Source organism: Trachypithecus francoisi, unplaced genomic scaffold (assembly GCF_009764315.1).
Source record: "Trachypithecus francoisi isolate TF-2019V2 unplaced genomic scaffold, Tfra_2.0 Lachesis_group17, whole genome shotgun sequence".
Taxonomy (NCBI): domain Eukaryota; kingdom Metazoa; phylum Chordata; class Mammalia; order Primates; family Cercopithecidae; genus Trachypithecus; species Trachypithecus francoisi.
Genome location: NW_022681462.1, coordinates 43,474,029 through 43,545,608, shown reverse-complemented (window position 1 = coordinate 43,545,608; position 71,580 = coordinate 43,474,029).

Sequence of the window (71,580 nt, the reverse complement as noted above, 5' to 3'; positions counted from 1 at the left end):
CTTTTGCAGGCACCAAGGGCCCACACCTGAGTGAGAGGACTGAGGGTCAGACTCAGCGATGGGAGTCCACATTAATTTTGTTAACCCATGTGACTTTATTTTCCCTCACCCCAAAGGATCAAAGACAGAATGCAGCACAAGCTGAGGTCCAGGCTCTGGAAGAAATCTGAGTATTCCCTGCAGGAGCATATCATAAACTCAGCACACATTCTGAGCTCAGGTTCCCATTTGTTCCTACCAGGGGAACCTGGCTGTGTTCTCAGTGGAGAAGGCACCTCCCACAGGTGGCCACTGCAGTGTCCTGTGTGTCTCAGTGCTCCCTGTGCTGGTGTGTTGGCTGAACCAACTCCCTGCTGTACTTGAGCTGCCAGAAGCCACTTGGAGGAGCAGGGACAGCTCCCACTCCAGGTCCTCAATCCTCTGGGCCAGGTGGACTCTCCTCACTTCCAGCTCTAGAGCCTTGTCACTCTTCAGGGCCCAGATTCCCAGCTTCTCTCCACCTGGGCCACCTGCCTCCGGTGGGTTAGGTCTGTCTTCCTGCCACTCACAAGGGAAGATGCAGGGAGCCACCTGGAAAGGACAGATGTGGAACCAGGAGAGGTGACCAGTCCTCCACTCACTCTGGCCTTAGCCATGATCTTTGCCACTCTGGCACTCTTGGGGCACCAACACCCACCTCACACTTGGGAAAGGGCCAACAAGCTACCTCCAGGGACTGACCTCATGATTAACTAATGATGACACTAATGTCCCCTGAGTCTATGTTACCACATTAACGCACAACAGCCAAGTATATTATTACACAATTGTCACATGAGCAATTTGGAGCAATTATTAAATAATTAAATCTCACTGCATTTCATAGTCCCTTGCCTAATACTGTTTTTTCCTTCCTTAATACCTGGGCTATTTATATAGGATTTTTTTTTTTTAAAGAATGAAGTTCTCCTGTTGCTCTATTCTCATCAATCACTGTCTTCTGACTCCTCAACACAGCCAAGAACAGGTCCCTGCACCTGGTCCCTCTGCAGTGGAGCTGGCCTCACAGCTGCCAGTCTCAGGTGGAGTAGGGGCAGATTCAGAGAGGAATGACTCCTCCACTAGCACAAACTCTTTGGAAGGCATCCAGATAAGGCTCAGGGCAAGAATAATTGGTGTGTTGAGAAGAGAACATAACAGTAAGCTGGAGTTTGCATTTGGGCTTCATGAGAGGTCCCTCTTCTGGGGCTCAGGAATGCTGTAGGGCCATAAGAGACACAGTTGCCATAGCCCCACTGGGAAGGGGTTTGTGCATTTCATGGCCGTTACTTGGACCCCACCCTGCCTTGTTTGCCCACAAGATAAATTTTCCCTCAGTTGTTCATGAACATAGTTATCCTTCCTTGCCATTTTTGTCTTGAGAGAGAGGTCACTTTGACCAAGAACACTGATGCTCCAGACATCAAGACCCAGGTATACGTGATGTTCTCCTGGAATTTTCCATATTCAGGAGGGATTCTGACCCTCTTTGCTGTGTGTAAAAATGAGAATAGAAGAAAACCCACTCAAGGCTACTTCTTGGCCCCATTCCCAGGGTTTCTGTGGCAGGGGGTATTCCCTGACTAGACAGAGGGGATTCTGTGGTGTCTCGGGGTATGCCAGCCTAGATATCCACTGGGGGTAGGCTGGTGAGGGGAGGTGCACACCTGCACCCTTCCAACACCCATGGTGTTACCCATTTTTAGCAACTCAAGAACTATGGTGTGGTAAGGGTGACACTGAGAGTAGGTGCAAAATTCCAGGGGGACTTGCAGTTTAGAAGGGAGGGTGAAACACGACATAATGACTAAAGTGGGTATCAAACACACAGTGAAGACAAAATGATGTGAGGGGATACCAAAAACTTCAAGTTAGAATAAATTTTATGTTAAAACAGTACACTGGCAATCTAAGGCCCACAGGCCAGCTGCTGGCTTTAGCAAATAAATTTGTGTTGCACTGAGTGCAGACACAACTGCATGATTACTCTTTTTTTTTTTTTTTTTTTTTTTTGAGACAGGGTCTCACTCTGTTGCCCAGGCTGGAGTGCAGTGGTGCGAACATGGCTCAATGCAACCTCGACCTTCTGGGGTCAAGAAATCTTTCCACTCAGTCTCTCACATCATGGCAAGGGTGCTACCACACCCAGCTATATTTTAAATTTTTTGTACAAACAGGGTCTTGCCATGTTGGCCAGGCAGGTCTTGAACTCCTGGGTTCCAGCAGCCCTCCTACTTCAGCCTCCCAAAGTACTGGAATTGCAGGTGTCAGCCACTGCACCTCACCTGGCTTGAGTCATTTCTGTCTCTAGTCTTTTTTCCCTCCAGCCTTCCCTATATCTGCACCTCTAGAGCCTAGAGCAAAGATGGAAGGCAACCTAGATGGAAGATGCAGCTCACAGAAAGCTCCTGATTCGAGGCACGCACCGTCCAATAGGCTATATTTACACAGTAATTTTTATTGTTTGCTTTCCATGATTTTCCTCAATATTTCCAGGCTATGGATTTACTTAGAGAGCTGCAACCCTAAGCTGATGGCATGGGCTTCCCTGTCTCTGGCCCCAGCTTCAAGGCTTCCTGGCATAACCTTCCATTCACCAAACCAAACATGCAGAACCTGACTTTTTCTGGTGGACATTCTGATCAGAGCTGACTGTTCTGATCCCATCTCCTCTCTGTGGAAGGGCCATAACCCCATGGGACACGCCCCTATAGACAATTCAGTACCTGAGACCTTGGGCTGCTGGGCTTACCACAAGCATGCCACCTTCACCTGGAGGCAGTGGGTTTGGCCTGTCCTCCTCTTTCTGGAGCTCCAGAGCTTGAACGCTGAGCTGGAAGAACTCCTCATTCAGTGCATCCAAAGTGTCTTCCACCTGCCTTATCTTTCTCTACAAACAAGGGCATATGGTCTTCATTACTTTTATGAAAACTGCATTAAAATTTTCTTGTGCTCCTGCTCCATGACAGGCAGCAGGGCAAGTGTTGGACATACAGAGTCAAAATCCAGTGTTATTCTCCGAGGACTCAGAGCCTGGAGGCCAGATAAGCCAGACCTATAGTCCAGCAAAGTAAAGTAGGAAAAGCTATTGTGGAGAGAGGCACTGGGCACTTTGGAAGCAAAAAGTGGGACACCTAGGCTAGGTAGAGTTGTCAGGGAGAGATCTCTGGATTAGGGGACATATCAGCTGGATCTTAAAGGATGGACAGTAGTTAGCTGTGTGGAGAGTGGGAGAGGAGCAATCTAGGCAAAAGGAACAGCATGTGGGAAAACTGTTAACTGATATGAGAAATCACAGGGAACATTTATTTAGCCATCTATTCATCCATCCATCCACCCCTCCATTCATCCATCCATTCACCCCTCCACCAACCTACCCATCCATCTATTAATTCACCCATTCATCTATCCATACATCCATGCATCTATCCATCCATTTATCCATACATACACTCATCCATCCACCTATCTATCCATTCATGCATCCATTCATTCACACACTCATTTATCCATCTATTAGTTCATCCACTCATCCATCCACTCATCCATCCACTCATCCATCCATCCATCCATCCGTCCACCCATCCATCCATCCATCTATTCATTCATCCATCCATTCATCTTCCTACCCATACATTAACCCAGCTGCCCATTCATTCATCCATCCATTAATCTACCCACTTAGCTATTCATCAATTCACCCATCCACCCATCTACTCACTCACTTATCCGTCCATCGATTCATCCACTCATTCATCTATCTATTCATCTACCCATACATCTGTGTATTCATCTATCCATCCATCCATCCATCCACCTATCTACCCATCCACTCACCCACCCATGTATCCATATATCCAATCATCTTCCTACCCATCCACTAACCCATTTACCCGTCCATTCATCCATCCACTCATCCATCCATCTACTTACCCACCTATTCATTCATTCATTCATCCATCCACCCACCCACCCATACATACACCCACCCATTCACCCATCTACTCACCCATCCATCAACCTACCCATACATCTACCCATCCACCCACATCATCCATGTATCCATCCATCTATTCACTCATCCACTTACCAATTCAACCATCTACTCATCCATCCATCTATCCATCCATCCTTCCACCCATCCATCCATCCATCTATCCATCTATCCATGGGTGGATGGATGATTCATACATTCATCCATCCATCTACCCACCTATCCATCTACCTACCCACCAATGCACCCATCTACTCATCCATCCATTCATCCATCTATCCATTCATCCATGTCTACCCACCAATCCATCCACCCATCTACTCACCCACCCATCATCCATCCATCCACCCACCCATAAGTAAAAAAAAGACTTATTGCACACTTAGTATGTATCAAAACAAGGATCCATTCTGGGACTCCATTAGTGAACTTCCATGGAGTTTGCGGTATATCAAGGAAGGTAGACATAGAACAAGAAATGATGTGTGATGAGGGTTACTTGATGACTATTTGGGTTGCTGTGGGAAGTAGTAGCATGGGATTTGTTTGGAAAAATGGAAGGAGATGATGTTAGAGACATGGGAGTGGTGTGGGGGCTGGGGACAGCAGGAGATGAAGGGCCTCTGTGCTCTTCTTGCATTATGGGATCACATAAAGCCCATGATGTCGGAGATTTTCCTATTAATAGAACCCTCATTTTCTTGGAAATGCCAGTGTGCCCAGTTGAAAAATGACTTATCTCAGACTCTCCTGTAGATAGAGGTGATCATGCAGCTAAATTTTGTCCAGTGAGATGTAAAAGATGCTATTGAGGAGGTGGATTTTGAAAAACGTCTTTAAAAAGGGAAGCTGCTAGGTTCCTTTTTTACCTCTTGCATTTCCAGCAGCTATCTTGTAACCACAAATGACCATGAAGATGGAAGTCATGTGCCAAGGTCATAAAGCAGAAAGACAGAAGGATCCTGGAATTTGTAGATCCCTGGATGCTGATGAATTTGCTTTTGAACACATTAAATTTAAGCCCTCTGCGGGCATTCCATGAGCTAACACAACCTCAATTGCATGGTGAGTTTAGCTGTCACAGAAAGCCCACTTTTTGCTCCACACATGAAATAGCAGCTAAAATAAAAATATAAATGAAGAGCCATGTTTAAAAGAAAACTCTTCAGACACCAGAGATGATGAGACAAGTCAGGGGTAGGAGGGAGGTGAAGGCACGTGGCGTGTGGGTCTTCCTCCTTAGAAGCCAAGGAGTTAATTCCCACCGTAGGCAGGTGTTAAGCTGTAAGCACCATTATGGTGGGAGAACTGGTCCAGGGGTGCCTAAGAAAAGTCTGGACCGAGGAAGTGGCTGTCTGTTCTCTGAACTTGGATTAGAAACCTCTATCCAGCCTGAAGACATGGCCCTGTAGCTGAGTAGGCTTTTTGCTCAAGGGCGTGGTTGGAAAAGAATTGATGTGAGAAACTGGAAGCACAAGGCCACCCACCTTGGAAGGCCAGAGCCTAAGAACAGGACTGGAAAAAACCAACCCCATACACGGTAAGCAGAGACAACCACAGTTGCAGCACCAGAAGGTCTGCACAGAGGAAAGTCCCACTGGAGATGATACAGGCAAAAACACAAAATCTGCGAGGAAAGCTGATGACGTGAGTATCAACAACAAAAAACACACCCAAGAAACCAGAGATAATGGTGAAGTCCGACCATGACTGTCATATGGATTCTATTCCTCCTTTTGTTTTTCTTCATACTTAAACAACATGAAGAAAAATAAAAGGAAGAATAGAATCCATCAGACAAGAACAGGAACACACAGAGAGAAAAATAAATTGTAGAAGTGAAAAAACGTGAATAAAATGACAATGTGACCGGTGGATTACAGACAGAGCCAACTGTGGTGAGTTGCTAGAAAATTATGAGGAAACAACCTGGAATGTAGCACAAAGAGGTGAATGGATGGGAGACAAAGAAACACACGGGAGGCAGCGATTTTCAGTATGGTCCAGCAGTACCCATTAACAGATGGTGCTCCTGGCACGCAAGCATCTGTTCTTCGTGTAGAGTTTCCCTGCCCTCACCCTGGGATGTGCAAGGGAGGAATACTAGGGAAATGCATCAGATTACTACACGCTTAGGAGTGGAGTTGCTTGTTTTCAGTGGAAGGGCAAAAGCATGGAGTTGGGAGGCTCCCTACTGACAAAAAACAGGTTTCAAGGTTTTCTTCCCTTTTCTTTTTCCTTCTATATCAGACCTGCCCTACTATTTTCTGATTAAAAAGAAACAAAAATCAAAAATATAGCAGAACATAAAAACTCCCACCTTTCATTTTTTTCTAATTTTAAAAGATAACACCTACTCAGTGGAGAATACTAGTAAAGATAGCAATTCAAGGTACAAACAAGTACAGTAATGTTGCCGGTAACCTGCCGAGATAGATTGCACTGATGGCCCCTCTTTGGGCATGTGTCCTGGCCCTGTAGTTTGGTGGTGCTCTCTCACAATGGCTGGTGCTTTTTTCTCACCCCTTGATCTGGGATCCACCATCTGACTTTCTTTTGTTATTCGGATGAAGCTGAAGTCACAATTTGCCAGTTCTGAGCCTGGGCCTCAAATAGCTTTTTAGAATTCTGCCATCATTATGAGAAGGACATGCCCAGCCTAGCCCGCTGCCCTGCAGGAGGAGGAGGGATCCTGGTGCCTGGTTGCCCCATATGAACTGAGCTGGGCAAGCCCAGTCTAGAGCTGGGTTCAGGTCAGAGGCTGAACCCCCACATTGCAGGAGCAATGGACGCTTGCTTCTCTTTGCTGCTGAGGGTTTGCACTGTTTGTCCTGCAGCAAAAGTTAACTGATATCCAGTAACTGAGCTCACATTTCATGTCTTCCCCTTTCAGTTTCTCTCCCTTTCCCCAAGCTAGTCTCTCTCCTGCTTTTATGGCCCTGTCTTGCCCTGTTGCTACCTTATCTCTTTATGAGCACACATGTACTCATTTTTGAAATAATGTCACAATTGCATTCTCTTTTAATCGTTTAACCTAAAGACACTAAAAATTCTCTGTAATATTATTTTTACTGAAGGCATAACTATGTCATGACGTTAGCATAATCCAGGTAACCCTTATATTACTGAAAGTTTAGGCCACCTCCATTCATTTTAATGTTACAAAAATTACAGTGAGCATGTTTCTTCATGTTCACTTGTATTTTAAAATTATTTCCTTTGGAGAGATTCTTAGAATTGGAGTTAATGAATCAAAAGGAATAAATATTTTAGAGGCTTTTGATATAAATTGCCAGGTTGCTTTTCAGAAAGATTTTAACTTTTCCCTTTAAAAGAAAATCAAAGGACTTCACCTCAAAATACCCTTCTTGGACATATTTTGAGAAGGCTGTTCAGGGGGCCTGCAAACAGAAGTAACCTTACACAGCTGTCTTTGCTGGGGGAGAGCATCTGCATCTGTAGAGAATCTGCTTTGGCACAGCCAGGCTTTCTCTGAGGCCCCCTACTTTCCGAATCTAGGAGAGATTAGCTGAGAGTCTGACCCTTTCTAAGGTCTGAAAGAAACATTCACCATCTGTTCTGTCTGAGAGCTGCTACCTGTGAGGTTTCATCTGCACAGCAAGGCCACCTTTGCTAGCCAGGCCTTCTCTGCTGCCCATCCTATAACCTGTCTTGCCACCCTCAAGCCCCTCTTCCTTCTGTAACTTTAAGAGAGTATAAAAACTTCAACCATCTGATCCCCCCCGCCTGCTTTGAGCCTCATACTTCGTGTATGGCTCCCAGGCTCGCATGCACATTAAAAATAATTGTGTATGCCTTGTTCTCCTTTAATCTGCATTTTGTCAGTGTTCACCTCCTGACAAAAGGTGAAAGGGGGAAGTTTCCCCTCTTCTCGTCTACACTATTAGGGCCATTTACATGTTTTTCTAATAGAGCAAGGGTATCTATGAATGGTAAAATTTTAATTTAGCAAATTTATTTGACATTGTTATGGGATCATATCTATTGTTGCTTTCTTTTGGGTTTTCTCTCATTATTTGAAGATTGCTTAAACCTTCACAGGCTCCCGCCTCTTGGTCTTGAGAACATTGTAGACAATCAGTTAACACTTGTTGATTGAGTGAATTATTTCTCTTGACCAGTATTCTCCAATCTTAATTTCTTTGTCTGTAAAATATTCCTTCTAGTACTTTGTCTCCAACCTTGTGTTTGATGTCTGTCTCCCAGAGTCGCCTGTGACATGTAGTTAAGGAGTAGGGCTAAGAGGTGAAACAGCCGGACAGCAATGAGAAACCCTGGAGGTGAAATTAAATAATTCAAACTTAGAGCCGTTGGAACTTATTCTGAGCCATGAGAGGAGTGTGGTGGCTATGCAGACTGAGTTACAACACAGGCAGCTCAAGCTCTTGTCTTTTTTTCTGTAAATAATTAGGAAGACCAGCCTGTGCTAGAGCTAAGACCTCCTACAGTAGTTAGTAATAAGGTAATCTTCCTTGGAACAGAGCAATCTGTAACCAATCTAATCTCTGTAAGATATGCACTGGCCCTGTGTGGAAAATGCTGTCATGCTGCTAACATCTCTGTGTCTACCTATATAAGTGAAACCTTAACTTCTCCACTTTAGAATACTACCCCATTTATTTGGAGCTTAGAAGATAGTCCTAGGTGGCTATCTACAAGCCTTGTGATTCAATAAACTCTGCGTAATCATATTTTCTGACTCTCATTATTTAAAATGGACATTTTGGTGCCTAGCAAGGAACTCAAAGCAGACCTCCAGGGATCCACGTCACTTCTCTGACAGCTATAGCCCTGGTACCAGCATTAATGACTTTCATTCATCTGGCCTCGCCAGAGTCACAGGGGATGTGTGGTACTGCCCCTCTCAGGTTCAAGTCTCTTGGCTTGGTTGAGATTCAGACTTTATTCAGGTACCACATGTTTCTAACTTGATGGGTTTGAAATTAAAGCTCTACTGCAAGGTAGGAGTTTTATTTGTTAGTCTAGAGATTCTGTTTATCACAGATTTGTAATTTTCACTTTTCTCTGAAGTTAAGGTTTTGCTTGGAATTATTCCAAGTTTTTCAATCTTTTCTCTCATTTAAAATTTTGATCACGGAGAAAAAGTTTCTCTTTGAAAAGAGGAAGTAAATCTTTGTGACTTAAGTGAAAAATATGTATTTTTTAAAACTGGGGAGATTCTGAAACTTGGTTCAATTGCACTAGAGATATGGAGGGATACCCACGGGAGAGTGTATCCACACCATTACAAGTACTGGCAGACATGCCACTGCATGGGCACAGTGACTGGACGGTTATTGGCTAGCTCCAGTGGAATGTCTTGGTTATGCAGCACCAATTCCATGGCCAGGACTTACCCCCAGGATTGTTAGGACTGTGTTCTTTGGGTAATGGCTAGGCACCAAGTCACATAATTCATAACCTTTCAAAGCCTTCAGATCTTCCTCATTTATCATTTCATTGGATTTATTCTGTCTTCCATTGATGTGATCATTTAGCTTCCATCTTTCTGCTGCAACAGGATATTGAGGATACAATTTGGCATGCAGAGGCCCTAACCAATTACACAAAAAAGGTCCTTAAGGATAGCTGTGTGGGTGTCTCATTATTAAACAAGAAAGTTGTTCTTATGAGGCAGGCTGTGTTAGACACACTCATGGCAGCCCATGGGGAAATCTGCACTACCCTAAAAACTGAATGCATGTCTATATTCCAAATGATCAGATAACAACACTAAATTGATGGCTGATATGAAAACCCAAATACCTAACCTTTCAGAATCAACACCTTCTCTAAATGATTGGCTAAACAGCTGGATTGGATCTTGGCAAACTTGATGGCAGAGCTGTTATTTATTCCAAGAATTATAATCATTTATTGTGTTTTGTCCTTTTTGTTTGTTTTTTCCTCATTGCTGCTGTGGCATTTGTTCACAATGGAGGTGAAGCATAAGTGTAGTGACTAAAATAATGGTCACTCAGAGAATTGCATTAATTAAAGACGCAACTGAGTAGTTTGACTCAGGTGCAAAATCACCTGGTTCATGTTGCTTTAAATTCAGCCTCTACTCCATTTGCCTTATAGCTTGATCAGTTCCCCAGCTGTGGGACATGACCCTCTAGGAATGAGCCTTCTCACAACACAGAACTACGTTCCTGAACATAAATGGAGCCCAAACAGTTTGAGTTCATTTACAATACTTTCTTTGAAAGATCTTGATAAAAAGGGGGAAATGTGAAACTAAGTCATTCAAACTTAAAGCTGTTGGAACTTTAAATGATTCTAAGCCTTGAGAGGAGTGTGGCTATATGGCCTGAGTCACATGGTAGTTGCAGCTTCTACCTTTTTTTTTTTTTTTCTGTAAATAATTTGGAAGACCAAGTGGCACCAGAGATAAGATCCCCTTCAGATCATTACCCCTCCTCACAGAGTAATAAAGTAATCTTCCTCGGAATGTAGCAATCCAGAACTAAGCGAATCTCTGTAATGTATGTACTGTCCCTGAATGGAAATGTAATCCTGCTAAAATCTCTCTGTCAGTGCCTATGTAAGTAAACGTTTACTTTTCCACTTTGAAATGCTGACCCCATTTGTTTGGAGGCTGTGTTTCCTGAGAGGTCATCCTCAATCTTTGTACTCAAACTTTAAACTTAATTATACTCATTATTAAGGTTGATGGAGGGGGCAGAATGTCCAGGGAATGAGGCTGCCTCAAGAGCTCCTGAGGTGAAGAGGGCCTTGCCCCAGAGCCATGCACCTACCTGCAGCTCAGGAGTGGCTCCATGCCCGTGTCCAGCCTCAAAGATCCACTCCCCAGGTCCTGGGCTCTCGGCATCTCTTCCTTTAGCATCACCCTGGGGGAGGTCTCGGGGTCCAGGGTTCTGCTGGGGTCTGAGAGTAAAAGGAAGGAAAGGTTCCCTTTCAGGCCCCTGCTGTCCAGAAGCACATCCCACCTCAGCCAGAATCCAAAAAGAACACTGGCCACTTTCAACTCCTCCCTGAGTATCTGACATTAGAAAAGGCTGTGATATTAATGTGATGGAGAAACTGATAAACTCTCAGAATCGCTGATGTTCCCCTATAGCCTGCTCCACCTCTGTGTACAGAGCAGCCTTCTCAGTGAAGGGCAGCAGAACGTATGTTATCACCCCAAAGCACGCCATGCTGGCATGAAGGCATTTGAGAAGAAGCAGATACAAGAAAAGCTCTTGGCCCTCCATTTGCCTAAAAGTAGGACATACACTTGTAAAGGTATTCTCCTCTCCTCTCTCTACCTGGAATGACAGAGGCAATCAATCACTGGAGACAGGTACACACAAAGGAATCTACATAACAAACTGCTAAAACTGGTCCTTGTCTGCCATCCATTTCCTCACATATTTACCTTCCCTCAGCTTACCACCCTAGAAACTCAATGCCATTTTCCTTTGTTTTGTGCTTCTCTGAAAATGTATTATTCTCTTTTAAAGATGCTAAATAAGCCCAAGTTCTAACCACCCCCTTGAGTTACTCATCCTCGGGTGTCCCTGTGGGTATGCCAGATGCACATGTTAGGAACTTCTGTTTGTTTTTCTTCTGTTTGCCTACCTTTTGCTATTCTCATTTACAGGGTCTCAGATGGAAAGCCTAAAATGGGTTGAAGAGAAGGGTCAATTTTATTTCCCCACCTCAGGCTAGCTGTGTCTTTGATAGGGCCAAAGACCATGGTGTCAGGGCCTCCCCCACACTGCACTGCTTTCAGGTCTGGGAGGGGAGACACTGCCCAGTGTGGTCACACATACCTGCCATACTTTTGTACACAGTCCCTTATTATGCTCCCAAGTTTTCAGTCTAGAATGTGCCAGCTGTTTCATGCTGGAACCCTGTTCCATGCATTGCTATACTCTTCAGAGTCCCCTTAGGCAACTCAATTCTGATCTGTTTCCATGCCTTGAATTGAGAGGGCTGGGCTATTCCAGGGAGCATTAGAGCGTCTGGAACTGCTTAGTCCGTGAGCCACACCTGGGCTTTCTCTCCTAGTGCCTTTGTCAAGAAACATCCTTCCCTGTACCTCTCCACTTAGGAACCCACCCTTACTGCAAAGCCCATCTCAAATGATCCCCGCTTCACAAACCCTTTGCCAATCCTTACGAACTTTACATCTCTGGAACCTGGTCACTTGGATTCAGCATTTCTCGCCTTTTCTTATCATTGTTGGCACCCTCAGGCCTATTCCACCCGACTCACTCATCTTCAAACCCTGCACAATGCCCCACATCAGATGGCCATTACTGTTTGTTGAATGAAATTATCCTCAGATGGTAGCTCATGGAATTGGCTGGAGAAAGTGTTTGCTCAGGATTCACAACATTCAGGGCAGAGTGCATTCCAGAATCTGGAGACCCAGATTCTTAACTCTCCTTACCTCCAGGGTCCCCAGGCCCGAGGCTCTAGGAGAATCCAGACTCCTCTCTCCCTGCCTATGGGACACTTTAGTTACTTGTGTACACTTTCTGAGCCTCTTAAACAAAACAAAACAAGAAACTAATAGCAGGGGTGTTTCTGGGAGGGAGGACTGACCATAGCTTTGGTGGAGGGTTGGAGGCGAGGCCTGAGCACATGAGCAGTACGGGCTGGGCTGTGAGAGTCTGACCCTCTAAGCTGAAATCTCAGCAACTTCACCCTCAGTTTCTTCATCTTTAAATGAAGCTAGTGATAGTACTTACTTGACAGAGTTGTTGTGAGGACTGAATTAGATAGCAGATAAAGTGCTTATCTTAATACCTTGTATTTAATAAATGCAAGCAGTCAATGATTGTTACCACTTACTGTCATTAAAAGGGGATGAAGGAAAAAGAGACCATGCTTCTGAACATTCATAGAACTCATCAACATAAGCAAACAAATCCATCTGAGCCTCTGGTAAACTTAGAGGAAGAACAAAGAGATCCCTTCGTTACACCACAGAAGAGATGGCATATAGACGAAGAAAATGAGAAGGAGGTGGGGGATGGGGTGTGAAGTCTGGGATCCACCAGCCTGAATGTGGCCTTGTTCCCATGGGTGGGAATAATTTCTCTAAATGACATGTGTTCTAAAGAGTTACTCAAGTCACTGGACCCTGTGGCTAACCTGGTGGCCATGACAACGGGGGACTATGGAAGCAGGAACCCCTGGAATCTTGTGGCTGGATTGGAATGGATTAAGGTGTTAAATCAGGTTTTGGGTATAGGATTGTCACTGCCTGGGAGCTAAGATCGCCCCTAGGGACACATCTGCTGCTGCAGCAGCTTGTCGGGTTCCTGCCCCCACCTTGTGCTTTGGTGCTCCTCATCGGAGGGTGCAGGTTGGGCCATCAGGAGCACATCCCACTGGCAGCTGGAGAGAAGCTGTTCACCAAGCTGACCGGAGGCCTTGGAAGAACAGACAGCCAGTCCTGTAATTTCCCCTCTAGGTTTTGGGCCCGGAGAAGAACAGCGACAGTCAGATGAGGGCAGCATTGCTAAAGCAATGAAGGCACAAGCCCTGAACTGAGCTTGGGATTCCTGTGACCTAGTTCCTGACCACCGGCTGCTCCCAGGGCCACAGGCAACTGCCTGGCGGGAGTTAAGACCCGCTGTGGGCTGTGGTCTTGGCCCCTCGGAGATACATGCCACCTTGGTGTTATTCTGCTTTGTTCACTGTAGGGTACTAGGACATGGCCTGTGTGTGGCCCTGACAGGCTCAGGCAGGGATTCCCGAACAGAGGCCCGCCGTGCCTGCCTTCCCTTCCAAATGCTGCTCTGAGGGCAAGATCCCTCTGCCGCCTGAGCTCTCTATGGTGGGTTGGAAGACCAAGCAGTGGACTGGGGCGATAATCTCAGACACACATCTTTGAGGAGATGAAGAGCAGAAACTGGGGTTGATCTTCCAGTACAGGCAAAGTGCCTGGGGTTTCTGATCAGAGTGCAGAGCCCCAGCCCCGCAGGGGTATGAGGCCCCAGTGCATGAGTGAGGGGTGTGTGGTGTATGCGTATGTGTGCATGCATGTGCGTGTGAGTGTGGATGTGCACGCCTGAATGTGCCTGTATGTGTGTGATTTGTACACGTGTGTGTCTGCAGGCATGTGTGGTTGCAGATGTGCATGTGTGTGTGCCAATGAGTCTCCATGGGGTCAGGGGACTGGGCAGTGGTTCTGCACACACAGGGTGCTCAGGTGCCCCCTGGCAGCCTTTCACCTTTCTGCTGGCTCTGGCTGACCGTCCCTGTGCCTGAGAAAGTGCCAATGCCAGGGCTGCGATGGCTTGGTCAAGCTCCAGCTGAAAGCCCAGGGCAGTGGTGCTGGGACTGCGGCCTGGGGAAGGAGGACACAGGAGAACAGAACGACCTCAATATGTTCATCTCACCCAGCCACAGACCTCCCCAACCCGAGGTTCACGTCACTCCCCCGCTTTCAAAGCCTTGTGTGGGGTTATGTGTGTGCCTCTCACCTTCTATTTTTCCCTCTATTTCCAGAGCCCATTTCCATCTCCCTCTGGCACTGGGACACTCAGCATCCTGTGCTAAACACATGTGGATAGAACGCTGCGGGACACATGGTGGTGCTTTGCACATGAATGCTTTGGTTTTTATACATCTTTCTTCCCTTCCTACGTCTTATCCTGTTTCTTACTTTTGTTTTTTTAACTCTAAAATGTTTACAGACCCACCCATCTTTCATTTACACATCTCCTCTGTCCCTTCCACCTATTCTGACCCTTCCTCCTGTTGGCCACACTTTCTTGCACCCCAGGCACCCGCAGCCACCCACACCTGATGGCAGCCATGCCAGGCACAGTCTTCTGGGGCCCCACAGTGAGATTTTTGAAATAGCCACTCAGAGTAGTTTTTCTGAGTTACAGGATAATTTCACCAAAGTGTTGATTAATTGCTTTATTCGTATTAATTTGATAAGAGTTTCATCCCATCCTTTTTTTCTCTTTAAAATAAAAGTCCCTTTCCAAGAAAAAAACTTAACCTGCTTTGCAGTTACTGATAGCTTGGGAGGAATGCAAAGCTTCATGCAGCCTTGTAACCAGGTTCCACTCAGCAAGCAAAGGGGAATCTTTGGGACATAGAGGCTTGTTTGTTTGTTTGTTTGTTCTTTTTTTCTTTTTTCTTTGTTTTTGAGACAGGGTCTTGCTCTGTCACCTAGGCTGGTGTGCAGTGGCACGATCTTGGCTCACTGCAACCTCTGCCTCCACCTCCTGGGTTCAAGCGATCCTCCTACCTCAGCCTCTCGAGTAGCTGGGATTACAGGCATGCATTATCACACCTGGCTAATTTTTGTATTTTTAGTAGAGATGGGGTTTTACCATGTTGGCCGGGCTGATCTCTAACTCCTGACCTCAGGTGATCCGCCAGCCTCGGCCTCCCAAAGTGTTGGGATTATAGCTGTGAGCCACCGTGACCAGCCTGGGACATAGAGTTTTTAGCTTAGTCTCAGACAGGGTTCAGAAGAAGGCGGTTTTCTTGGTCCCTTCCTTCTCACAGTCACTTGGCCAGGTGTCCTAACTCACAAGTGTACTAACAAGAAGTTTGAGAAGGGAACTGGCCTGGAGCAAAGATCAAGGAAGGCTCAACCCATGCTCTGCAGCGTGGGGTGAGGATAGCAGGGTTTCTGGCATCTGTCTGCCCTGCTCCTCAACTCCCCACCATCTGGGCCCACAAGGCCTTGGAGGGCCCCTTATCCAAGGATATGGTCACAAAAAAGTGACACATTTTCAAGGGACCCACCCCTTTCTGGAGCACGACCTTCAAGAAGGACAAGTGGGGTGGGACCCTGGCCTGGCCTACCCAGTCTGTCTCCCTGGAAGGGCCAGGAGCTCCGTGGCAAGCCTGTGGCTCTTGGAACCGGAGCCTCAGTGACTGGGCAGAGCAGCCGCAGACCTTGGTCTGTAAGCCCCTTTATTCCCTTCCAGCTGGAGAGGAGGGGGTGTAGCTGAGACGGGGCTTCTGGCAGGATTGTGGTTGGTTCTGTCAGCTTCTATAAGCTTCAGTTCCTCAACTATGAAATGGAGATGGTGATAATTTCATTCACAGGTTTCCTGTGACAACTAAATGGGTTCAATGAGGCAATGCCTGTCCTGTGTGTATAAACCAGCTCCTCAGGGGCTGTGGAGAGACACGGTAGGGAGTCCCAGAATCCCCTATTCCCTGCAGGAGGGGTGAGGCCAGCTCCCTCCCACCCTCTGCCAGATAGTCATATGTGCTCTTCTCCCAGCGGGAGCGTCTCCACGCACTCTCAATGCTGGCAATACAACGTTGCTGTGGCCCCTATTATCTTGATCTCTGGGCAAGTCACTCCCCGGGTGTGCAAATCACTTCCTAGTTCATGCTAGGAGTTTTCACCTGCCGTCCTGCCCACCCAGGCCCCTGCCCTCACCTGGAGGAGGCTGCTGGCACTGCCTTTGAGAAGCTGCAGTGTGGCTGTCCCATGGTTCCTGGCTCTGCCCAGTGTCTGCCCTGGCAGTGGCTTTGGGATCTGTCTCAGGGTCTCCACCCTTGCCCAGAGCTTGCAGCTCAGTCCTGCTGAGGTCCTGCAGAAAGTCCTGGAAAAACCAGGGCTGGGTCACCCTCTTAGCTGAGGGCATCCTTCTTGGCTCAGCGGTATCCAGAAGGGGTGGGTGGCTGCTCCCCGGGTGGCAGTCTGGGGATGGGGGTTGACCTGGAGTCCCTGGAGCTGCTGAGCAGTGGCCCTGTAGAAGGCCAGGGCATCACTCCTGTGCTTGCTCAGCTGGGACGCAACATGAAGGTTCTGGTCCTCGAGCTTGTCGTACAATGTGCCGATGCTGAAGTCCTCTAGGGTCTGGGACAGGAGCGGCTTTCCTGTAGGAAGAGGCTTGGAGTGAGACTTCAGGAGGAGGAGACCTTGGGCCAAGTGGTGGGCTCAGCAGCTTTCCTCTTTCCTTCAGGGCTTTGAAGTCAGGATGGGCAGGTGGAGGAGAGGGGAGGCCCACCTGCAGGAGGGGCCAGCTCTGGGGAGGGAGTCAGCACTGCAGGGTGAAGGTGAGAGGTGGCTTGATGGAGGCAGAGGAGGAAGGAGGTCTCCAGGTGTAGGAGGTGGCAGGATGGGTGTGACACCAGAACTGGGTGGCAGCACTGCCTCACACTTTGCTGAGAGTGAGTCTCCCTATCTTCAGCCTTGCTGGGGAGGCTGTTTGCTGGGTTCTCCTGGGCTTTGTTTGACTGCCTTCCCCTGATTTCCCCTCCACCTGAGTTCACCTCACTGTCCACCCGTTCTCACACATAGCAAAATGACAAAAGTAAGTCCCTCCTTGTCATAACTACCTTAAATGTAAATAGACTGAAGTCTCCAATAAAAAAACAGAGATTGGCAGAATGGATAAAAACACATGATCCAATACATGATCATAAAAACACACGATCAACTTTGTAGATTTGCTATCTACAAAGTCTCATTTTACATTCAAAGACACAACTAGACTGAAAGTGAACAGACAAAGATATTCCATGAAAAAAGTAACCAAAAGAGAGCAGGGATAGTTATATTAGTATCACACAAAATAAACTTTAAATAAAAAAAGTTTACAAGAGACAAAGAAGTACACTATGTATTAATACTAATGAAAGGTTCAATGCAGCAAGAAGATATAGCAATGATATGCATGACACACTGAATGACAGACTACTAAAATATGCAAAGTAAAAACTGTCAGAATTGAAGGGAGAAATAGTTCTACAATAATGGCTGGAGACTGCAATATCTATTTATTTGTTTATTTTTACTTTAATTTCTGGGATACATGTTCAGAATGTGCAGGCTTGCTACATAGGTATGGATGTGCTATGGTGATTTGCTTCACCTATCAACTCATCATCTAGGTTTTATGCCTCACAGGCATTAGGTATTTGTCCTAATGCTCTTCCTCTCTTTGCTCCCCACCCCTTAACAGGCCCTGGTGTGTGATGTTCCCCTCCCTGTGTCCATGTGTTCTCATTGTTCAACTCCCACTTTTGAACGAAAACATGCGGTGTTTGGTTTTCTGTTCCTGTGTTAGTTTGCTGAGAATGATGGTTTCCAGCTTCATCCATGTCCCTGCAAAGGACATTAACTCATTATTTTTTAAGGCTGCATGGTATTCCATGGTGTATATATACCCACTTCTTAATAATAGAACAACCAGACAGAATATAAATAAGGAAATAGGGGACTTAAACACACAATAAACCAACTAGACCTAATAGACATATAGAAAACATTACCCAACAAAAACAGCATGCATATTTTTCTAAAGTCTTTATGGGATGTTTTCCAGGATAGAGTATATGTTAGGCCACAAAATTAAGTCTCAATAGATTTAAAAAGATGGGTATCATAAAAAAGTATCTTCTTTAATGACAGTGGGATGAAGCTAGAAATTAGTAATTGAGGAAAAACTAAAAAATCCAAAAACTTTTGGAAATTAAACAGCACATTTTAAAACAACCAACGGATCAAAGAAGCAATCATAGGGGACATTAGAAAATAATTAGAGATGAATGAACATAAAAAAGCACCACCTACCAAAACCCAAGCAGCACCAAGAGGTATAATGTGTACTTACAAATATTTGTTTCATAAAACAAAAAATATCTCTATGAACAACCTAACTTTACAACTTAAGCAACTAGAAAAAGAGGAACAAACTTAAATCTAGCAGAAGGAAGGAAATAACAAAGATGAGAGAGAGATAAACACAAAAAGAATAGAAAAAAATAGAGAGAATCAAAAGTTGTTTCTTGGGAGAGATGAACAAAATTGACATATCTTTAGCTAGATGAACTAAGAAAAAAACAAGGAGACTCAAATTACTAAAATCAGAAACGAAAATGAGGACAAGTCTACAAAAACAAAAAAGGATGATAAAAGTACTATGAACAACTGTATGCCAACAAATTAAGACAACCTAGACGAAATGGACAAGTTCCTGGAAACACGAAACCCACCATGACTAAATTATGAAGAAATAGAAAATCTGGATAGACCTGTAACTAGTAGAAGGATTGAGAGGCCAGAAATAACCCCTTCCAGATACAGTCAAATCACCTTTGACAAGGAACCCTAGACCCTTCAGGAGGGAAAAGGATAGTCTTTTCAATAAATTGTGTTGAGGGAACTAGATATCTACATGCAAAAGAACGAAGTTGGACTCCTTCCTAATACTACACACAAAAATTAGCTAAAATGGATCAAAGACCTAAATGTATGACCTAAAACAATAATATTCTTAGAAGAAAACATTGGACAGGCCGGGCACGGTGGCTCAAGCCTGTAATCCCAGCACTTTGGGAGGCCGAGACGGGCGGATCACGAGGTCAGGAGATCGAGACCATCCTGGCTAACACGGTGAAACCCTGTCTCTACTAAAAATACAAAAACTAGCCGGGCGAGGTGGCGGGCGCCTGTAGTCCCAGCTACTCGGGAGGCTGAGGCAGGAGAATGGCGGGAACCCGGGAGGCGGAGCTTGCAGTGAGCTGAGATCTGGCCACTGCACTCCAGTCCGGGCGACAGAGCGAGACTCCGCCTCAAAAAAAAAAACAAAAACAAAAACAAAAACAAAAAAAAGAAAACATTGGACAAAAACATCACAATATTGAATATGGCAATGAATTTTTGAATTCAATACCAAAGGCACAGGCAATAAAAGAACAAATTTGCAAACTGAATTTCATGACTTAAACATTTCGAGCATCAAAAACTGCTATAAACAGAGTAAAAAGGCAGCCCACAGAATTACAGAAAATATGTATGTGATATGTAGAGAACTCTTAAAACTCAACAACAACCACAAAAACCAAACAACTTAATTCAAATCTGGACAAATAACTCCAATAGACATTTCTCAAAAGAAGATATACAAAGGGCCAATAAGCACATAAAAAGATGCTCAATATGACTAATCATTAGGGAAGAATGCAAATCAAAACTACAAAAAAGATATCATTGTATATATATGCCCCTAGTAGGATACTTACTATCTAGTAAAAGGAAAATAACAAGCATTGCTGAGGAGGGGTTGACTGCACACCAGCATGGTACCTGTACCCCGGCTCATGGCCTTCTCAGAGTCAGCTCCTTCCCCAGATCCTCGAGGGTCAAGGTCTTCATAGAACGGGAGGCTAAAAGGAAGAGCCGGCCTCAGTGCCCAGACACAAGCGGCAGTGCTGAACCCCACGTGGAGCCCACATCACAGGTTAACTCTAAAGAGCATCTGTCCCAAGTCCACAGGGTCAGGGGGAGCTTGGTCAGTGCCCAGGCTCCTGGCGAGTGGCCAGACCCGCCACAGCAGTCCCCAGGCTGGGCCAGGGCTGGGCCTGGTGTGTGGGAGGCAGGGGGGACTCACCTGTCTCTGAGGATCACATACTCAGCAGGCACCTGAGGCTGTCCCAGGCTTCTCCACCGAGGCTTCCAAGTCTGCATGGGGCAGGCGTGGGGCAGGGAAGGACTCAGTAGGAGGCCCAGGCCCGTCAACAGCACAGTCGCCAAGCCAACAGCCAGCAGCACCTTTGGGAGGTGGGCGGGAGAGGGGAATAGGGCTACATGGTGGCCACTCAGAGCCCCTCCAGGCTGCCTGGGATCGTGAGAACCGCTGTTTTGCAATTGCCTCAGTGGCTCTGGCCTCCGCCCTGCTGCCCTTGCAGTTGAACTTGTCACAGCTCCCTTCCCGCCTCTGGGCTTTATGCCATTAGTCTCCCACTGGGAGGCCCTCCCCACTACCCTGTGCCCTTCCCTGTGAGGACCCTCCTGGGACAGCCCCGCATGAGGCCTGTGCTCTGAGTGTATGTGTGCGTGCATGCATGTATGTGTGTGTGCGTGTGTGTGAGACAGAAAGAACTGCTGCCCTGTGCCCAGGGCTCTGAGTCTTAGCCGTCAGAGGGCTGTGTCCTCTCGCCCATTGGGCAGGCCCCAGCTTAAAGAGCTCAGTGCAGATTGCTGACCTCTGGAGAAAAGAAGGAAGGAAGATGGGAAACCCATGCTGGGGGCTAGTCTAGGGTGTCTGTGTGATCCTGTGACTCCACTCAAGGACGCTGTCCACTGGGGCGGCTTTCAGGACCAATGGAGTATGAGAAGTGGGGAAGGGGAGGCAAGAAAGGAGGCCCCAAATGGAGAAAAATTTTGCTTGCAAATGAAGTCCTAGGTCAAGGACAAGCTGCACCATCCACTGTCACTGTGGACATATCTGGAGTTTGGAGGCTACACCCAGAGCCTCAGAGAGGGCTGACACATACTAGGTGCCCAGGGCCCCAGACAAGGCTGACACACACTCGGGCCCTGTGGCACGTCACTCCTCCCTGTATGCTCCAGTCCTGGCTGCTATGTCCTGTCAATCAGTACCTGTGATCACCGCCCAGTCCGGGCCCAGGTGTGGCAGCCTGTGCCTGAAGACGCCTTGCCTGCCCAGCTGATATGGGGACGAGGGCTGCACAGGGGACAGGCCAGGGCCACAGGCCACCCCCTCCTCCTTCACCAGCACCACGGCCAGACTCTCTGGCTGCCCGTTGTCTTGAAACGTGTATGTGCCTGGATCTAGGAACTGGTGGGCAAACCTGAGGAGCAGAGATCAGGAGTCAGAATGTGAAGGTTCACCTGGAACGGGCTGCTCACAGCAAGCCAGGTCTAAATGTCTCCCTGCATATGGAACAATATGGTCCAGGGAAGCTGCCATAACCCCTGCTGGACACCAGGAGGTCCCACCTGCCAAGCTCCCCTCTGCCCAGTGAACACGAGGCCTCTCCTGCCCTGGGCTCTGACCTGACCACCTGCATGGTCTGCAGTCTCCTGTGTTCTCCCACTGACCCATCCAGGGAGAGGCTGTGAGGCACATGGAGGAACCTCACCCCTTCCCCTCCCACCTCCCAAACTCCAGGGAGCTCAGCTGTGTTACCTTGAGAAGTTGAGATGCGTCTCTCGCACCAGGTAGCTGAGTCTGCGGAAGGCCCTGGAGTCCCAGTGGGGGTTGCTGTTGAACAGATGCTGCTTCTGTTACACAGGGTAGTGGCTGGCCGAGCGGTCTGGGGGATGAATGCAGGGCTGGGCTGGGTCCCAGAGCCCGTCCCAGCCCCCATCCTGAGCAACCCAGGTCCAGGGACAGACCCAGTATCCATTCTCAGAAGAGTGAGGGGAACTGAGGTATGCGTCCCATGAGATGACACGATTCACCCTGTCACGCCTGTGATGGTGCATTTAATGATCTGGGTGCCAGGGCAAGGCCTCCTCCCTCTGCCTACAGAGGCCACTGGCACACAGAGAGCATGCTCTCAGCAGAGCCCCCAGGCGCCACACCATTCTTGGTGAGCATGGTCAATGCCCTGGCCCTCTCCCAAGCGGGGCAGCTCCTCTCTGCACCCGCAGCAGGCAGCATGGTGCGGGCATGCAGCAGGCACTAAAATGTGTGCTGTGGAGTGGCTGTGAAGGAGGTGGCAGTGCCACTGACAGAAACCTGGGGGGCCCGGCCTGGCAGTTCCTCCACACAAGGAGCCTTTAGCTGAGCACGGCTGTCAATCCTTCCTGAGCCCCCAGCTCCTGACCAACATGGGGCTGCACATGTGAAGAAAGGGGAAGTGACTGGGTTCACTTCACAGATGCCAATGCCAGAGCTTAGAGGGGGAAGGAGCTGCCCAGGTCCCAGTGGGTTACGGAGCGCACAGGCACCATGAAGAGCACATTTCCTGGCGTTCATTTCCCTCTTTGCTGCAGGTTGCCAGTGTTGGTTGAGGAGAATGGGAGGGAGCTGGGGTTGCTGAGGGCTCCAGGACCAGCGTTCAGTGGATGGAATGAGGATGCCATGTGTGGAAAGGATGCAGTCACAGCTGGGAGAGACGTGAGTGCCCCATTCTCTCAGGGAGGAGGGAGCAGGCCTGCTCTGCAGGTTCCCGGGGTGGGGCCACAGGGAGAACACAGGCTTCAGCTCATCATGAGGAAGACGTTCCTTATCAACTGAGGCACCCCAAAACAGAGCGGTCTGTGGTGTTTTGGGGTCCAGCCCTGCAGGATGACTGTATGTCACATCTGGTGCTTGCCTCTGCAGGGTCGCCGGGCTTTGGGAAGCTCTGCGGAGGCCTGGGGCCCCAGGCAGTGGTACGCTTGGCCTGGGTGCGTCCCCACCGCCCTGAAGTAAAGAGGTCCCACTGCTGCAGAATGTCGGAGCAGGAACACCTGTCCCAACTCCCCGATTCTACACATGTGGAAATGCAGCCCACGGTGAAGTGAATAACCGGGGACAGCGCAGGTCTGGGATTCCTGCACTGCCAAGGCCTGTTCTTAGGCAAGGTCACCCAGAAGGCCAGGGGAGGGATCAGAGGGCCCAACCCGGAGGGAGGCTGGTTGAGTTCAGTGGGCGGCACTCACTGTGGGGAAGAATATGAAGCTGGAAGAGGATCACGTCCCCTAGCCCCAGGCAGACCACGGGGTTTGGAACACGAGGACTGATGCCAGGGACCTGGGGGCCGGGCTGCTTTGGGCCTGAGGTCCGATAATGCCTTTGCAGCGGGGGGCTGGCTTCAGGTGGTCCTGGGAGAGTTGGGGAAAGGCCTGTTGAAGACCTGGGCTTGGGGGAAGGCCTGTGCTCACCCATCAGCCCCACCTGCCTCCCTTCCCTACTAGGCCCTCTCCATGCAAAGGTCTCTCCTTTGTAACCATCTGTGTCCTCTGCCAGATTCTCCCCTCCGGAGCACAGCTGAGAGGTTTCTGAGGGGCTGTAAGTGGGCCCTGCAGCCTCCATGCTTTGCCCTTGCTGGGAGAATGCAGCCATGCCTCACATCCGCCACGCTCTCCAAGAAGGCCCGGGTTTGGTGCCCTCTCCTCCACCTACCGAGAAGAAAGGAGCTGAGCACATCTGCTCTGGGGGTGATGAAGCCGAAGATGTCGTGGGGGCCAAACTGGACCAGATGGACCCTGGCGCTCCCTTGGAAGAGCTGTTCTGGGCCCAGAGTGCTTGATACTTCCTGAGAAAATGCAGCATGAGATCCCAGGCCCGGGAGGAAGGGTGGCAGAGATGGACAGACAAAGACCCAGGTTGGGCCCTGGTGTTCCTTGGGACGCAGTGACGGCCACCCTCAGCCTCTCCAGTGTGGCCTCCTGGGCCCTGTTCCCATCCTTATCTTCAGAACACACCCGAACTCAATCCGAATCTTCTACTGGGTCACTGCGTGCCCTTTTCCCTCTACCTACAAACATCCTACTTAGAGATCGACTTGGAGACATATCCCTATCACCCTCAATCTGCTGCCCAGTCCCAAGCCAGATGATCCTCCGTGGCCCTCCAGTGGCAGCAGACAGTGCACCACCCAGACCCTCCTGGCAGATGCAATCCATTCAGGGCCAGCCTGACCTGCCTTCTGCATGTACTGGCCTGGCCTGGCCCAGGCCCTGGCCCCCTGCACCCTCTACCCCAAGGAAGCATCAAGGCCCTGAAGATGGCTGTAGCCACCACCTTGAAGGCCAACACGTGGCCCTGCCCTGTGGTCAGAGTTCCTGTTGAGAACAAGAAACCCAGGGCTGGCTCCAGCAGAGCACACACCATTTACTGGGCATGGCAGATGATGCCTTGTATCCAGGCCTCACTTCACACATCTGTAAAGTGAAGCTGATGCTTTCTCGGGTCTCATTTGGCATTTAAACAGAATTATTAACATGAATGTACAAAATACCACCTGCTACCTCCTTCCTGCCCTTGCCTTCAGCTTGCAGACTGGAAAGCCATGCAGATGGCAGGGCTGGGTGGGGAAGACCAGTCACCATGTGGCCTTTTCCCTCTGCCATCTGGTTTCCTTGACGTGGTGCCTGGGTGGCTCCGTCTCCCAATCCCCACCCCAGAGTGGAGGGGTGGCCTCCCACCCAGCCTCCCTGAACCAGGCTCACCATCTGGACGCTGTCCCCAGCCTCACTCTTCACTCTGAGAATCAGCTTCCTGCTGGGGCCCCAGGCCAAGGAGAGCTGGGGAGCCTGGGCCAGACACTGGGCATCACAGAGCTCCTCCGCTGAGATACACTCGCGGCACTGGCAGCTGCAGGAAAGGAGGGGCGAGGGGCTGTTCTGGTGGGTGCGGAGGGGATGCCCCGGCCCCTAATCCTTGCAGCCAAGGCAGGCCCCTCAGGAGGGATGGGTGGGTTGTCAGCCTTTCCCCAAGGAAGGTGGGCTGCCTGCTTCCTCAACAGCCATTGCACTTCTAATGGAGGTCTGGGATGCACACTGTGGCTTTGGTGTCCTGCTGAGGCAGGTGTGGGGAGAAAGCTGCTCAGCCTGGAATAGTCCTGTTGATCCAGAGGCAACTGCTCCCTGCCCAGTCCATAAGTCAGCAGCAGGATTGGGGCTAAGGACAAAACTGGGGGCCCCCTCTGGGCTTAGCATGTGGTAGGACTCAGCTCCTGCACTTGGCTCAGGGGCCTAGACCCCACTGTTCCATGGGACCAGCATCTCCTCAGCCTTGGGTGGCTCTGCCCTGGTAGGTGTTGGTGGGGCGCCCTGGGGATGCTGACCCGGGGAAGCTTCTGGAAGGAGCTTCTGCTTGGCTCAAGCTCCCGTCAGGGCTGGGTCCACTGACATCCTTCAGGACGGGTCCTGTGGGGACAGTGAGGGCCTGCCAGGAGATGCTACATTCTCTTTCCTCACTTACATGCCCAGTTCAGTGCTGAGCTCCCCACCCACTGGGTGGCAGAAGGAGGCGCAGTCATGTTGCTGTGGGGATACACACTCCCGGGTGGCGGCCAGGCGCACGTCTCCAGGCACACAGCGCTCGGCGACCTGAGGAGGGGTCGCAGGACAGTGTTGGCCCTGGCACCTCTGCAGGCCCAGGTGTGTGGCACTGTCAGCATTACAGAACATTCCAGAGACATAAGGCAGGGCCTCAGGGGAATGAGACTTTTCTCAGGAGGTCATTTACTCATTATACTAAGTCTAGGGTTAGGCTTGAGGGTCAAGGGAACCCACAAAAGTAACAGAGGACAATGGGCTGCCTTGGAGAGATGACTGGGGCTCTAGCTCGGGACTAGTCAGGGATGGCTTCCTGGAGGAGGTGGTGGTGAGACTGGCTGTGAAGTAGGTGTGGGGAGGACACTGCAGTTCAGAGGTCAGAATGACCAGTGTTTCAGGAGAACAGGCTGATCATCAGGGCCGGTGCAGAGGGTCCACAAGAGGATACAGCATCAAATGAGGCCATTTCCATGACTCTCTCCTGAGAGTGTGGATCCAGGATAGGGGAGGACAGGGGAACTGCAGCCTCTCCCTGGGGGTTGAGTCAGGGATACTACACCCTCATTGAAACAGCCTGAGTATTTAGGCCAGTGGTAGCCAAACCTGATCATGCTCCATCAAGAGTAAAACATTATTGTAAAAAATTTATAGCATATATTTTACTACACATAAAAGATAGACTAAAGTATACATGAAAAATGAATGAGAAGAAAACATGAATATGGGTAGTTTGGATATTTTCTTCTGCAGCCCAGGACTAGTCACACCCACTTTGGGGTGGGCTGGGAGGCCTCAGGCCTGGGAGAAGTCCTGGCCTCTCGGGGATGAGGGAGTCTGCCTATTCCAATCAGAGATGAATTGAGATGGTTTCCATGAAGTAACCACGCCTCTGACTGAGGATCTGTCTGACCTCGGCGGCTAGCCCTGCCGTGGCTCCTGCACTCTGTCCATGATCACATTACTGGTCAGCATCTCAACCTCTTCAGGTGTGAAGGTGGCAGGTTTGACCTGTAGGGGTGGGGAGGTGGGCCAGCTGGCGTGTGTCAGGCTCACAGGGCTTGGAGGAGCTATGGGAGGTTTGGGGCTGGAAGCCAGGAGGAGGGGGTGCTGGTGCTGCTCCAAGGATGTCCTGATCTCTGGAGGGGAAGGAGCGGTTAGGAGCTGTCCCAGCAACTCAGCCCTGAGGGAGGGAGGGAAGCTAGAGGATGAGACAGATGCCAGGGACTTGGTGTTCTTGGCTACCGGGAGGAGGGAGCTGTGTCCTGGGGCCTGTCGGGGGCCCTGGCTTTGGCCTCAGGCAGGGATGTCGGCATGAGGGACAGACTCCCAGGCTGACCCATGGGGCTGGCCCTTCACCCAAGCTGAGGGGCTCTCAGCTGAGGTTGCCTTGGTAGGGGGCTAGGTTGAGCAGGTTTCAAAGGTGCCTGAGGAGCTTGTGGAAGTGCAGATGGCTGGGTCCCACCCCTGGCATTCTGACTCAGTGGGCCTGGCGTAGGGCTTGAGAATGCACATTTCCAACACATTTCCAGGCGATGCTGATGCTGCTGGTGCAAAGGCCCTGCTTTGAGAACTGCTAGGCTGGAAGGCAGCAGGATGCAGAGCCATTTGTGCATGCAGGAGCAGGGTCAGATAGGAGAGGCTGCTGGAAAGTGAGCGCCAGGTGAGTTAAGGCCCATGAGGGTGCTGGAGGCCAGCCAGGACAGGATGAAGTAGAGGGACCAAAGTCAGAGGCTGGCGACAGCCTCCGTGTGGCAGAGATGAAGCGGCAGGACACATCCCATTAGTTTTGTCCCTTCGCAGAGACTGGGTCCCCAGGGTCAGGTAGAGCTGCCTAATCAGGGTGCAGATGAGAAGGGCGGGCAGAGAGTCCCTGAGGCTCCCAAGACATGACTGGGAGGGCCAGGCTGGCCTTGGGGTCTTGACTCTGTGGTTGAAATGTGGGATTGGGACCGACCGGTAACTGGAGACTTGGGTTCAAAGGGGAAACCTCTGAACAGGCACGAGCTGTCTAAAGTGGGGCCTGCAGTTGGTGGGTAGGAGTGATAAGGGGGATAGGGGGCTGTGCTCTGTCCAGGAGGGGCTGGCTGAGCTGTGGGCCAGCACAGGGCTTTCCGCACCAAGTGGCTGATGGGATAAAGTGACTCCCTCTAAAGAAGTCACTGCCTTTTCAAAAGTAATCCACTCCAGAGCCTCCAGACGTGAAAGGAAGGGGCTCCGATGGATGCTGCTGCGGGGCTGTATGCCTGGGATTGGGCGGGGGGACTCTGTGCTCCTCTGCTGGTCTCCCAGCCACATGGAACGTGGCCCCTCCTGCCAGCTGCCCCAAGCACGGGCACAAGGCAAGGTCACCTGCAACCGGGGGGACTCTGCCCACGGGGAGCAAGCCCACCTGCAGCCTCAGAGTCCCCATGGGCGGCCCCAAATGACTCCTCAGAGTCTAGCAAGCTCTGCACGTGGAGTGGTGGGAGCACATCTTAGAATCACTCTCTAAGATGCTTTGTGATGCCAGCATCGTGGTGAGATGTTAAGGAATTAACTCCTTCTCACTTGCAAAAGAGTAATGCACCTGGCTCAGAGGACCAAACAGGAAACAAATACCCACGCCTAAGTACCTGGGCGCAGCCCATCAGCACCCCCTAGACCTTCCCTTTCCCCTACCCTTGTGCCTGCTGGTCCAGGGGCTGCAGCGACTCACCTGGGGCTGGCAGTCCTCATGGCCACTGCTCTCGTCTTCACTTTCCAGGCCCTTGTTGTTGAAGGACACGTGTCCTGCTTGGCAGATGCAGGAATCATCTGACTTCTGGAAGACCCTGTTCAGGCCCCGACATGTGCAGGTGGAGGCACCTGGGAATAGAGAAGTCCTTTGGCCTCACAGGTACCCAGGAGTGAGCCTGGCTGGTGACCAGCTCTGTCCCTGTCCTCAGGGAATGTATGGTCTCAGTAGGGAGATCAGACACTGACCTTTACCACAGTTCTGACCCTAGGTGCCTTTATAGGGATTGAATGAGATCTTCTCAGTCATTCTCAACCCTGACTTTTCATGAGAAGCTTTTAAGAAACACTGATGAATAGACACTTCTCAAAAGAAGACATTCATACAGCCAACAGACACATGAAAAAATGCTCATCACTGGCCATCAGAGAAATGCAAATCAAAACCACAATGAGATATCATCTCACACCAGTTAGAATGGCAATCATTAGAAAATCAGGAAACAACAGGTGCTGGAGAGGATGTGGAGAAATAGGAACGCTTTTAAACTGTTGGTGGGACGGTAAACTAGTTCAACCATTGTGGAAAACAGTGTGGCGATTCCTCAAGGATCTAGAACTAGAAATACCATTTGACCCAGCCATCCCACTACTGGGGATATACCCAAAGGACTGTAAGTCATGCTGCTATAAAGACACATGCACACGTATGTTTATTGCGGCACTATTCACAATAGCAAAGACTTGGAATCAACCCAAATGTCCATCAGTGACAGACTGGATTAAGAAAATGTGGCACATATACACCATGGAATAATATGTAGCCATAAAAAAGGATGAGTTTGTGTCCTTTGTAGGGACATGGATGCAGCTGGAAACCATCATTCTCAGCAAACTGTTGCAAGAACAAATACTGCATGTTCTCACTCATAGGTGGGAACTGAACAATGAGATCACTTGGACACAGGAAGGGGAGCATCACACACCGGGTCCTATTGTGGGGAGGGGGTAGAGGGAGGGATAGCATTAGGAGATATACCTAATGTAAATGACGAGTTAATGGGTGCAGCACACCAACATGGCACATGTATATATATGTAACAAACCTGCACATTGTGCACATGTACCCTAGAACTTAAAGTGTTAAAAAAAAAGAAAAGAAAAAAGAAACACTAGTGTTCAGGTCCCCTTTAGGCCAATTAAATAAAAACAGGAGATGAGGTCAGGACATCTGCCTTTTTAAAGCCCCTTAGGTGCTGGGCTGAGAACTATGGATGCAATGGACACTGAATGTGAGGCCTAGTTTCCATCCATGACCCCACAAAGCTGTGTGGGACAGTCCTGCAGCACTGCACAGGCTGCTGTCTCCTGACGTGGGAGAAGTTAGGTCTGCAGAGACCAAGGCCTGAAGGGTGGAATGGATTTGACAGGCAAAGCTGGGAGGACAGGAAGGTGGGCAGTGGGAAATACAAGGTTTAGTTGGGAGACAAAAAGGGTCCAGGGGGATCTGTTCTTCTGGGAGAGGCATTGTGGCTGAGGTGGTGATTGGGACCTGGTGGCCAACCGGGGTTCCTGCGATCCTGACCTGTTTCCCACTGCTGGGGTTGGAATCTGCTCGGGGAGACTTGGCGACACACAATTGTCAGTGTGCTGCAGATTCCCACGCGTATGCACATTCCATGTGTACATGGCACAGTGTCCAGTGAGCCCTCAGCAGGGATTATTAGCTGAGGTGATGGAAAGCTGGCATTGTTCTGCTAACGAACAAGAGAGAGAACTATTTCCACCATACAGAAGGAAGGGAGGTAACATAATAGGGACACATGGAGTTGTCTCCCCTAGTCTGGTTCTGGATGGTCAGGCCCTGTCTTTTGCAGGCTCCCTGCAAGACCCATGCACCTCTGTGATCAGGCCATCTGCCATGTCTTCTCAATGTCCAGGGCACTGGCTTCGAATCGGGTTTCTGGAGGCCTGTGGTTCCACAGAGGTGCTGCAGGGATGTGTTGGGTGAAGGAGAAACCAAATGGGAGCAGTTACAAAACCTCACCATTTGTTTAATCTGAGCCACCCTGCCTCACATGCTTTATGTTAATTCTCGAAGGGAGAATTCTTTTGAAAAAGGGTGCTATTGTTAAAGAACACTTCAAACAAAAGTCTGAACTTGGCCTGACATTCATGGCTGTAGAATTAACCACAGATCTGTATTACAAGTATCATTTAAAAATATTTCCCCTCACCATCTCAACGCACCAAAGTTTTACTTATCCTCAAGATCCAGCTTGTAAAAGAAAATAAAATTTCAGGGTCCTCTAAATTTATTTCGCCAAAGGGGAAGTTAAGTCCCAGAGACAGAATCACATAGAGTGTTTGCAGTTCGGCTTCTTGTATTATAGGTGAACTCACTTCCTCATTGTTCTTGTTCTGTAAATTACTAGGAGAGACCAGAGACCAGAACTTCCCTGCTTCCAATCACTGATCTCTGTTATAGATTAACTCCTCCTTTATTGTCCCGTACCTAACTCAGACTAGACGGCACCCAAGACCCCATGACTATTGTTTCTTCAGTGTAGAATGTTAAATATACCCTTCCTGAATGAAAGACACCACCTTGACTAATTAGATCACTGTAACTACACGTTAAGCCTTGAATAGAAAGATGTTGAAGGGAAGATGTTTAGGGAAGTTTAGTTTTCCCAAACTTTATATAAACAATTCCAAACTTCTACACTACAGAACTCTGACTTCCATTCTTTGGAATCTGGGCTTCCCAAGCAGCTAACCTTAAATGTTGCTCTTGAATAAACTCTCCTTAAACTAGATTCTGACCCTTTTGATTATTTTATGTTGACGAGTTTAAATATATACCTCTTCCATAAGTTCTCCTGATCCAGTCATGAAGAAGCAATTTCTTCCTGTTTTAAACCATTCAGACTTTTTGGGCTCCCTTCTTGCAGCACTCAACACTTCTGCCACCACGGGTGTGAATATTTTCCTTCTTCCTGTTATACCTATCTTAGTACCTTCCACAGTGCCTTTGTGGACCTGACACTAGTGGGAGGTTAGTGTCTGTGAGATAACCTTAAAAACAAGTGAAGTAGAAAGCTGTGTACCTCATTCTCAAAGAGAAAGAGGCAGTTTACAAAACTGCATATGCTTACAAGATAAAAATAAATAAATGTCTACCTTTGGCAATGGCAGGATAGCTTATTTCAGATCAAACCTCCTATGATGGATAACTAGGAAGGAGGAAAAATATGTAGAGAGTATCTGCTTGAAAAATGGAGAATGTAAAGACTTAAGAAAAAAAATCTGGAGAGAAGGAAAATCCAGAGGGATGTGCCCCACACTCCAATCTGGTGCCACATTTTCCCTAAAGGCATTTGCCACTTCAAAGGTGCAGTTGAGAAGCTGGTGCTATGGGCTGGATGTTTCTCTTCCCTCAAATTCTTATGTTGAAATCCTCAACCCCAAGGTGATGGTGTTAGGTGAAGCCTTTGGGAGGTGATTAGGTCATGGGGGTGGAGCCCTCAGGAGTGGGATTAGGGCTCTTATAAAAGGGGCCCGGAGAGCTCTCTTGCTCTCAGCTCTCTGGCATGTGAGGACACAGCAAGAAGTCAGTAGTCTGCAACCTAGAAGTAGGCCCTCACCAGAACCCAAGCATGCTGGCATCCTGATCTTAGACTTCCAGCCTCCAGAACCGTGAAAAGTAAATTTTTGTTGTTTATAAGCCTTCCAGTTTATGGTGCTTTATTATAGCCAGACTGAGTGAGACAGCTGAGAGGATAAGCACGGCTTCAGGAGGTCTCATAAGGATAAGGGAACAAACATTGAATCCACCAAGAATGAGGGTCTCTAGTTAACATCACAGGCTTTCAACTGGAACCACTGAGGGGTTACACCCTAAGACTTGACTGCAAAGAAACTGACTCTCTCGAGACATGGAGCCAGAACTACATTTGCGAAATCCCTGATGAATTGAAGTCTTTTGTTCCTACTCTAATTGCCTCCTAGAATAAAAAAACAATTCTTCCCTGGAGGAAGGTAACACCATCCAGAATTGGAAATTTTTCTCTGCAGTTGTCAACAGAATATCTAGCATTCAATAAAAAATAACCAGACATCGGTGAAACCCCGTCTCTACTAAAAATGCAAAAACTTAGCCAGGTGTGGTGGCAGGCACCTGTAGTCCCAGCTACTTGGGAGGCTGAGGCAGGAGAATGGCGTGAACCCAGGAGGCAGAGCTTTCAGTGAGCCGAGGTCGCGCTACTGCACTCCAGCCTGGGCAACTGAGTGAGACTCCGTCTCAAAAAAAAAAAAATAATAATAATAATAATAACCAGACATACAAAACAACAAAAATCGTTAAGAAATACTAATGTGAAGAAACCCAGACAACAGTTATACACTCTCAAGTGATCCAAATATTAAAGTTGCCAAACAGGGCGTGTACTTTAAACTGCCGTTACTATGTTTGATAAATGACAAAGTGGAAAAGGTCAACAAGGAATAGAGAACTATAATGAAATAGAAGATTCAATAGCAAAAATTAAAATATCAATAATGCATTTATTTATTTATTTATTTATTTTTTTTTTTTTTTGAGACGGAGTCTAGCTCTATCGCCCAGGCTGGAGTGCAGTGGCCGGATCTCAGCTCACTGCAAGCTCCGCCTCCGGGGTTCATGCCATTCTCCTGCCTCAGCCTCCCAGGTAGCTGGGACTACAGGCGCCGCCACCTCGCCCGGCTAGTTTTTTTTTTTGTAGTTTTTAGTAGAGACGGGGTTTCACCGTGTTAGCCAGGATGGTCTCGATCTCCTGACCTCGCGATCCGCCCGTCTCGGCCTCCCAAAGTGCTAGGATTACAGGCTTGAGCCACCGCGCCCGGCCAATAATGCATTTAATAGGAGATCATATGGAGCTGAAAATAAAATTAATACACTGGAATATAGGTCCAAAAAACTATGTAGATTGAAGCATAGAGAAAATTAAATATAAAAATGCAGAAAACAGTGCAAGAGACATAATAAAAAGTGATAGCATGAGTAATTGGATATCAAAAAGGAAAGAATAAATATTTCAAAACAGAATGGCTGAGAATTTTATAAAATTGGTGAAATCCATTAAACCAGATTCGAGAAGTGATAAAGAACTCCAAGTAGGATAAATCCAAAGAAAAACTACAGGAAGAAAACTTCAGTTACAGTCCTAAAAACCAAAGACAATGAGAATCTCTTAAAAGCACAAGAGCAGAAAGATGTTTAACTATGAAGAGCAAATAAGACTAATATCAGAAAAAGAAAAACCAGAGGCAATGGAAAGATATTTTTGAAATGCTGAAAGAAAAAGTTCAAGATAAGAGTTCTATACCTAGCTAAAATATGCTTCAAGAATAAAGTTGAAAAAATACACCTTTCAGACAAACAAAACATTACTAGATAAAGATTTTAAAAACCTAATAGCATTTACAACATAAAAAGTCCAATAATAAATCTAATGAGATACACACCATCTCTACCCAAAAAACAAAAAAATCCCCCACAAAATTGTGCTTAGAAAAATAAAAGAAGAGATAAATAAATGAAAGGATAAGCCATGTTCAAGGACTAGAAGACTCAAAATAGTAGTAATGTCATTTCTCTGCCAATGGATCAATTGTTTCTATGAAATCCCAATAGAAATCCTGGCAGGTTCCTGTGTAGATATTAATAATCTGATTATATGGAAATGCAAGGACCATGAATAGCCATTGTTGTTGAAAAGAACACAGTTGGAAGACTACTCGATTTAAGACATATATAACTACAGTGATTAGGACAGGGTGATTCCTATACAGGAATAGAATGCAATACCAGGGGAACAGACATGAGATTCTCAAACACACCTGCATGTCTATGAAATGTTTGATCAATGACAAACCTGGGTAATATTTCATGTTAGGTTCCATGTCAATTGAATATCTATTTGGGAAAAAGATATTATGAACCTTAACTCATACCCTATACAACAAATCAACAGTTTGCAGGAAATAAAAAAGAAGAGTATATCAACTGGAGTGGGACTTACCGTAGATGTGAAGAAGCATAACTGCGACACAGCCTGAGAAGAATGTTGTTTGTTCTGGTGCTCTGCCCAGAGGTGATTAGGGTTCCCGTTATGGGCTGAATTGTGTTTCCTTAGATTCACACACAGAAGCCCTATCCCCCAGTTCCTTAGAATGTGACAGTAACTGGAGGTAGGGCCTTTCAAGCGATTACTAGGTCAAAATGAAGAGGTGGGAGGGGCTCTACTCCAATGTGACTGTTGCCCTTATCAGAAGAGGACATTTGGACACACAGAGACACCAGATGCAGGCACAGAGAAAAGAGCATGTGGGAACACAGGGAGAAGGTGACCAGCTGCAAGCCAAGGAGGGAGGCCTCAGGAGAAACCAACCCTGCTGACACCTCAATCTTGGACTTGCAGCCTCCAGAACTCTGAGGAGGTAAGTTTCTGTTGCTCAAACCCCACCGTCTGTGGGATTCGGCTACAGCAGACAAACACCTAGAGAGTTCCACGTCACAGAGAACGGCTGCAATAATATTAGCCTGGAAAAGGTTTTAGTGCTATCTAAGGGTCATTTCACTACCAACACTACAATCACATATCCAACCCAGTTAAAAATATACCCCTCAATAGCTGAAAAGCACACAAACAGCTGTACGTGATTGTTAGGAACCCACCAGTGAAATGTAATTTAGACACAACCACCTCTGGGACCCACTTTACTCAGCCCCTGGTCTCCAGGTAAATGGGGTGATTACAAGATTCAGGAGCTGGGCTTCCCACCAGGATGAGCCTGCACTCTGACAGGGGTATCCCAGGGCAATGTGCTTCCTCACCCTCCCTTCCCTAGGGGCTGGCCCTAGCTAGGAAGCCCAGCAGAGGGTCACCAGGGCTTGCTTGTGGGCCCTGCCCTTTGGCTGGATTTCTGAGGCACACAGGCTTGTCATGGGGGGGCCTCACATAGGGTGCTGACAGCAGTTCCAGGGCTGGGGTTGGGGCTCAGACCCTTAGGGGGTGGGGGAAAGTTGCTCACCGCTGCCCTGGGCCACTGTAGGTGGAGGAGCGGACAGGGCAGGCATAGCCCCCGGGGCAGAGGGGGGTACCCCCGTCTGGGGCCCGCAGTAGGAGCCGCTCCTACAGGGGACCTCAGCCACAGCACCTGAGGAGACAGAGCCAGGGATGCAGGAGAGCAGGCCACAATGTGGGCATGGTTTGGAGGACACCCCAAGTCCCCCCTTCATCCATCAGTGGAACTTGGAAGCAGGGAGAGGTCCAGAGCTGGAGGAGAACCCAGGAGGGTCCCCAGGCTCCCCAGGTGGGGCCTGGGCAGGGAGGACAGCAGTAGGGTGAGGCCTCTGAGGTGGTGGGGAGCAGTGTGGGAACCAGGAAGGGGTGGGGAGCTTGCAGGTGAAGGGAGATCTCGCATGGTCAGGGAGGGTGACTCGTGCGGGTGCTGGTGTCATGAACAGAGATCAATGGCAGGATGTTCCCTTGTCCTTGTGCAGCCAGCGGCAGGGGCGGGGAAAAAGGATGCATTTCTTGAGGTGGTGGTAAGAGCTCTGATGAGGAGGCACAGGGCAGTAACACTGGGGCCACAGCTTATCTGAGGGCGGCCAACAGGAGGGTGCTTTTGGTTGTGCCTTGAGCTGTGGCAGGTACTGGATGCTTTGTACTGGGCATGCTGTTTCTAGTTAAACCTCTGGCCTGCCTCCTCCTTGACCCAGACGGGGAGGAAGAGGTGGCTTGAAGGCACTTTGGTCTGGGGACATCCAGGTGGTGTGGATGCCACGAGAGAGTGGGTGGGTCTTGTGGGGGCTGGTCAGGTGTGGCTGTGCCACATCTGTGGCCTGAGCTCAATCAGGGCTTCCTGAGGAGCCCAGGCCTGAGTCTCAGGGATGAGGGTAGGGATGGGAAGGGGCTGGGGTCATCCCGCAGCCTCCCCTGCTGGGCACTCAGATCCGGCTCGGCGGGGGATGGCAAACACATTTGCACGGCCCTGAAGCTCAGGGTCTGGGCAGTGGTAGCTGGGAGGGCAGAGTTCACAGTCTTCCTGTGCTGATGCCCCCGGTTCTGATCGAAAGGTGCCAGGTGGGCAGAGAAAGGCACCCTGGTCACCTAGACATCAGTGGCCAGGAGGACATGGGTGGTCTTCAAAGGAAGGGAGACCTGGGGGCAAAAGCATCAGGCTAAGAAGAGTTACCCAAGGGGCTCCTGACAGCCTCTTCCCTCTCCATCCCAAGGCCCCCACATTCAGCCTGCAGACAGGCTCTTACCCGGCCATGGGCAGTGGTACCCGGCGGGGCAGGGGAGGCACTCTGCCTGACTCTGACCTCCTTCTTCTGCCAGGTAGGTATGCTCAGGGCAGGCCTGAGGGGCTCCCGGGTGGGTCTCACTTCCTCCAGGGCAGTAGTGGCCAGAGGGGCAGGCCTGAGTGGCCGGGGTGCCTGCAGAGCAAGGGCTGCCCTCACTTTTCTCCCCAGATTCGGCTTCCCCAGGCCTCCCTCAGGAAGCAGCACATTCCAGGCTATGCCACAGGTCCCACCGTCCCCTGCCTCACCTGCTTTGCACCAGCGCCCAGTGGGGCAAGGCTCATAGTCCTCTTTCTGCTTGGCTCCAGGGTCAGCCACCAGTGTGTGAGGTGGACAACGAATGGGCTCTCCACTGCCCTCAGGGCAGTAAAATCCTAGAGAACAAAGGGGTGATGCTGGCACCCGTGAAGGCAGGCAGGGGACAGTGGCAGGACTGTGGGGGACCCTGTCCAGGGCAGCCTGGGGTTGTGCTGTCCAGGAGTTGAGTGTTGGGCATTCATCCCAGTGCACTTGCTTTTTATGTTTGTCAAATCAGCCACCATCTGAATGGCATTGGGAGCAGATTCATGTTACATGCACACACATGTTAAATGTAGGAGGACTGGGGTGACCTGTTTTTAGTCTGTCAGTGGCAATTAAAGAACTCCATGCGCAGGTGGTCCTGTGCTTCTTTCACACCCACAGGCGAGATGTGAGGGCGGTTACCTGGTGGACACTGCTCCGCGCACAGCTGTCTCTGGGGACACGGCACCTTGGGCTGCCTGGGACCTGACGTTCTCACTTCAGAGGCCCCAGGTGGGCAGAAGTAACCAGCAGGACATTTTCCCAACACCTGTCCACCTCTAATAGTCCAGGAGAGGGAGTAGAGTGAGAAGCCGGGAAGGAGGGGCCCATCTGAGACCCGGAGCCTGGGCCCTGGGCTGGGGGAAGCCCCACCCGACCCGGGTTTCAGTTTTCTCTGTGCCCACAGGGAGACACGCTTTTGCCTGTGCCCCAAGAGAACTTTGAATGGGCCCTGAGAAAAGAAAAGAACTTTTATCTGAGGAATGTGAGTCCTTTCAAATGATCAGGCCCAGAGAGGCATTAAAATGAGACAGCAATCCCGTTGACTCCCCGTTTGAGCTGTGTATTCATTTCTTGAAACTGCCTGCAATTGCCACAAGCAGCTGTAACTTAACCTACTAAAGCCTCGCCAGACACTATAACCCATGCTCTATAGCTTAACAACGTCTAGCCAATCACTGCTGCTTTTTCTGTAAACCAGCGAGAATTCCTGACAACTTTGTACCAGCCCTCTCCCAGCATCCTCCTTTTTGCCTTTAAACGCCTGCTTATTACAAAGGAATAGAACTCAGATCCAAGGCTACTTGGGTCTGAGTCTTCTGGGCAGCTGTCCTCACTTTGGCTGAAGTAAACTCTTCAAATTATATTTTGTAGCTAAGCCTCTTCCCTTAGACGGACAGCCTGGATATACAACAGAGACAAGGCGAGGTGCGCGCAGCACAGCAGGGCCGGGAGGCTGACCCCTGGCCCGGGCCCAGCACGAGGCTCACAGCCCCCGCTGTGCTTCCACCAGCAAGCGGTAGCTTCCCGCACATCTTTCCATCTTCCTGCACATCTTTCCGTCTTGGGGTATATGGAGCTCAGTGGACCAGGAGCAGGACTCAGGGCTGCCAACAGCGGACAAACCTGTCCTCCAGAGCTCAGTGGCCTTGCTAGACTTGCAGTAAAAATGGAGACAGAGGACACCAGCAGGTGTTGCACCTGCTTCCCGCACCGTTCCTGTGATGCCTGGGGCCTGCTGGGTCCCCAAGGGCTTAGTCCTAGGCTCCAAGGTAACCTGAGTCTGATCCCCAGCTCTGCAGCAGGAGAGAGCAGGCTAGACCTAGGGATGAACTTCCTGAGCCAAGGGAGACCAGCCTCCAGACAGAGCCTGAGGAATCTTCTGCTATCATCTTCTAAGCAGAAAAAAAATCTGCTTCACAGCAGGTTCACTTCTGCATGAAATATCAAGCAACTGTTGTGTGGATGAACCGGACGCCATCTCTGGAGTTGCAGGTATTTGCCTTCAGCAAGTGCTGGGGACTTTCCTAGACCAAAGAGCCCCGTGCTGTGGCTCCCTCTGGGTGTGGGCCCAGGGTCACTTTGAGAGTCAGGGACCACCCCCACCCCCCATCCAGCCCTAGAAGCTGTCAGTCTCTGACCCAGGTCCAGAGTTCTCCAGTGACTTTTACACTCCATGAGAATGTCCCCCGCCATCCAGATGTGGAAGCCAGGCCACACCGAGTGGACACAGGATGTTCAGGCGGAATTTGGTGCCCTTGGGCCTAATGTTGGATTGTCCTGTTCAAAGGTACCATTTATTGTTTCTCCCAGACTGATTGATTACAAGTGCGTTTCATATGGAAGATAATTTGGAAGTAGGAGAAGGAAGAACTGTCCATGCTTCTCCTGAATGTGCATGCTGCACACCAGTGTCCCCTGGAGGCAGAGAATTTTGCCTGCAAGGAGCTTCCCCAAGTTAAGGCAAGAACTGAGCAGAAGTTTTCCACCTTATGCTGATCCTCTCTCAGTTTGAATGCATTTTGCTTTAAATTTTTTAAAAAATCCAGTCCTGTGTTAATTGTTCTATCTCTCCTTTACCTGAGAGTCAGGTTTTCTCTCCCCACTTAGGCCTGGGTGGCCAGGCAGGGCTGTGATCTCACCCCCAGGCCCCCACACCTGAATTAGGGCAGCCAGCCTACTCTCCCACCCACAGTGCAAGGCCACGGGTCAGGACAAGCAGAGCAGGCTGGGGGCTGCGAGCCACTGCAGTCTGACCGGATGGCAGGATGTGGGTGGCTCTGGGCAGTGACTGACCTGCAGTAGTGACCCGGGGGACAGACGGAACAGTCACTCTCTTCCCGGAGGCCTGATACATCCTGGAGAGTGAAGGTCCCTGGAGGACACCGTGGTGGAGACCATGTCCCTGGAGAAGCGGGGGACATTGAGTGAAGATGGACTCCGGGGGCTCAGGTCACATCAGTGCCTGTGGACCGGCGACCTCCACCCATGGTTTGACCCGCGATGGACTCCTACTGTCCCCAGCATCTCGCTGCCCCAGGAGGTGCTGGGTTTTTACGCTGCTTTCTCAGGGCCAATGATATGAATGAAATCACTGCCAGGCAACTTCGGTCTCTCCCCCAGGATAACTGTCCTTTACAAAGTGGAAGACAACAAAACCTTGCCCACCACAGGGGGTCATCCTAGTAGAGGATTTTCAAACAGCAGCAAAGCTGCTTTGGGGTGAGGGACCCTGCATCTAGCCAGAGGTTCAGTAAGGCACTTACTGTGCACTGGACCCCTGTGGGCTCTCTGGGACGGGGTGGAGCCTTGCCAGTAGGACCTCATGTAAGTGGATCTCACTTGGGAGCTGCCTTTAGCCCTACTCCCTCCTCCTTCGGGCCTGCCCTGGGACCTGGAGGGAGGGATGTACCTGTGCCACGCCCTGCTCCTCCCACAGCTCCACCCAGCCCACCTGTCACATCTGTGGCTCTGTTCCTTGGGAGCAGGGCTTTGTCAGCCTCCGCGTTGTCTCGGTGCATGTGGCTGGCTGTGCACACTAAGCACACACTGCTGGGAAATCGGAGAAGAAAGCCCCTGACGGGGAAAAAGCTTTAAATGGCACAGCTTGATCTACTGAAAAAAAAATCTGACCAGCAAAGGAGGTAAGAAGCTGGAAGGCGAGTGTGGAGTTAGGGGAGTGAGGGAGTCCCCACTTCCTCAACAGGGCCACCCCCTTTTCCCAACTGCTCACTGGGTTCATGCGTATAGTAGCAGGGCTGACTAGTAAAACAGGGAGTCTTGGTGACAATGAACCAGCTTCCTTGAACTTGGGATGTTCTACACAATCTGGGGTAAAAGCCTCCGTTGCAAGGGGCATGTGTACCTCTAACACCGTGGTCATGGGGGGAGCACGTGTGTACGTCTCCCATAGATCAAACGCTCACAAAGGCTGTGTGCAACCGGCAGGATTTCTCCCTAAGTTTGCCTAAGATATGACATGCATTATGAACTCTTGTGGACACCTATTTGTCTGTCGCACTGCCTGAGGACAGCATCTGTGTGTGTGAATGTGCGCATGTGCATAAAGGTGTGTGTATGTGTGCACGTGTGTGTGAGCATGTGTGATTGTGGCTCATGCACAGTGTGTGCAGGGCACTTCGACAAACTCAGATGAAGAGACGAAGAGCAACAGGGTAGAGGGGAGCGAGGAGGCTTGAGCAGAGGTGAGGGGAGGCTGGAGGGGGGTGCACTTTCACCTCTGGTAGTCCTGTTGTGAGCTCATGCCTGGCACACAGTAGGCAGTCCATAAGGTGTATATAAATGAATGAAAGGCAGGCAGGCAGGGGTGTTGGGGAGGAGGAAGAGGGCCTGGGACATGTGTGGAGTTGAGGGCTCCTGACATACCAACCGGGCAGTAGGCATGTGCTGGGCAGAGCCTGGGCGTGCTGGTGCCTGGATGTGGGCAGTAAAAGCCTGGTGGACACGGTAGGCAGGCGTCCGAGCCCAAGGAGGGCTGGTAGTGCCCTTGGTGGCATAGGGCAGGCCAGGCAGTCTCTGGCTGGCAGAAGTGACCCTGAGCATTGGACACAAAGTGGCATCTCTGAGGCCAAGGATGGATATGGTCAGGGTGCCAGCCGCTGAGAGGGTCAGTGCAGCATCCTTCCTTCCTGCAGGTCTCAGGGAATGGAGGGGCAGGTGGCCTGGAGGTCGGGTGGGGCAGTGGGGAAAGGATGGGGAATGGGAGATGGGGGCATTGGAGTCCCTCCTTCAAGGCACTGAGCGCTGGTCTGATGCCCACAGTTGGGAAACTGAGCTCCAGCCTCAAGTCCGTGGCTGGACTCCCAGCCTCTCAGGGCCCTGGGGACTGAGCTCCCTCCTGAAGCTCCCGGGAGGTACCTGAGGGCAGGGGAGAGCCTTCGGGCTGTAGGCCCCCAGGTCCGAGGGGCAGTCAGAGTCAGTCTCACAGGACCCAGTGGACGAGCTGAGGCCCAGCCTTGAGCAGAAGGAGCCAGCGGGGCAGGGCTCACAGTTGCCCTGGGAGGTGGCGCCTGGATGGGGGAAGTGGCAGTTCATGGGCTCCGTGTCTCTCTGGAATTGCAACCCCGGAGGGACACGCCCTTCTTCCCTGTGGGCTCACTGCTATGTCCTGGAGCTAGAACAGAGGGCACTGCGGGTCCAGGGTACAGGCTGTGGGCGGAGCAGTGGCCCTGTCCTGGAGGAGAGGTCTCCTGTCCACAGCTCAGCCTGAGTGTCCCCTGGGGAACACAGCCACAGGGGCTCCCGGTTGCACCGTTTGTGTCTACGGGTCCAGTCAGGGACAAAGCTCTGAACACCACACTGGGGACACGTGGCTCGACGGGGAGTTTGGGCCCAGGACAGACGCTCACCTGGGCTGCTCCTTGTCCCCACGGGGCATGGAACCAGGAACAGCATCCCCTGTGGGCAGTAGTGGCCTCCGGGGCAAGGTCCATTGAGGGAAAAGGCAAAGTTTCTCCGGGGCGTGGGGCTGGCAGAGCCCCCCTCGCAGTAGTAACCAGCTGAGCAGGGCCCTTGGATACAGAGGGGTGTGGGATTTCAGGGCAGAAGTCTCCCCAGCGTGTATTTGAACCTGCCTGACTGTGGGAGGCCCAGGTCTTGTCCCTGCAGTGAGTCCCTGCTTCTGGTTGCTGGCCCTAAACCTGGGGAGTCACGGAAATTAAGGAAGAAAGCAAAGGCGAAGCAAGGAGCTGCAGAGCAGCCTTGGTGTCTGGGCCCGGTGCCCACAGCCTGCAGCTGGCGGTGTCCACACAGCTCTGGCATCGGTGTTGGCAAGGATGCCAGCAGTGTGAGGAGTGACAACTGGGGGTGACAGCGGTGGGCACTGTCCAAGCCAGTCCAAGCTCCTGACGGCAGTGAGCCCACTCTACCCAGTGCCAGTCTGAGCTCCTGACCGCAATGATCTCACTCTACACAGTAGCTGCTGTCAGCTCAGTTCATAGGCAGGAGACCAAGACCCAAGAGGGCAAGGGCCTCATCTAGCATCACACCAACACTAAGCTCCGGGTGAGGCTGGCGTGGCTCAGTGGCCCCGCTCTTGGCTGTGAGGCTGACACCTCTTAGGGGAGGAGCAGGAAGTGGCATGAGGAGGTGGGTGGGCCAGCCGCAGGCCTGTGCTGCAGCCCTGTAGAGGAGCTGGACATTCCGGACCCCTGAGACCCTGAAGCAGGGATTCAGGGCATTGGTTTTGAGTTCTATGTGATGCTGCAAGCCTGTTCTGTGTCCCTGACCCTCTCTCAGTCTTTGCAGCACCTAACTGCCTCCCGCAGGAGTCCCGATGGTCCTGTTCTCGCCTCAGCCAGCAGGCTATGCCATGGGGCCAGTCCCCTGGCTACCCGGTCAGTTCCCAGGACACACTCTGTGTGGGCATGGGTACCTACCCTCAGGCTGCCCATTGCCCTCTCCCAGGCAGTACGTCCCTGCAGGGCAGGGCTGGCAGGCCCCAGGGGATACAGCACCCTCCCGCCGGCTCAGGGTTCCCTCTGGACAGGGGCGGGCAGAGGATGTCCTGGCTGGGCAATAGTGACCTGCAGAAAAGACTGGAGTGAGTGCCAATGTCCCAATCCCATGGCTGCCTGGCACTCCACAGCCTCCCATCGTTTGTGGAAGAAAAATGAGGGCAGCCCTGAGGGTGCAGAGGCCACAGCCAGAGGGCCTGAAGGGGATGCTGGTCCAGAATCCGGGCCAGTGGGGTGGAGTCTGTGTCGGGGCAGCTGAGGTGTGGGTGTGACAGTGAGTGTGTGTGTGAGCAAGTGTGAGTGGAGTGTGTGTGCAAGTGAGTGTGTGACAGGGTGTGCGTGTAATGGTGTGAGTGAAGTGGACGTCGCAGTGAGTTTGAGAAATGTGAATGTGTGTGAGCATGCCTGCATACATGAGTGTGTGCACATGAGCACCTGTTTGTGTCTGTGTGTGCACAGGCTGTTCCTTAGGGAGAGGTGGGCCCAGGGCAGGTGTGGTCTGGCTCTGCAGGGCTGAGAGGGAAAGAGCTTCTTGTCCTGGAGAAAATGAGGCCACGTGTCCCTGTCACCCTTGCACTGCCCTGGAGCCCCACAGGCACCACCAGGTGCCCCAGAGGTGACCTGGAGTCTCAAACCAGATCCGCCACAGTCCCCTCTGGGGATGTTCCTGCTGGGATGGGGCGCCCACAGGCACCAGGCACCATGGTCCCATTTGCAGATGGGTTTGGTCCACCCGGGGGTGCAGTGCCTTCGAGTCAGGGAGGAGCCGACCCCAACACCCAGCCTCTCAGGACAGGAGACTACAGTTCAGGAGGCCGCCTGGCCATGTCCCATGTGTTCCTTCCTTACCCCTGCACAGCCACAGGCCGGGGACAGCTGAGCAGTGCCCGTCATAGACCGTGTAGGGCAGGGGCTGGCAAGTCCCCAGGCGTTGTGGACCCCCAACACCCTTCTCCCGACGGCCTCCCTCTGTCACATGATAAGCCCATTTCATAGGTGGGTCAGCAGGGGCAGCACAGGGTGAGGTGACACTCAGCACCCAGCATGGCACTCTGGACAGACCTGAGCTCAGGGAGCCAGGGGTGCGAGATGCCAATGTTCTTCGCCCAGGAGAGCCAGGGCAAGGTGGCCTGAGGATGTTACCTTTGGGGCAGATGGTGGGCTGCACGGTGGCAGCCTGGTGGCAGTATGTGCCCTCTGGGCAGGGCAGGCAGGTGGCAGCCTCAGGCAAGGGCTGAAGGTGCCAGGCTCACATGGCAGCTCCCTGTGGGCTCCTGGGGGACAATGGAAGCCAGGGGGACGTGTGTATCCGTGGGTTCCATCGGAGGGGGAGGGGACAGCGCTGCCCTCTCGGCAGATGTACCTGGGGGAGACAGAACTGTGGCTGGACTCCCTCAGCTGCCGGCCGGGCTGTTTGGAGCCCTGGATATCAGGCTGTGCTGCGGGGACAGCAAGTGTGGCCACAGCCGAGGGTCAGCGGCTGAGCTGGGCCATGCCTAGGACCAGAGGGCGTTGCAAATGCAGCAGGAGTTCTCTGATTCATCAACCTTAAAACATGCTTCTGTCCCTACCATGGGAAACTAAGTAGTAGGGGCCTCAGGAAAACAGTCCTGGAAAATGTCTGGCATTTCCCAGAATAAGGATGGCTCCCATCTCCAAACTGTCTCTGTTCTCAGGACCCCTGAGCTGATGAGGCAGGTCGTCCTGCACACAGGATCCGGCTGGAGCCTCTGGTGGTCATGGCCAGTCTCCAGCTCTCTGGACGATGAGGGAAAATGCACTTATTGGGAGCCTTGGATGGACGTTGGCAGAGGATGTTGGCCAATGGGGTGAAGACCAAGGCCTAGCAGGGGCTGTGGAGGGTGCAGGCGCCCTGAGGAGGAGGGAGACCTTAGGGCTGTTCCAGCACACCCAGGGCTCCTTGGACTGCAGAAGGCCAGTGCTGGGCAGCCTGTGAGGGTGTGTCCTGTTCAGCCCTGTGTCTGGGGATGGAACGTCTGAGGCCTGCAAGCAGGGAGAGAGTCACCCTGGCCTGTGCTCCCCAGAGGGACTGCGGAGAGACCACGGGAATTTAGGACGTGTTTGTGACCTGGAGGCCCTGGCAGGCTCTGGCTTGTGCTGGGGACCCTCCTGCCTCCTCTTCCTGAGGAGCTCAGGACCAGCACACCCTTACCCTGCATCGCAAAGCCCTGCCTCCAGGGTGCTGGTCAGCCCTGGCTGGCTGCAGTAGCGCCCTGAGGGACACGGTTGGCACTGGTCCTTGCTGCACAGGCCTGGAACAGAGGAATAAAACACAGAAGGACAAGGCACTGGAGAGCTTGTTCCTTTAGGGCAGAAGAAGCCAGGGGGGCAGATATCATTCCCAGAGAGTCCTGGGGTGTCCACCTGTGCAGGAGAGAAGCAAAAAAGGACTTCAATCAGGGCCCCTGTCTCTGTTGCATATACTAGGGGTGGGACCTAAAGGAGAAGCCAGGACCAGCATCTATTTGGATGCCACATTGCAATTAAGATTACATGTAGGCTGGGTGTGGTGGCTCACATCTGTAACCCCTGTACTTTGGGAGGCTGAGGCAGAAGAATCTCTTGAGTCAAGGGTTTTGAGAACAGCCTGGGCAACACTCTTATTTCCTGAAGAGATTTAGTCTCTTCAGGAAATAAAAAGGCTAGCTGGGTTTCAACCATTGTGGAAGACAGTGGCGATTCCTCAAGGATCTAGAACTAGAAATACTATTTGACCCAATAATCCCATTACTGGGTATATACCCTAAGGATGATAAATCATGCTACTCTAAAGACACATGCACATGTATGTTTATTGTGGCACTATTCACAATAGCAAAGACTTGGAACCAACCCAAATGTCCATCAATGGTAGACTGAATTAAGAAAATATGGCACATATACACAATGGAATACTATGCAGCTATAAAAAAGGATGAGTTCACGTCCTTTGCAGGGACATGGATGGAGCAAGAAACCATCATTCTCAGCAAACTATCACAAGGACAGAAAATCAAACACCACATATTCTCACTCATAGGTGGGAGTTGAACAACAAGAACACATGGACACAGGGAGGGGAGCATCACACACTGGGGCCTGTTGGGGGGTGGGGGCTGGGGGAGGGATAGCATTAGGAGAAATACCTAATGTAAATGACGAGTTGATGGGTGCAGCACACCAACATGGCACATGTATACATATGTAACAAACCTGCACATTGTGCACATGTACCCTAGAACTTAAAGTTAAAAAAAAAGACTGGGCGTGGAGGCTCACGCCTGTAATCCCAACCCTTTGGGAGGCTGAAGCAGGTGGATCACGAGTTCAGGAGATCGAGACCATCCTGGCTAACACAGTGAAACCCCGTCTCTACTAAAAATACACACACACACACACATACACACACAAAATTAACTGGGAGTGGTGGTGGGCGCCTGTAGCCCCAGCGGGAGCCTGAGGCAGGAGAATGGCGTGAACCCGGGAGGCGGAGCTTTCAGTGAGCCAAGATCACGCCACTGCACTCTAGCCTGGGCGACAGAGCGACATTCAGTCTCAAAAAAAAAAAAAAAAAAAAATTTACACAAGTTAGCTGAGTGTGACGGCGCACGCCTGTACTCTGTTACTTGGGAGGCTGAGGCAGAAAGATTGCTTGAGCCCAGGAGGTCGAGACTGCAGTAAGCTGTGATTGTGCCACTGCACTTCAGCCTGGGCAACAGAGTGAGACCCTGTCTCTAAAAGAAAATAGTACATGTGAAACCACCTCACTAATGTGTGTTTTCGCTGTGTTTTGAGGCCTGTGGAGGATGAGCTGGGAGGACCCCATGGGAGGGCTTTGGCTTCTGAAATCCTAGTGTTGACTCAGCGGCCTCCTTTCCCTCCTTCTGTCATCTCCTGGCTTTTTCTCTCCTCTGTGGCATTGATACGGAATTCTCAGAAGAAAGAGCAGTCTCTGTTCTAAAAGGGAGGCCTGGGCCCAGAGGGGAAAGGGCCGTGCCTGCCTCAGGTCACACAGCAAGTCAGTAACAAGATGAGAGTCAGTCAATCAACAAACACTGGCCAGTGTCTCTCCATCCATCTGCCTAGCCTTTGTCTGTATGTTCATCCTCCCAGCTACTCTCCACTACTCTAGGATATGATGATTCAACACACAGATGCCTCTGGCATTTCCTGGAACAAGGATGGCTCCCATCTCCAGACTGGCTCTGTTCTCAGGGCCCTGGAGCGGGTGGGGCAGGTCATCCTGCACACAGGACCCAGACTCCCAGGCTCTGAACCTTCGAGGTTCCAGCCTCCCCCTCCCTAACCGCCCCCTACAAGACAAGGTGCCTTATTCTTGGTCTGATTTCTGGGCATGCTGACCATCTGCAAAGAAGGTGCACGACCCAGGAAAGTGCCCCATATGGCCTTGAGCAAGCCGATTACCCCATGCTCCAGGTCTCCTCATATCTAAGATGGGGTGACTCTGCAGCCTCGTCCCAGCTATGAGGACTCCTAAATTCCCATGGACATGCAGAGTAAACACTTTGCGCGTCAAACCCAAGATGACAATGTCTGGAAGACAAACCGTTATCTCACAGACCATTTAAAAGAAATAAACCCCTGCCAGCCTCGACGGTCAGATACCATCAACTGTAAGATGCTGCTGAGTTTAGGGTTGTTAAGTGTGGACAAGATGCATATATTAGAATCAAGGAAATGTGCTATTCCTGGGCCCTGTGCAGGGCCATGGAGACAAGAAGGTGAGGAGGGTCCTGCCCTCAGGGAGCTTCAGCCCTGCTGGGAGGAGCCCCTGGTCAGACTCATGGTTCTGAGCCAATACACATCTGGGTGTTCCAGGGTGGTCCTGACACCCATCTGGGGTGCCAGGGCCTAGCAATACCTACCTTGTGTTTGATGGGGGTGGGGGACACAGCCCCCCCTGTGCAGTAGTGGGCAGAATGGCAGAGCCCCGAGGGCTGGGGTAGCCCTTCTGATGAACAGAACATCCCTAGAAATGGCAGATTCAAGGAGAAACAGGTGGCAGAAGGATGCCTGCTGCTTTGGCAGCCACTCTGCCTGTCTCGGGCCTTGCCCACGGCCCCTCCCTCCCCAGGCTCAGGCAAGCAGCAGGTGTGGTGGCTGGCAGAGTGAGGGCAGCCAGAGAGATGTGGAGCTGTACCCCGGGGCAGGCCTCTCTTTCTAGCAACACCTGGTCTGTGTGGGGAGCATGGGGTAGGTAATGTCCTGAGTCCTAGAGGTGAATGTGGGGCAGTCCAGGGTACAGGGAATGAGGATGAGGATGCTGTGAGAATCCCAGGGACAATACAATGGGTGCTGTGGGCTCGTTGAGAAGTTGAGGGGACCAGTCCACATGTGGGGACCTGCCTGGTGTTCCTGGACCCAGCAGCTCACAGAGCAGGCAGGGCCAGGTGCCAAGGCCCCATTCCTAGAGGACTTGTTTGCTCACCTCCTCCCACTTTTCCTCATTCTCACCCTGCCCTTCCACCGAGGCTCTCTGAGGGCCCACAGTCCAGAGTCATGAACCTGCTGGGCAGGGTTCACAGTCCAGCTCTGTAGTGGCTCCTCGCCTGGGCTCAAATGTCCCCCGAGGGCATGGGTGGGCTGTGGCTGAGCGGGATCCTGAGGAACAGAAGTAGCCCCTGAGACACTGGTTGGGGCCATGGGCTGCAGGGTCTGTGGGGCAATGGTAAGGTTGGCCTGACTTAGATGGATCCCCACCCTCTGAGAGTCCTGGGCAGACCTGGACTCCCAGGCTCTAAACCTTCGAGGGCCCAGCCTACCGTTTCCTATCCACCACGGCCAACACATACAACGTCCTTATTCTTTGTCTGATTTCTGGGTGTGCTGACCATCTGCAGAGATGGTGCATGGCCCAAGAAAGTTCCATCCAAGGGCCCTGGCCATTGACTGTAAAGCTCCCTTTATCTAGAATTGGGGCAGTCACCCTTGCTGGCCACCAGGCTACCCCTCGATGCCAGCTCAGCAGCTGTGGACTCTCCCCCACCTGCTCAGGCTGTCTTGAGCTCGTGTGTGCTGTGCATGCCTTGAGGACACTGAATCGGACCATGGCCTGCTAGGTCCTAGGGGCCTGGATCTCAGACTGCCCTGGCCTGCATCCGCGTCCCCACTGTGCCCAGAGCTGAGCTGGGCATGAGGCAGTCCTGGTGGCGTGGAGGCAGTCACCGTGGAACGCCCCATCCTAGTATAAATCCCCAACATGCTCTTCCCTCGAACCTGCTTGTTTCAGGGTACCCCTCCTGGACCTGCTGTTATATGCTCAAGCAATGCATGTGGAACATTACGCTGACCTGTGGCACTATGACAACCAAGCTTCTGATGTAAGAAGGATTTCCCAGATACATCTACAGCCACATCAAAGTAGGCGCAGGCAATTGAGGACACAAGGCTCCCAAGTGGGCCTGAGCTACCGCAGGTCACACTCTCCCTGTTTGAGTAACCCAGGAGGTGCCATCTTCCCATCTCACCTCACAGATGAGCACAGGCACTGTTTCTGCAAGGGCTCAGGAAGAGCTGGGTGCTTCTGAGCTGACGCTGTGCCCTGGGACCAGTGCCCAGAAGGGGCCTCATGCCAGCCCCAATGAACCCACCTGGGCGGGAGGCTTTGCAGTAGAATCCCAAAGGGCAGGGCTCACAGAAGCTCTGGGCCTCCTGGGGCTGGAAGGTTCCAATCTCACAGGCCTTTGGCTGGGGTGATCCCTTAGGACAGTAGAAGCCCTGTGGGCACCGGAAAGATGTAGGGGTGGCTGAGGTCTGGCCAAGGGGACAGTAATAGCCGGCTGAGCACGGCCCATCCGGGAGGCGCTTCCCAGCCCTTGTGGAGAGAGGACGTAGACAGGCTCCATCCAGGACAGTGAGCTAGGCTTCAGAGAAGGAAAGAGTGCCCAGGGCTGAGTCTGCGTTTGGCGGCACAGCGGGCCTCAGAGCTCCGGGCAGGAGGCTGCTTTCAAGGACTCCACAGTTCCTCCTGGCTCCAAGGCCGCACCTGGCTCTGTGGCCCACCACAGCTCTGTTGCTCACAAGCTATATGGCTGTGCAGGGGCCTCCCTGAGCTCAGGCTTTTCATCTGTGAGACAGCAGCCATGTGTGAGGACAAATAACGTCCCCCGTGGTCCTGCCTCCCACTGCTTCCTGCACAAGCTTGCAACTCCTGTTTCCTTTTGGTCTTGGCTTGGATGTGGTCGTGCCCTTTTTCTTCCTCTAGTTCCTGCCTCCCTAAGTCCTAGGGTACTTCAAACCCAGAGCGAGAGCTCCAGCTAGGCTCCCTAGGCCCCTGCCCTCCCTTATGGGCAAAATCCCCCTTCCTAGGACACCCATAGCACCTGGTCTGCCGCTATGAAAGCATTTGCTAGAACTCAGTGTGCTCCTGGGCCAGCCACTGATGCTTTTGTCTGCCTCTTCCCATCTTCCTCCCACTGGGAGCTTTCCTGGCTTCTCCCCTCCCCCACCCTTCTAGGCTTCATGCAACTAGGATGTCTGCCCATAGACAGGTTAAGGCCCTCTGAGACACATGGAATGGGTAGGGGCGTGGCAAAGTACCAGAGAGACAGCTCTTGTCACCTGAATCAGAGCAGAATTATCCTGGAGCACAGGGTCTACAATCTTTGGTGCTGGGTGCCCCAGGCCTCTCTCGGAAGGTGCCCCTGGGACATGGGTGCTGGGTGGGGGTCTGGGTACCCAGAGGGCAGTAGTAGCCGGCAGGACAGTCCATTGGCCAAATGGGCTTGGCCTCTGGCCCCTGGGTCCCCAAGGGACAGAACCTGTGGATGCAGTAGGTGTGTGATCAGGAATGAGGGAGGGGAGGCCTCCGACATCCCCAGGCTTTCTCATTTTTTCTAGGAAGCCAGGCTCCTCCCATGGCAAGAAGCTTCCAGGACCTGGAGGATTTGGGCAGAGCAAGATCCTCGTGGGACCATCTGAAGAGAGAGGAGATGGAGAGTAAATGGTAAGTGACCTCTCAGGTTTTGCTGAGTCTTCTGCATGAACCTGCAATCCTCCCAGGCCCTGTATTGGTGCCAGAGTCTTTATTATATTGTGCACTACAGGGCAACTGGGGGGTAACAGGGCTGTGGTCACTGTCCAGAAGGGTCCCCTGATGTGTCTGAGACCTTTCTGGTCTCAGGGAGGGTAGGGAAAGTCAGGTGTCACCGGACGGAAAGAAGGGGCCCCAGCCCAGGTACCAGTGACTCACTTCCCAGAAGGGCAGGTCTTGCAGGTGTTGCGTCCAGGCTCATTCTGATACTGCCCAGGAGGGCAGGGACGAGGCTCTAGGCTGCCTGGGGGGCACGAGTGCCCAGTGGGGCAGACAGCATCTAGAAAAGCAAAGGAAAAGGACTTTCCTGTTGGGGGTTTCCGTACCTCCTTAGTCCTGTGGCCCACCTGGAGAGGAGGCATCTCCAGGCAGCTTACATTCTTAGAAGTGTCTAGAAGAATGTCTTGCAGCTTTGGTGTGAAGGAGCCAGGTTCGTAGTGACAGGGACTAGGGATTGTGCAGGGGACCATGAGGCAGCCTCAGCCTCTGGGGCCAGGTATCTCTCATCTAATGGGTTCCCAGGGGTCTCAGTCCTGTGAGGTTTTTCTCAAAAAGCGTGCACATAAGTTTGGGCTCTGGAATGAGCTTCTGGGAGCCTCATGACCTTCTTCACACTGAGCAGAGGCAGGCAGTGAGGACGCAGCCCGAGACCCAGCACCTGGCTTTGCCATGAGCCCTTTGCTGGAAAAGCACTGCTGCCTTCACAGTGGAACTACCTCAGGAACAGGTGTGCTGGGCTCCTGCACACCACGCCCATAGTCATGAGGATAGAACCCTTTTTACACTTTGCTGTTTCCTGGGAGATTTCACCATGTTCTTTTGGAGATGTTGGCCTAGCTGGGCTGTGCTTTGGAGCCAGGCTGTGTCCATGCTGAGGTCAGAGCTTCCAAGTGGGACAAGAGGGGACCCTCCTTAAGGCCTTCCTGGGGAGGCTCACAGCACCAGGTGAAGCCTTCCCTCAGGAGGCCAGTCTGAGGCCAGGTGCCCCTCCCACCAGACCCTCAAATTCAAGGAGACCGGGGCGGGGTGGCGGGGGTGGGATCCTCTTGAATCTCTGCAGTATCTGGCATGCAGCTGGTTCTCTGTGAATATCATGGCAAAACTGCATTAGGGTGGAGGGCGCCCCTGAGTCGTCCGCAGGCTGGCTTGGCTTGCACAGATTTAACCTTTGAAACCAGGCCGGGCGCGGTGGCTCAAGCCTGTAATCCCAGCACTTTGGGAGGCCGAGACGGGCGGATCACGAGGTCAGGAGATCAAGACCATCCTGGCTAACATGGTGAAACCCCGTCTCTACTAAAAAATACAAAAAACTAGCCGGGTGTGGTGGCGGGCGCCTGTAGTCCCAGCTACTCGGGAGGCTGAGGCAGGAGAATGGCGTGAACCCGGGAGGCGGAGCTTGCAGTGAGCTGAGATCTGGCCACTGCACTCCAGGCTGGGTGACAGAGCGAGACTCCGCCTCAGAAAAAAAAAAAAAAAAAAAAAAAAAAAAACCTTTGAAACCCAGTTGCCTGGATTTGCAGCTTCACTTGAGCCTTAATGTGCATCATGGGTTTCTACCCACCCCACCTGCACATGCACAGTGGGCCTGGACCCTGCAGGCATCCCATCTCATTCCCAGGAGGGGCTCGCGGACACCCTTCCAAACCTGTTTGATTGGTGCTCTCTGATGACCACTCACACGGGTCTGCAAAGACTGTATTCTCAGCTACCCCATGAGGTGCACAGGCCTTGCCTAGGCCAGCCTTCAGCCCATTTCCCCACTTGGCGGCTAAACTTTTCATGCACGACACACACCCTGAAGGGTCTCAGCGCCACACATGGGCTCCAGCAACCAGCTGTGCCTGCCCCTCTTTTTCCTTTGACACAAGAAAGTGTGTTGCTATGTGACTGAGTAATGTGGTGATAGGGCCAACCTGCAATCCCTGCTGATTAAAAAAAGGAAACCTACCCTAATCACTGGTACTCTATCCTAGTCACTGACGTGCCTCAAAACTGGATACAACCAGCCGGGTATGGCAGAGAACTGAGCCTGTGAGGTGAAATAAGCAGGAGCCCAGTAGCATGAGGCTGTCTTGCATTTCCAGCTCCCACAGAACAAAGGACAACCTCACATAGTAAGTAAACAAGTAGAAACCTAATTTCGGAGTACATTCTTTGTAACCAAAGCCAGGTTTCAGCCAGTCACAGGTAGCCAGCTGATCACACTAGGCACAGATAAGGCAAATGCCAAGCCGTGGCCAATCCCAGGATTTCTCTACCTTGCTTCCATTCTCAGCCTGAAGGAGCTCCCTGTCCTGCTGTCAAATGGGGCTCTTTGAGCCTCTTCTGGTCTGAGTGCATCCTGATTTATCGATTCATTGTTCAAATAAACTTCACTAAATATAATTTATCACGTTTTTCTTTCAACAGGCCCCAGACGACAGAATTGTGCCGCATCCGCTAAGAAGAGCTCGGACCCACCCTGTCTCTGGGGTCATACATTTCCCCTTCAGTGCTGGCCCCAGGTCTCACTAAAGGAATCTCACTTGGCCCTAGAGTTCCTTTATCTCCTTCCTCAAAGCGTAAGATTCTCCACATTTAACCGACTTTTAAAAAGTCCGTTATATATAAGCTCACGCCTATAATCCCAGCACTTTGGGAGGCTGAGGCGGGCAGATCACCTGAGGTCAGAAGTTCAAGATCAGCCTGAACAACATGGAAACTCCGTCTCTACTAAAAATATAAAACTAGCCAGGCGTGGCAGTGCATGCCTGTAATCCCAACTACTTGGGAGGCTGAGACAGCAGAATCACTTGAACCCGGGAGGCAGAGGTTGCAGTGAGCAGAGATTGCACCATTGCTCTCCAGCCTGGGCAACAGAAACGAAACTCCGTCTCAAAAAAAAAAAAAAATCCTTCTTGGTTCTTCCATTTCTTCCCACAAGGATTCTCCCATCCCCCTTTCATATCAGGGTGCTGAGCTCTGGGTGCATGAGGAGCCTCGAAAAAACAGTGTTTCTCACCCTTCCTACCACACGCTTGGGAGCCAGAGGAGCAGGAGCTAAGAGCAGATGGGGAGCCCATGGCCATGTCTCCTTCCCAACCGACTCACCGGAGGTCCCGCAGCACCAGCCCTCACTCCGTCTGCTCTTACCTGGACTGTGCCCAGAGATGGACGCCCTGGGGCAGTACCAGCCTCCATCACACAGGGCCTCTGGGGAGCTCAGGCCGGCCTGGGAGCAGAACCAGCCAGCTGGGCATGGCTGGCAGTCCTCCATCGACGTGGCACCCAGGATGGGCAGGAACGAGCCTGCAGGGCCACACGCTGTGGCTGCACCACGGCACCCTGGATGGAGACGCATGGTGGCCCATCTTAGATGGTAGAGCCATGCACTCCATTCACTCAGTCTCATGGGGCCAGGGGGTGGGGGGGTGACTCCCTGCCCTGAGACTCCCCACCTAGTACGCTGAGTCCTGGGCTCAGTCACCACTCTCTCTCCTCACTGCAACTCTGCAGCCCCCAGCCCCTTGCTTAAGGCCCATGCAGGAAGCCTAGGCCCCAGCTCTAGCTGGTCCTCCTCATCATGGCACCACCCCCCATGCCCCATGCTGCCGTATAGAGGGCAGATGCTGCTTTGTAGGTCAGTTGGGGGATTTCTTCTGTGTCCTTCCCTGGGAGGCCCCTGAGGCAGGGCCCCAGCTGCCGACTCCTCTCGAGGACAGAGAGCAGACTTCATTATCCTGCTGTTGACTCACCTGGGGGGCAAGGAGCAGGCTGGGGGCTGCCCTGGGGACAGAAGTGGCCTGGAGGGCAGAGGTCTCCAGTGACCCCGTCGGTGGGATTCGGAACAGATGCTCCCTGGGTACAGTGGAACCCTGGACTGAGGGCCCTGACACGGCCACTAGTCCAGGCAGGAGACAATAGGAGCCTGGCGGGAAAGACATGATCCCCTGGGATTAGGGGTGGAGGGCTTGGGACACCACTTCTCCAAGGGCTGATCTCTGAAGGTACATCTTGGGCTGTGACCCACATGTCCCCACGTGAACCAGTCCTGAACCCGGCACTCTCTGGCCAGGGAGGGCATGGCCCAGTGTGGCTGGGAAGGCTTTTGTGTTTACCTGGCTCACAGGGGATACAGTCTGACTGCTGGACACCCCCTCTCTGTGGCTTGTAGGTGCCCCTGGGGCAGGGGAACTGAGAAGCGAAGGTGGTGGAGGCAGGGCAGTAGTAGCCAGCAGGACACTCATTTCCAGCCACAGAGGAGGTGTTGGCCAGGCAGAAGATACTGCAGAGGAGAGAGAAGAGGAGGTCAAAGAGATGGGTGGCCACTGCAGTATGATGTGGCTGGACACAGCCACCTGCGCCATCCTTCATGGCTGAACTCAGGAGTTATGGCCCAACTGGGGCACAGTTCTGCCCAGTGCAATGCACCAGCTGGGGAATTCGGGGGTAGGCGGAGGCTAAGTGGCTGAAATTGCAGCAAAAGACACCGAGGTTTGAATTTAGGAATGACTCAGTGATATCCAACAAAGAGATCAAAAGACACAAAGAGAAGTAGAAGTTGTGGAACTTCTCCCACGACTTCTGAAAGTCAGAAAGCTCAGGTTGAAAGGGATCTTAGCCAGCACCTGGCCCAGTGCCTCCGGCAGCAGGAATAAATACCACATACCCAGAGACCCCAGGGATGCCTCCCAGCACTCACCCCTGAGGACATGGTGCACAGCGACCCTGAGCCGCCAGGGTGTTGTAGGTGCCTGCTGGGCAAGGCCTTGGGACCACAGTCCCAGGGGTCAGAAGTGTCCTGAAAGCGAGGCAGACCACACAGGTCAGCAGGAAACCCCAATCCCTGGTGCTCAGAACAGCTCCACCCTAAACCCCAGGTCCTGCAGGGCCCAGGAGACAGGTGGAAGTCTCCTCAGCGCCCTGGGCCCTGTCTGGGTGGCAGAGGCTGGGGATGGGGCTGAGCTACCACTTAGCCTTGCAGCTCTCTCATTCCCCACTTCGCAGCTTCCTCCCACCCTAGGGAGAGGGTACCTGTGGGGCACGGGCCACCGGTGTCGTCTTCTAGGGAGCCACTGGGGACGAGGGCCCCCCGGAGGCAGAAGAAGCCTTCACCACAGGGCCCAGAGGGGCGGGTGAGGCCAGCAGAGCCGCAGTAGTGGCCGGGCAGACATGGGGAGCAGTCAGCCTACAGGAGATGCCACCACTAAGGATGTGCAACCCCCATTCCTGCCAGGACACGGAGGCAAAGGGCCACTCAAGGAGGGAGTTTCAGGATTGCTTGGTGTGGGAACAGAAGATCAAAAGGGGCCTTGAATCTGGAGACCATCTCCTCCTGCTCCTGCTGATCCTAGAACATCTCCCCTGCCTGCAGCATGCCACGGGCGCTCCTGCCACTCTGCCCACCACCCCGTACCTCCGCCGAGCCTCACCAAGAGCACTGCCCTCCCTACAACCCCCACATGCACCCACCGCGAGGCCATGTTTGCTGCTCCCTCTGCATTTTCACTATCAGCTTACAGTAGCCACACATTCGTCCAGCAAATGCCTGGACTGGAGAGGAGTCAGCAAAAAGCCAGGACTTCCTAGCTTTGTGGTGCTGAGATTTTAGTAGGGAACACGGAAAATAGTCAACAAGTAAAACAGGGTCTCTGACTGTGCTATGTGCTCAGGGGGCCACAGCAGGTCTCCTTGGAAGGTGACTTTTGAGTAAGACCTGAGGAGGGAGGTGGCTGGCCAGGTGGCCCTGTACCCCAGTCCCCTGTAACTTTGACCTTGGGAGCAGTGCAGTTAGACCCCATCCAAACAGGGCCCTCCCCACACTGGTTTCCTGTGGTGGCTGGGAGCTCCATACCTCTGAGCTGAGCTTGATCCGTGGGCTGAAGGTGCCAGGTGGGCAGGGCTGGGGCATGGCTGAGCTCCTGGGGCAGTAATGTCCTGGAGGACAAGGGCCAGCTTCCTCTGCAACCAAGACGCAAGGTCAGCCTGAGGCCAGCCTGGGCAGGGTGAGGCAGGTGCTCCTGCAGCTCCTGCTGCGTTCCTGGTGCAGGACGTGGGCCCCACGAGATCAGGTTGCTGATTCCCAAGGACACTGTGAGGGAGTTCCTCCGCAGAACGCACCCTCTGCAGTCTAGTTATTCACCCACTGCCCCTGCTGCTGGTGCCCATGGGAGGAGATCGGGGGAAGCATTCCTGACCCAGGAGGTACCCAGGCAGGGGTGAGGCCTCCTTCCTGGAATTCTAACCCTGGGTGCCAGGGGTATTGCCAGTTTCTGAGACTGAGGCAGGGGCTCTGTAGATGACCATCTGTCCCAGCTCTTGCTGTGAGGCTTGTGCAGACCTCCCATGCTGGCTCATGTTTTAACATCTTCCCAGTTACACTCAAAAAGCAGGGCAGTTTCTGGGAGTATCTAGCTGTGACTGTCTTTGACCCCCCTCCCTGCCCTGCATCGGCCATGTCCCAAGAGGCCACTCGGTGACAGAGGTTGGGAACAGGTCAGTTTGAGGCCGCTGCTGCAAGCTGGTGGGTGGGGAGCAAGGAGATGAGCTGTGTGTCAAGACAGTGTCCCCAGAGCTCCCTCGTCAGTGCTGAGGCCACGTGAGGCTGGGGTGACTCCTGTGGCCCAAGGGAGCTGCAGAATGGCAGACAGCTGGGCTGGAGTCAGCAGCCTGGGCACCCAGCTTGGAGACTGACAGCGTGTCCTCAGACAAGGCCATCCCTCTTCTGGGGCCTCAGTTTCCTCATCTGCAGTGACAGGGATTAGACTAGAGCACAGCATTTTGTCCTACAGTCCCTGGATTCAGGCATCGAGGGACTCCATGGAAAGCCCTGGGTCCCTGTGTGTGTTGTCATGGAAGCATGTTCATAGACTGTAAAGGGGATTTTACCTCTGGAAGATGAAAACCTCTGGATTAATCCCCTGGCGGCACATGAGAACCACTGGGAAGCTGAACAAATTGGCCGCCTCTAGGTGGGTGCCACCTCAGGCATGCCAGTTTAACGACTAGTTCCCTGCTCCCCACCCAGTGCATTTCAGAGCCCTCTGGGTGACTCCAAGGAACAGCCAGGTTGAAAACCGCTACACCATGATCCCTAAGTGAGCTTCCTTGGGACAGACCCTGCATGCAACATGGGGGCTCCCCCAGGATGGTCAGTGGGTGGAGGAGACAAAAGCCAAAGCACTGCTCATCGCCAGGCCACGGTGTCCTGCCCGCCATGCAAGGAAGCCTGGGAGCACGCGAGGAACCCCAGGGGTCTCTGAGAGAACAGACTCCACAGTCTCTCTGGGTTGAACAGAGAGTGGGTGGGGTTCCTGAAGCTGTCCCCCATTTCTCAGTAATGGGGCCTCAGGAAATGGGGGAGGGGCTCAGTATCCACAGGAGGGTGTGGTACCTTCAGTGCCGGCCTCCGGGTTGGGCCTGGTTGACCCTCTGGAGCAGAAGAAGCCCTCCCAGCACTGCCCGCTGGCCTCCGTAGCATTGGCTCTGGGGCAGAATCTGCCCCCATCACAGGCTTGGCACCCTGGCAGGCTGCTTAGCCCGGGTGTGGGGCCATAGGTGCCTGGGGGACAGGGCTGCCAATCCAGCCCTGTCCCTGCAGGGCAGTAGAACCCTGTGAAAGGAGCAGGAACAAGATTGCGGCCTGGGACGGGGGGAGGAAAGAAGACCAAGGAGGCCCCCAGCAAGGTTGGCTCTGGGGCTCAGCCCGCCTGGAGGCTTGGCCCCTCTGCAGGCCAATCCCACCCAGGAAGTCTGAGTGCTCCGTAAATGCAGGGATTCCAGCATAATAGTCTGAATCTGCAGCCCAGCTCTTGGCGGTGCCCAGAAACTTAACTAAGGCCTGAGAGGATGCGGGGAGATAACGGGCAAGTTAATTGCCCATAGACGACTTCCCCCACCCCTAGCCACTGGACCCTTACATCAGTCAGCCAGGTGGCTGGCAGGTCACTAACCTCTCGGACACAGCTGTGGCCTCAGCCCTAGAACACAGTAGTGGCCACCAGGACAGATGTGACATTCCATGGTATCGGTGCGGGAAGTGTAGGAGCCAGGAGGACATGGAGTGGGGCCAGCCATTCCCAAAGGACAGACGTGTCCGGGGGGTGCAGAATCTCCCAGAGACTCCCTCCATGGAGCTGGCAGGGACAGCTCCCCCCATGCAGGAAATGCTGGAAAAACGTGGGCCAAGCGAAAGGGCCTCAGCCGGTGGGCGTCCTCAAGGAGCAGGCAGCCTGTGAGCCCCGACGGCCTTCCAGCAGGCGGGGGCACCCCTGGTCAGGCCCGAGGGCTGGGGTCCTCGCCTGCCTGCTCTCTGCTGAATCTTCCCCTTCATGGCCTCCTCCTGCCTCTAGCCTGGCCCTGTCGGGTGGGCGAGATGGGAGGTGGCAGAGGTGTGGTGTGCTGCCACATGTCTGGACACTGGTGTCCTTTCAGCAACCTTGTCTGCAAAGCAGTCAGGTCCCAGGCATGGGATCTCTGCATGTGGCCCACAGGCCCCACAGGGCAGTTGGGGTGACTCTTCTCTGCCCAGCACGGGTTTCCACCCCTTGCTCTCTGGCTCCTCACTCTGTGGAGGGCATCCCTGCCCCTGGGAGCCTGGAGCAGACACACTGTGTGCCCACCCTGGGTGGCAGGCTGTGGGCCGGAGGGGCGGGTGGCTCCCAGAGCAGAACTCTCCTCCAGCGCAGTCCCGGCATCCTTCGGGGGCTCCATTTCCCTCCTCAGACCAGGTGCCAGGAGGGCATCGGGATGGGATGAGCGCCCCTGCAGGAGTCAGGGAGGTGAGGGGAGAGGCCAGGTGGTCTGCCAGCTCCTCCCTGCCAGGGCCCTCCTGCCAGGCAAGAAGAGAAACGTTCCTCTCAGGTCCAGAGGGAGGGACTGGTTCAGCTCCAGAGTTTTTGGGTCAACTTCACCCACTGGAATGAAAGCTGAGTGGGTGAATGGACAGAAACCTGTGCCTGACTCAGCAGGGTTGGTTCAGGGAAACAAAAGGCTGCAGGCCGCTTGCCATCCAGTTGGTGAGGACCCCAGATGGGGAGGAATAACCAGGCCTGAAAAGGCCTCTTCTCAGTGGGAATTGGCTGAGGCAGGAGTGGGAAAGGAGGGACAGCGGGTACTGGGAAAACCTTTTCAAGCAAAGGTTTCCTGGGGTTCAGATGTGGGGAGGTTTTGAGGATGGGAGGGTGGGGCTGGTGAGCAGTGGGGAGGCGTCCAGAGTAAGCGTTCCGTGCTCCACTGTGCCTGTGTGGGAAGCAGGGCTCAGAGCCCCAAGCCAGCAAAAGGCTAGGAGAGAGGCAAGGGGCCCTCTGGGAATGAGGTACCCTTGAGGCAGTAGTGCCCAGGCGGGCAGAGGAGCCCTCGTGCCCTGTCGGTGGGGTCCTTGATGGCGGCTCCTCCCTTGCACCAGGGCCCTGCAGCACAGTCTCCTGGGGAAGAGGACAGCTGGTCAGCCTTCTCTGTGCTCCTCAATGGAAATCACAGCACCAGGCACCTGACGGCTTGCACTGTCCCCACACCTCGGCCATAGGCTGCAGGGGTCCCTGACCCAAAGCCAGCCTGGCACAGGGCTCTGGAAAGAGCAGGGTCCTGAACTGCCCCCATCAATGCCTGCTTCAGTCAGCTCCAAGCTCCTGGGTCAAAGCCCTGTGGTGTCTGGCCCAGTTTGAGGTGTGGCCTCCTCGGAGACTGGATTTTCCTTATGGATTAAAACATTTCCAGTCATTTCACAAGGAAGCCACCAAAATGACCCAAGAAAGCGTCCCGCCCGCCAACACCTAAATCACTGGACCAAGGGGAAGAGAGATGCTAAGACCCTTGGGAGGAACCCCTGGCTGGCATTGGGAGGAGACGGAGCCTGTGCTGTGAGTGGGTGTCTGGGTGTAGCGCTGCTTCAGGAAGGGTTGAGGTGTGTGGGCTTGCAGGGCTGGGTGACATCAGAAGCAACTGGATAGCTTTCTAGGACCAGGCACCGAGGACTGACCCCACACCTCCTGCATTCCTGGGGTAAGGGCTGGGGACACGGTGCTTTCAATAGTCACTGGAGTGTGAGTGAAGGAAGGGGCATTTGGAAAGTAGTGAAAACACAGACCTCCTCCTCTCCCAATAAGTCCATGCTGCTCTGATCCTTGGTCAGCAATCCAGGGCTGTGAGCTTCTCTGAAGCATCTTCCCACATCCAGTCATCCACCCGTCAGGCTCAACACTCCCAAGGCTTCTTTTTGTTTGCCTCTGAGGGCGCCCTGGGTGTATCTGTACCTGTTGGTGCTGTGAGTCCAGCCAGTGCACAGAATTTCCCAGCAGGGCAGGGTTGGCACCCGGTGACTCTGGTCAGCCCCTTCCGAGGGCCATATGTGCCCACTGGGCAGCTGTCGTGCGTGGCCCTGGCTGTGCCCAGGGGGCAGTAATGTCCCCGGGGACAAGGGTACAAGCTGAAGTCCTGGATGGGCCCAGCGCTGGAGTCACAGTAATAGCCTGGCCAGGAGTGACAGATGCTGAGGACAAGACCTGGCCCTTCCTGAGACATGTGTTTCTCACAGCATCTCATGCCACAAGGGCCCATGCCCAGAGAGCTTCCCCCAGGGCTCCACCCCAGCCTCATCCCCTTTCCCACAACCCAGGGCTTCCCTCCCTCTCACCTGCCGGGCATTGCCCACTGGGGGCCTGGAGACCAGCCTCCTTGCAGTAGAAGCCCGGTGGGCAGGACTGGCAGGCAGAGAGCACGGTTTGCTCAGGGAGGCTGGAGAAGGTACCGGCAGGACAGGGCGTGGGCTTGTGTGACCCTGCAGCTGGGGGCACAGGGCGGGAGCGTCACCTGGCTAAAAAGAGCCCACAGGTACAGGGAGCAGAGACTCCACATGGGCAGCAGGAACTATAAAAGATGTTGGCCTTTGGAGTCAACTGGGATCCCTGTGGACATCAGTCCTCGGAGGACTCGGGGTGTGACTGGAGTACTCAGCTGGGACTGAGAGTTACACTAGTGGTTATGCCTTTGCTGAGCCTGCATCGAGCCTGGGTTGAGCCTCTGCTGAGTCTGTGCTGAGCCCTGCGCTGAGCCTGTGCCCAGTCTGTGCTGAGTGTATGCCGAGCCTGGGCTGAATCCATGTCCTGAGCCTGCAGTGAGCGTGTGCTGATCCTGTGCTGATTCTGTCCTAAGCATGGGTTGAGCCTCTGCTGAGTCTGTGCTGGGCCTGTGCTGAGTGTGGGCTGAGTTGTGCTGAACCCTGAGGCTGAGGCTGTGCTGAGCTCTGATTCTAAGTTTGAACTGAGCCCGTGCTAAGCCCTGTGACTGAGTTTGGGCTGAGCCTGTGCTGCACCTCTGTGGAGCCTGTGCTGATCCTGGGCTGCGCCTGGGCTGAGCCTGTGCTGAGCCTGAGCTAAGTGTTCCATCTGCTCCTGCCCAACCCTGTGACATGGGTATACTCTCATTCACAAAGAGCCTCAGGTCATCGTTAGTAAGGTGCAGAGCTGAAATTAGCATACAAGTTGAGCCAACTCAGCCTAAGGTCTCGACTTCAGGGGCTGTAGAGCTGAGAGCCTCCCAGGGCAGGAGGAGCCTGGTGCATGCCTGGGTGCTCAGTGCCCAGCAGGGTTGTCCACAGCAGGTGCTTGGGAAGTGCAGGCACTCAGACATGGGGAGTAGAGAGAGGGATGAGGGAGGTGCCACTGAGCGCCTCCCTGTGCATAGAGACCTGCTGGCCTGGCCACTCCTCCCCACCTTGCTGTTCTGTGGTGGCTGGCCTGCGTTCACCCAGAGTGACAGCAACAGTGATGGTTTATGAAGCACAGTCCTGCCAGGAGGCATGCCAGGCACAGCCGCCTGAGGGAGGCAGGCAGTGCTTCTCACTGGACAGGGAAGGATGGTGGTTACGTGTTCACCCTCATGTTGGTTCTCCCACCAGCCACAGCCTGGGCCACAGCAAGACAGGCCCTTACCAGAGGTGCCACAGAAAGAGCCTGGTGGGCAGGGCATGGGCTCTGGGCTTCCCTCTGGGCAGTAGGAGCCAGCAGGGCACTTTCCCCCTGTGGCCGTGGCTGGGCACAGGCAATTGGTGCTGGTGTAGTTGTCCAGGTCGAAGGGGCGGGCAGTCCACGCTGCAGACACACAGAACCATCCTGGGGTAGAAACCAGTGGGGAGGGGTGGTGGGCCAAGGAGTCCAGGGCCAGGCTTACCAGGCTGCAGGCCCACCCACCCCCCCATTAGCTGCTCCAGGAGATAGTCCGGGTGACCCCAGGTCCAGGAGCAGAAATGAGAAGCGCAGAGATGGACAGCAGGCGTCTTAGGACAAGGCAGGAGACTCACCTGCCTCACAAGGCCCAGAGGCCCGGGTCAGGTTCTCCTGCCCACAGTAGTGGCCTGGGGACAGGGCAGGCAGCTGTCCAGGCTCTGGGTCAGCGGGTCTGGGTTGTAGTAACCCCGAGGGCAGGGGAACTGGGTGGCGTATTTGGTGCCTGAGAAGCAAAGTTCAGAGGAGGGGAGCCCAGCTCGCTGGTTCCTGAAAGCACCCTCTGCTCCAGGGCCTGGGGCAGGGGAGGCCCAACGTGGCCAGCTGCTCCCTGCACCCCTCTCCCTGCAGGGCTGGTCCTTGGCAGACTCCCTGCCTCAGCCCCACCACTCACTCACTCCTGGCCTCCCAGGGTGGAGAGTTCGACCCCTGGGCTGGGTGGCCCTAGGCCCAGGCTCCACAAAGCCACAGCATATGGGTGCTATTCCCCTTCCTGGTGCTCAACTTCACTGAAAGGCATGGGGACCAAACTTTCTACGCATTGCTAAAGTCATTTCACATCTTTGTTTTTAGCCAACACAGATACGCTATGGAATACAATGTAAGACCTTCAGGCATTCTAAAAGGCAGCTGGAGACTTGGATGGAACTCATCATTGTCACCACCTGCTTAGAGCTCATCCTTGGAGCGCCCTTATGTCCCTGGCCTTCAGGACAGGTGGTGGGAAAGCCGGAAGCAGAGGACACACTTACGCCTATGTCTGTTGCTGCAGCAGTTTGCATTGATGTGAGCCCAAGTCCCCAGCTGAGCCTAGAGTGGCTGTACAACTCTGCCCAGCCTCGCCTCTGGGGCAGTAGAAGCCAGCTCTGCTCCTCTTCCCCTTCAGCCCCTTCTTGTCACTGCAGTGTACACTGTGGTCCTCTCCAAGACCACCAGACCCTTAGCTGAGGCCCTCACTTCTTACTGACAGGCAAAGCGGGCACCAGGGCCTGTTCTTTCCCATGGAGTGGTTCTGTAGACCATGCCTCCTCCTCTGCAGGGGCCCCCTCCCGGCCCTGGCACCTGGCTTGCCCCCAACACACACCAGAGTGAGTGGGCAAAGGGAAAGCTGAGGGCCTCAAGGTGGGGGTGGTAATGCCTTGCAGAAGTGGAGGTGAGTTGACGAGAGAACCTTGCTCACGTGGTGTCTGAGCCGCTTCCCCCCTGCCCTCCTGTGCTGGGCTCCCCTCCATGCCCTCGCCCCTGCTGCCCTGTGGCCAGAGCACTGGGAATGAGTGACACAGCTCATTTTCACCCTGAACAAAACTGAGGAGGTAAACCTTTTGCCATTGTGGGGGCTTGGGGGGGAATCGTCACAGTCTTCAAGTTAACAATAATGAAAATAATGAATGTTTTGAGATGCCCCTTCCCCTCCCCCTCTTCCTAATCCTCAGGATCTGGAAGGATTTTCTCCATGGCTCACAGCCTCAGCTCTAGTGATTTCCAGCCACATCGTTCCTCTGTCTTGACTAAAGCTCTAAGTTGAATAATCCAGGCTGCCTTTAAACTTGTACAGATCCTGATTTTCCTAGCTGAGCCCAGAGAACATGGAGTTCCCAAGGCTGGGGCCTGCTGGGCCCTGGCTGCACCCCTGAGTGTGGCTTTCCTGGCATTCAGCAGCACTGCTGATGGTCAGCAGTGGTGCCCGGAAGCCTAGCTCGTGGGCTCCTCTCTTCCAGCCACCCCTCTGAGCCTGGGGAGCCCTGGTTATTAGGAACCCGGCACTCTCTGGTGTCCCCATTTTCTCCATAACATCGCCTCCCGCAGTCTTCAGTGTCCCCTTTGCTCCCTGTCACTGCACACCGAGCTCTGCACGGCAGTGGTGTTGTCTGTGCACCTCTGGGTGGGCTGGGATGCCCAACATCTCCCCTGAGAAGGTGCTTACTTCACACCCATGGTGGCTGGTGAGAGGACCACTCATTTTTCATGTCTGTCATCTGCAGGTTGGGAATGACGACTGACCCCACCTGGCCTCTCGCCAGCTTGCTGCTGTCTAGGTTACCTGCTCCCACTTCTAAGAACTCAGGCAACGGTGGGACTGTGGAATACTCAGGAGCTGGAGAGCTGGGAAGAACAGGGGCTGCGTGTGTTGGGGGCTGCAGGGTCGACCAAGGGGCTCCTTACTTATGAGAAGTGACAAAGCTCTTGTCTCCGAGGTGAGGCACTCCATGCCTGTCATTTTATTTAGATGCAGAGATCCAGCCCCCATTGGGAGCTCTGCAGTTACATTGGTGGCTACTAACCATCAATGTAGAACCAGTCTGGCTCTAACTGCAGTAGCTACCATTCACGGAGTGTTAACTTTGAGGTTCCTATGTAGCACTTCACCTAACAGAAACGTTCAGGCAGTGTTATGATCAACCCCGCTTTAGAGATAAAGGAAAGTGAGGCCTGAGGAGAGTTAAATAATCTTCCAAACACACACAGGTGGCCATAAGGAAAGTCTCGATACATTTCAAAAGATTGAAATATGAAAGACTATGTTTTCTGATCACAATAGAGTTCAACTGGAAATCAAAGGCACTCAGAAAACCCCCCAAACACTTAGAAATTAAGCAAAACATACTGAAACAATCCATTAGACAAAAAAATCACACAGGAAATTAGACAGCATTCTAACTCAAAGGGTAATAATAAAAACACACCGTCATCAAGTGTGTGGGATGTAACTAGGTTCACATTTACAGGATTCAATGCCTAATCAGCAAACAAGGAAGATGTAAAATCAACTATCTACTTTCACCTTGGGAAGCTAAAAAGAGAAGAGCAAATTTAAATCAGGATTGATAAAATAGAAAAATCAATAAGGATAATCAATAAAACCAAAAGCTAGTTCTTTGAAAAGATAAATAACATTGATAAAGCCTAACTAGACTGATAAAGAGAAAAAGAGAACAAAAGTACCAATATCAGGTATGAAACAGCTGTCACTGCAGATGACACACTGAAAGGGTAGTAAAGGTGTGGCCTGAACCACTCTCTGACAATCAACCTTATACCTAACAGAAAATGAGCAGATTCCTCAAAAGACACAAATTCCCAAACTGTCACACGAAGAAACAGAAAATCTGAATAGCCTTAAATGTATCAAAGACATTGAATTCGTAAAGATCCTTCCACCAAGAAATCTCTAAGCCCTATAGCTTTACTGAGCTCCATACAATACTCAAGAGAGAACGCATACCAGATAGACACGAACTCCTCCAGAAAAGAGAGGAGCAGGGACTACTTTGCAACTAATTTCCTGGGAAAATTAGTTGAGCCAGCGTTACCTTGATACCAAAGAGACCAGAAAAGAAAACTAAGAACAATATCCGTCATACACATAAGATTCAAAAAATCTTACAAAAATATTAGCAAATCAAATTCAATGATATGTAAAAATAACATCATGACCACATGAAGTCTATTCCAGGAATGCAAGATTGGTTTAACATCCAAAAAACAATGATCCTCACCACTGTATCAGAACAAAGGAGAGAAAATCCATATGCTCACCCCGATAGGTTCAGGAAAACACAGGACAAAATTAAATATCCATCCCTGATAAAACTCTTAGCAAGAAATAGAAAAGAATGTCCTCAACCTGATTAAGGGCATCCATAAACTACAGCTAACAGCATACATCATGATTAGAGACTGAGTGCTTTTTCCCTAAGATCAAGAACAAGCCAAGGATATTCAATTCTATTCAAAATAGTAGTGGAGTCCCTAGACAGTATAATAAAGCAAGGAAAAGTAACAAAAGGTGAATGGATTGAAAAAGTGGAAGCTGGTCGGGCGCGGTGGCTCACGCCTGTAATCCCAAGATTTTGGGAGGCCGAGGTGGGTGAATCACCTGAGGTCAGGAGTTCGGGACCAGCCTGACTAACATAGACAAACCCCATCTCTACTAACAATACAAAATTAGCCAAACATGGTGGTGCATGCCTGTAATCCCAGCTACTCAGCAGGCTGAGGCAGGAGAATCGCATGAACTCATAAGGTGGCGGTTGCGGTGAGCTGAGATTGCGCCATTGCACTCCAGCCTGGGTGACAAGAGTGAGACTCCATTTCAAAAAAAAAAAGAGAAAAGTAGAATTTAAACCATCTTTGTTCACAGATAACATGATTACCAGCACAGAAGACCCTAAAAAATCTACACAAAGACTATCATAACAAATAAATGAAGTAAGCAAGATTGAAGGATACAGTCAATACACACAAATCACTGCCATCAATGAACAAATGGAAATGGAAATAAAAAATACCATTCCACTTACAACATCATCCAAAAACATGAACTACTTGGGGATAAATTGAACAGGACCTGTACACTGAATATTGCAACAGTCTGCCAAGATTACACCCTAGCCAGGAGCAAAACAGGACTCCAGCCATCCTCCAACATCCCGTTCCCCAACACTTTGCATACTTCTTTCTTCTGCATCATCTCTTTTCATTTGTGCCACTTCCTGTGTTGATAGTTGTTTGTGTGTTGGAGCCCAGGGCTGGCTGGGCTTTACCCCTCAGAGGCCACCTCGGCTCCTGGTATGGACAGTCTAGTCCAAACACAGTAGACCCAAGGACCTTCCCAGCTCACTCCAGGGTCTAGTGCCTCCCGAATGTCATTGGGGAAGCCCAGACACGCCTACCTGAGGGGCAGGGCTGGCAGCTGGGGCTTCTGCCTCTGAAGTAGTGCAGGGAGCAGAAAATGCAGCTGGAGCACTATGGGCCCGGCTCCTGTCCAGGTGGGCACTGCTGAGGGACAACAGGGCCCAGGGTGAGAAGGTAGTGAGATGGTGACTGATACCCAAACCTGCACGTGGCTGAGTCAGGGCCTCAGCTCAGGTGTTCACTCTGCTGAGACTCTTTGGGGATCCCCCAAGCTCTCTGTCCCTCCAACTACCTCTGAAAAAGAAAATTCCCTGCATGTAGTAGTAAGCAGGAACTAGCCCATGTGGTCTGTGGAGCTGTGGGGCTAAGGAAAGGCTCTCGCCTTCTCCTCCAATTCTCTGTGGCTCTGCAGTCCCAGCAGTTGCAGCTGTTCTAGGACACTGCAGGGGCATAGCTTGCTCCCAGGAGGCCTGCCTGGTCCTCCTCTGCACCTGTACTGCACACATGGGGCACCCGGCAACACATGGCAAGCATGGGAATGGCCCGGTCACGAGGTGGCTGCCACGATTGTGTACATCACTGTGCACCCCACATCTCCATGGCTTCTCTCCTGAGTGCTGCATGGGCATGGTGGCTCTGAGCCTCTTCACACTTCCCTGTGCATCCTCCCATTCCATCCCCATAGCAGCCCTGGAGGTGGGTTAAGCTCATTTCCAGGTTAAGCCAGTGAGGCAAGTCCCAGGGTGCAAGGTCAAACTGGGCAGGAGGTGTTGGCTGCTCTCCAAGGACAGCATGGACACCCCATGCATACCTCATACGTGAGGCAGGGAGAATGAGGCTTAGTTCTGATCCCCAGAGATTTAGCCTCTTCTGGCGACTTCCCCATAACCTTCTTGCTTCTCTCCCCAGCAAAGAATGGTTGAGATGAGGAGCTGCCCTCCCCTCGGGGTTACCTGGCAGTCCTCGCTGTCTATGAGTACTGGGAGCCCATTGCAGGTGCTGGTGGGGTCTGGCCATGGAGTCATTACTCCATCCTGGCAGCTGCAGAGACCAGAGGAAACAATGTGGCTGAGGAGAAGCCCTGTGTGCCGAGGAGGTGCCCAGCCAGGGGACTGCTGGGCCTCCACGGCAGCAGAGATGGCATGGAGGCCCCTCACACCAACCAGCATGTACAGTTGCCTGCCCCACTGCCTGGTGGAATGTTTGCCCATCCCAGCTGGATGGGCTGAGATGGAGAAGGGAGGGTGTCCCCAACTGGATGACTCAGAGCTGCTGTCAATGCCAGGAGGCCTGAGGTCAGGGTCTTTCCACACCGACCTTGGGGTGTCAGTGTAGGCTCCAGACCAGTCTGATCACTCTGGGCTCTCCATGGGGGCCCAGAAGGAGGGACTGGAGCAGTGGGGTCATGGGCAGAGAGATGATCTCCTTCATCTGGTCCAAGGGTGGAGGCCCCAGCAGCAGGAACTGCTGATGGTGAGCGTGGAGAGGGTGTCCTTCGGAAGCAGCGCCTCTGACCACCAGCCCCACTTCCCAGGTGAGGACTCGCCCAGGCCACAGGACAGGTGAGAGGCAGAGCCAGGCCAGAGCTCACTTCTGGTGTAGCACCCACCCTCCATCCAGGTCAGAAGTCGCAGGGGCTATATCCTGGGGTGGGCCCCGGCGGCTCCGGGCACGAGATTCCTGGCACGCATCTCCAGGCAGCGTTCACCCCCCTGGGAGCCCCTTGCACTCAGGGTCATTGTGGAAGGACCCTGCCTAGGCAGGATTGCGCCCCCCCGCCATCTTCCTGGAACACCGGGATGTCTGCTCCTTACTAAAAGCCCATGGGGCACTGCAGGTTGCTCCCAGCCAAGGAGTGCTGGCCTGCCGGGCAGACAACAAGGCACAGGCAGTGACTGTCAGCTCCACCTTGGGGGAAGAGGATAGCCATTCCTGCAAAGAGTGAAGAGCCTGCATGAGAGCCCTGCTTCCCCTCCATCTCTACATATGGTCCCTCTGAGCTGGCCATCTCCATCGGTGTGACTTCAGCCAAACACTGCAATTCCTGATAGCTGTAACAGCAAGCCTCCACTGAGGACACGGGGTGTGGTGGCTGGTGCCGAGGTCGGCTGCTCGGGACACAGCTGGCATGAATTGCAGGTAGAGAAAAACAGAGAGGTCATGTAACATAGGCCACAGGCTGGCTGCGAGGCCCAGCAGCCTGGGAACCTGAGCTGGGAGGAAGCCACAGGGGCTCAGTTATTATCATTACGTCCTAGAGTTCCCAGGAGCCCAGGGCGCCCTGCAATCAGCATCATAGAAGTAGAATAGTGGAGCTGACATTTCATCTCCTGGCACAGAAGCCCTCTCATTTACACCTGGGGAAGCTGAGGCCCAGAGAGGTTGAGTGACCTCACAAAGCTACCCTGAAGCCCTGGAGGGAGGGCTGGCCTGGGCGGGGGTGCAGTGCATCTGAGCCCCTGTCTGGGCCCCTAGCAGGTCAGGAAGCTTGGTGTGGGCTCCTGTCTCATCCTCAACCACTCACCCAAACCAAATCTGTGCTGGACACAAAGGCAGCTTGTGGTCTCCTTCGGGACTAAAGACCAAGCAAGGGGCTGACTGAGCTTTATTTTGAAACTACTCAGCAAATCCTTTTGGAGGCCTTGAGAGGCTCTGGGTTCCAGTGTGGAAGCTGCAGGCTTTGGGGACAGACAGACAGATCTGGCTAAAATCTCAGCTCTACCACCTACTTGCAGTGTGACCTTCGGCAAGTCAGCAACTTCCTTCAGACTCTCATTTATCACGTGCAAAATCGGGACACAGTACCTACCTCTGAATTACAGGCACTAAATGGAAAAGATTATATATAGAATCATATGCATTCCTTTGACAAAGCAAACTCCTAGTACTTGTATCATGTGAAGCCCAGAATTGCTGCCTCCCAAGGAAAGGAGACAGACAATTCACAGAGAAAAGCTAACATCCATGAGGGCATCAGGAACCTCTTGAGGCTGCATGGGATTCAGGGGCCCCAGAAAAGGTGCAGAGTGGGCAGAAGACAGGAAACTGTCCCCGAGAGCCCCGGAAGGGAGGAAAGCTATGTGGGAGACACCTCACTTGGGTCGGGGGTGAGAGCTGAAGCCTGAAGATGAGGAACAGAGGGTGGGTCACAGACACCCAGAAGGGGGAGGCTGGTGAGCATGTGCCCCCTCCCGCCCCATGGCACCTCCCCAGCAACAGTGAAGGCTGTGTCTTCGTTTCCTGCCTGGACCTGATCCTTACCTTACCGGAGGCATGCCCTCAGCCAAGCGGTTTACCTCTCTCAGCCTTGCGTCCTCACTGCACAGAGCTGATGAGGCTGACAGAGAACGCAGGTGAAGGTTCTAAG